Genomic DNA, 72,089 nt, shown 5'->3' with positions numbered 1-72,089 from the left:
TTATTTAGAATATTTAACTAAAATAAATAAATTAAAAGTGTAATTAAAATATTTTAAAGAATTAATAAATATTAAAATATTTTCACAACATATTTTAAATGAATAACAATAAAAATGTTTTTTAAATGAATAATAATTAATTAAATATTAAAATAGCATCACGTTCAGTGCCTGCCTTCATGAATTCACAGATTGCAGTCGTTCAGTTCTAGCAGCGTGTGAATCTCTGCGCTCTTGGCTGAAGCTTCTTCCTGTGCGGTGAAAGATCACTCGTGTTCGGGTCTTTTGTGGCTAAAAGGTTGAGCAACAAGTATTAGATAAATAATTATGGTTGAGCTCAGGAGGTTTGCCGCTGTCCTGCCGTTCTTCACGCCGAGACACTCCTGGTTTTGCACAAACTGATGAATCGAATAAAAATTACAGTTCAGCAGGCGCTGACATTTCTGTGCCCTTTTTATCAGGCCGTTGAGTGACGTGAAGGTCAGCGGCTCGGTCAGCGCGTCTGTTAAAGAACTGATGCTGATGTGTGTTGCAGGTATCTGATGAGGACCGTCAAACACCCGGCGCTGCTCAAAGACCCCGACGTCCTGCAGTTCCTCGAGAGTTCAGAGGTACAGCCGCTCTCCTGTCCCCACTGAAGTTCTGCTTCTCCAGTCCTTTATTTTTCCTTCATTTGCAAAAAAATAAATTAAAAAAGTATATATCTGTAGTGCCTCACACAGAAAAATCACAAAAATATTTTAATAAGCAACGTTTCGGTCATTCGAACGGTAGAGAGAAAAGAAGATCTGGATTTGAAAGGTATTTTTAAAAAAATGGTATAATTAAAATAAATAACTAATTAAAATGAAATAAAATAAATACACCTGCTTTCGAAAGGTATTTCAAAGAATTAATAAATAAATAGAATATTTGTAATTAATAATAATTGATTTTAAAAAATGTAAAAATTATTTACATTTATAATATATAATTAAGTGAATTACAATATATTTTAATAAAATATATTATGAATAATATCCATATTATAAATAATAATTAATTCAAATATGTTAATCAAAAATAATTAAAATTAATAAAAATAAATCTGCATTTCAGAGAATTAATATTAAAGTATATTAGCAAAATATTTTTAATTAATAGTATTGAACTAAAATTAATAAATTAAATTAATTAAAATAAATCTGCTTTGGAAAGGTATTTCAAAGAATTGATTGAATAATAATTAATAATATAAAAAATTATTTAATTATAAAATAAATAAATATTACAATATATTTTATTAATTATTTTATACATTACAGTTTAAATAAGTAAATTTAAAATACTAAAAATTAATATAAATGAATCTACTTGGCAAATAAAAAAAAATTAATATTAAAAAATACTTTAGAAAAATATTTTTCATTCATAATATTGAATAATTTAATAAAATAAAATAAATGAAGCTGCTTTGGAAAAGGTTTTTAAAGAATTAATCTATACATATTACTATAAATATTTTAACTAAATATTTTTAATAATATTCAACAAATAAATAATTAAAATAATTAATTAATAAATCTGCTTTGAAAATGTATTTCAAAGAACTGATAATTGACAAATAATTAATGTATTAATAAAATAAATACATATTACAATATATTTTAATACATTTTATAAGTAAAATAAGTAAATAAAATAATAATAAAAATTAATAAAAATAAATCTGCTTGGGAAAAGTATTTCAAATAATAAATAAATATTTAAACATACTTTATCAAAATATTTTTAAGTCATAATATTGAACTAGATATAAATAAATTAAACCAATTAAAATAAATCTGCTTTTGGAAAAGTACTTCAAAGAATTAAAAAAAATAAGTATTAAAATAAACATTTGGTCAATTGACCTTTCTCACTAAAGTACGAGCACATTACGAATTCTCTTTATTCCATAATTCGAGGCGTGGTTATTATTATTATTATTATTATTATTATGATTATTATTAGCTGATTTTACTCTCTCTAAATGATGTTGTTGCTCTTTTATGTGTTCTGTACGGAAGGTCGATTGACCCAAACGTTGCTCAATAAAATGTTTCTGTGTTTTAGTGTGCAGGATTTATATTAGTCTCGTTCACGCTCTTCACAGGCCCATGAACGTCTCGGCAGAGAAACGTCTGTATTAAGTATGTATAATGGAGGACTCGAGCGATCGTAAAGGGCTGAACGCTCCGGCCCGATTGAAAGCTATTTTTGCCCGCCGGCCCTCTGAGAGTTTTCCAGGGTGAAACGTATTAAATTGGACCAGCATTGAAATGTATAGGACTGGAGAAAATCCCCGTCCGCCGCGGGGAGGAGAAACGCTCCCTGTGGGATCGGATCTGAGCCGCGGCCTGTTAACCGGTTTGTTTGCCCTTATTTGTCATTTTATCCCAGCTGCCGCGAGCGGTTAGCACACAGGCGCTGAGTGGGGCCGGAATATTGAGGATGGTAAACAAAGCGGCCGACGCTGTCAACAAAATGACAATCAAGATGAATGAATCGGATGCGGTAAGGGTCTGATTTTTGGACTTGAATAATGAGACGAATTAATGAGCTGCTCTGGCTTGAGTCCTGAGACGTGAGAGAGAGAGAGAGAGAGAGAGCGGGGTCAGGTCATGTGACACCTCTGTGCTCTTTATACACTGCACAGTTTAATACGTGTCCAGTGCAGTGTCCATCAGGCTTTCATGGAAATATATATATATATATATAATAAATATATATGTACAGCTTATACCAGGGCTTTTCAATCTAGGGTCTGGGAAAGAACTGTACAATAAAAATTAAAACTGTAATCAAATAAAGAAGACAATTTATTACAATAAAAATCATATAAATTTGATTTAAATAAATATATAATGAAAATATGAATTAATTTTTAAATTTAAATGAAATAAATACATAAATAAATTGTAATCAAATAAGAAAATGTGTTAAAATAAAATAATATAAATTGTATTTATATAAATACATTTTCTTATTTGATTACAATTTATTTAAATAAAAAATAACATTTTTAAATAAATAATTAAATATGGTTAAGTACATAAGAAAATGTATTAAAATAAAATAATGTAACTTTTATTTAAATAAATTGTAATCAAATAAGAAAATGGATTAAAATAAATTAATATAAAATTATTTTAAATAAATACTTAACTAAAATTGAATGCATAATAAAGTGTATTAAAATAAAATAATCTACATTTTTTGTAAATTGAAATAAGTTGTAATCAATTAGAAAATGTATTAAAAATAATAGAAAATTATTTTAAATAAATAAATTTGGATTAAATAAGTAATAAAATGTATTAAAATAAAATATACATTTTATTTAAACAAAAAAATTGTAATTAAAGTAAAATATGTAAATTTGATTTAAATAAATAAATAAAATAAATAAATAAATTTAAATCAAATAAGAACATATATTAAAATAATATACATTTGATTTAAATAAATAAATTGTAATCTAATAAGAATGTATTAAAATACAAATAATATAAATTTGATTAAAATATATAATTTAATACATCTTACAGTATAGTACTATAGTGAGTAGAAAAATGAGTGCTGTAACATAATAGAAACTAATTATTTTCAAATGTATTTTACACATTTATAATGTTAAAACTGAGTCTTTATAGCAGAATCTGTATATCAGTGTTTGAAATGTCAGGATGGGGGTCTTGAAAAGGCATAATTTCTCTTCTCTGACCTTGTGTTCGTGTGTTTCTGTATGAAGTGGTTTGAAGAGAAACAGCAGCAGTTCGAGAATCTCGACGTTCAGCTCCGAAAACTTCACGCGAGCGTCGAATCTCTGGTGTGTCACAGGAAGGGTGAGAGCTTCACTATACTACAATGTTTGTTTTTTAATGTTTTAATGAAATGTTTTCTGCATTTATTTAATCAAAAATACAGTAAAAAAATTGAAATATTTTTACTATTTAAATCAGCTGTTTTTATGTGAATATATAGTAAAGTGTAATTTATTCCTGTGATCAAAGCTGAATTTTCAGCATCATTACTCCAGTCTTCAGTGTCACATGATCCTTCAGAAATATGCAGCAGTGTGATTGTGTTCTCTGATCCCAGAGCTGTCCGTGAACACGGCGTCGTTTGCGAAAAGCGCGGCCATGCTGGGAAACTCGGAGGATCACACGGCGCTGTCGCGAGCTCTGTCCCAGCTGGCCGAGGTGGAGGAGAAGATCGACCAGCTGCACCAGGATCAGGTGTACGCCGACTTCTACCTGTTCTCAGAGCTGCTGGGAGATTATGTGCGGCTCCTGACCGCCGTCAAAGTGAGTCAACTTTCACAGATCGACTGAAAATACTGAAACATAAATTAATAACACGTGATTCACTGCATCACATTATAGTTCAGAGTCGAGGGCTTCGTGGCGCTGCGGCGTCTGGTTTGTACCTCAGTGAGCGCTGCTGGTCATGTGACGTGTCATGTGTCTACAGGGCGTGTTCGACCAGCGAATGAAAACGTGGGGCAAATGGCAGGACGCGCAGATGATGCTGCAGAGGAAGAGAGAGGCCGAAGCCAAACTACAGTACGCCAACAAACCCGACAAACTCCAGCAGGCCAAAGACGAGATCAAGGAGGTACAAAACCTGCAGATTCTGAATGATTGACATGATGATGTGATGAGCTCATGTAGAGACGCGTCCCAATTCACGCACTTATACACTATTCTGACATTTGCAGTGATGCAGCACTAGTTCAGAAAACTATCGGCAGATGCACTCAAACTCGCGGCTCTTCACCGCAAAAATAAAAAAAGTAAATAAATAAAAAGAAAAGAAAAGAAAAGAAAAAACACACAAACTCACAGCTCTTCACCGCAACCCGCCAAAATAAAAGTTCCGAAAACTATCGGCAGACACACTCAAACTCTCGGCTCTTCACCGCAACCCGCCAAAATAAAAGTAAAAAAAAAAACACTCAAACTCGCGGCTCTTCACCGCAACCCGCCAAAATAAAAGTAAAAAAAAAACACTCAAACTCGCGGCTCTTCACCACAACCCGCCAAAATAAAAGTTAAAAAACACACAAATTTGCGGCTCTTCACCGCAAACCGCCAAAATAAAAGTTCCGAAAACTATCGGCAGATACACACACAAACTCACAGCTCTTCACCGCAACCCGCCAAAATAAAAGTTAAAAAACATACAAATTCGCGGCTCTTCACCACAACTCGCCAAAATAAAAGTAAAAAAAAAAACACTCAAACTCGCGGCTCTTCACCACAACCCGCCAAAATAAAAGTTAAAAAACACACAAATTTGCGGCTCTTCACCGCAAACCGCCAAAATAAAAGTTCCGAAAACTATCGGCAGATACACACACAAACTCACAGCTCTTCACCGCAACCCGCCAAAATAAAAGTTAAAAAACACACAAATTCGCGGCTCTTCACCACAACTCGCCAAAATAAAAGTTCCGAAAACTATCGGCAGATACACTCAAACTCACGGCTCTTCAGCGCAACCCGCCAAAATAAAAGTAAAAAAAAAAACACTCAAACTCGCGGCTCTACACCGCAACCCGCCAAAATAAAAGTTCAGAAAACTATCGGCAGATACACTCAAACTCACGGCTCTTCACCGCAACTCACCAAAATAAAAGTAAAAAAAACTATAAACAGATACACACACATATTCGCGGCTCTTCACTGCAACTCGCCAAAATAAAAGTTCAGAAAAATATAGGCAGATACACTCAAACTCACGGCTCTTCACCGCAACTCGCCAAAATAAAAGTTCAGAAAAATATAGGCAGATACACTCAAACTCACGGCTCTTCACCGCAACTCGCCAAAATAAAAGTTCAGAAAACTATCAGCAGATACACACACAAACTCACGGATCTTCACCGCAGCCGCCACAATAAAAGTTCAGAAAACTATAGGCAGATACACTCAAAATCACGGCTCTTCACCGCAGCCGCCAAAATAAAAGTTCAGAAAACTATAGGCAGATACACTCAAAATCACGGCTCTTCACCGCAACTCGCAAAAATAAAAGTTAAAAAACACACAAATTTGCGGCCCTTCATTGCAAACCGCCAAAATAAAAGTTCCGAAAACTATAGGCAGATACACACACAAACTCACGGCTCTTCACCACATCCCTCCAAAATAAAAGTAAAAAAAAACACAAAAACTCGCGGCTCTTCACCGCAACACGCCAAAATAAAAGTTAAGAAAACTATCGGCAGATACACTCAAACTCACGGCTCTTCACCACATCCCTCCAAAATAAAAGTAAAAAAAAAAACACACAAACTCGCGGCTCTTCACCGCAACCCGCCAAAATAAAAGTAAAAAAAAACATACAAACTCACTGATCTTCACCGCAACCCGCCAAAATAAAAATTAAAAAAACTATAAACAGATACACTCAAACTCACGGCTCTTCAACGCAAAAATAAAAAAAGTAAATAAATAAAAAGAAAAGAAAAAAAAAAACATACAAACTTGCGGCTCTTCACCGCAACCCGCCAAAATAAAAGTTAAAAAAAACACACAAACTCGCGGCTCTACACCACAACCCGCCAAAATAAAAGTTCAGAAAACTATCGGCAGATGCACTCAAACTCACGGCTCTTCACCGCAACTCACCAAAATAAAAGTAAAAAAAACTATAAACAGATACACACACAAACTCACGGCTCTTCACCGCAATCCGCCAAAATAAAAGTAAAAAAAACTATAAACAGATACACACACAAATTCGCGGCTCTTCACTGCAACTCGCCAAAATAAAAGTTCAGAAAACTATCGGCAGATACACTCAAACTCACGGCTCTTCACCGCAATCCGCCAAAATAAAAGTAAAAAAAAACATACAAATTCGCGGCTCTTCATCGCAACCCGCCAAAATAAAAGTAAAAAAAAACATACAAATTCGCGGCTCTTCACCGCAACCCGCCAAAATAAAAGTTCAGAAAACTATCAACAGATACACACACAAATTCACGGATCTTCACTGCAACTCGCCAAAATAAAAGTTAAGAAAACTATCGGCAGATACACTCAAACTCACGGCTCTTCACCGCAATCCGCCAAAATAAAAGTAAAAAAAAACATACAAATTCGCGGCTCTTCATCGCAACCCGCCAAAATAAAAGTAAAAAAAAACATACAAATTCGCGGCTCTTCACCGCAACCCGCCAAAATAAAAGTAAAAAAAACTATAAACAGATACACACACATATTCGCGGCTCTTCACTGCAACTCGCCAAAATAAAAGTTCAGAAAAATATAGCCAGATACACACAAAAACACTGCTATTCACCGAAACTCACCAAAATAAAAGTTCAGAAAACTATAGGCAGATACTTTCAAAATCACGGCTATTCACCGCAGCCGCCAAAATAAAAGTTCAGAAAACTATAGGCAGATACACTCAAAATCACGGCTCTTCACCGCAACTCGCAAAAATAAAAGTTAAAAAACACACAAATTTGCGGCCCTTCATTGCAAACCGCCAAAATAAAAGTTCCAAAAACTATAGGCAGATACACACACAAACTCACGGCTCTTCACCACATCCCTCCAAAATAAAAGTAAAAAAAAACACAAAAACTCGCGGCTCTTCACCGCAACACGCCAAAATAAAAGTTAAGAAAACTATCGGCAGATACACTCAAACTCACGGCTCTTCACCACATCCCTCCAAAATAAAAGTAAAAAAAAAAACACACAAACTCGCGGCTCTTCACCGCAACCCGCCAAAATAAAAGTAAAAAAAAACATACAAACTCACTGATCTTCACCGCAACCCGCCAAAATAAAAATTAAAAAAACTATAAACAGATACACTCAAACTCACGGCTCTTCAACGCAAAAATAAAAAAAGTAAATAAATAAAAAGAAAAGAAAAAAAAAAACATACAAACTTGCGGCTCTTCACCGCAACCCGCCAAAATAAAAGTTAAAAAAAACACACAAACTCGCGGCTCTACACCACAACCCGCCAAAATAAAAGTTCAGAAAACTATCGGCAGATGCACTCAAACTCACGGCTCTTCACCGCAACTCACCAAAATAAAAGTAAAAAAAACTATAAACAGATACACACACAAACTCACGGCTCTTCACCGCAATCCGCCAAAATAAAAGTAAAAAAAACTATAAACAGATACACACACAAATTCGCGGCTCTTCACTGCAACTCGCCAAAATAAAAGTTCCGAAAACTATCGGCAGATACACTCAAACTCACGGCTCTTCACCGCAATCCGCCAAAATAAAAGTAAAAAAAAACATACAAATTCGCGGCTCTTCATCGCAACCCGCCAAAATAAAAGTAAAAAAAAACATACAAATTCGCGGCTCTTCACCGCAACCCGCCAAAATAAAAGTAAAAAAAACTATAAACAGATACACACACAAATTCGCGGCTCTTCACTGCAACTCGCCAAAATAAAAGTTCCGAAAACTATCGGCAGATACACTCAAACTCACGGCTCTTCACCGCAATCCGCCAAAATAAAAGTAAAAAAAAACATACAAATTCGCGGCTCTTCATCGCAACCCGCCAAAATAAAAGTAAAAAAAAACATACAAATTCGCGGCTCTTCACCGCAACCCGCCAAAATAAAAGTAAAAAAAACTATAAACAGATACACACACATATTCGCGGCTCTTCACTGCAACTCGCCAAAATAAAAGTTCAGAAAAATATAGGCAGATACACTCAAACTCACGGCTCTTCACCGCAACTCGCCAAAATAAAAGTTCAGAAAACTATAGGCAGATACTTTCAAAATCACGGCTATTCACCGCAGCCGCCAAAATAAAAGTTCAGAAAACTATAGGCAGATACACTCAAAATCACGGCTCTTCACCGCAACTCGCAAAAATAAAAGTTAAAAAACACACAAATTTGCGGCCCTTCATTGCAAACCGCCAAAATAAAAGTTCCGAAAACTATAGGCAGATACACACACAAACTCACGGCTCTTCACCACATCCCTCCAAAATAAAAGTAAAAAAAAACACAAAAACTCGCGGCTCTTCACCGCAACACGCCAAAATAAAAGTAAAAAAAACTATAAACAGATACACACACAAACTCACGGCTCTTCACCGCAATCCGCCAAAATAAAAGTAAAAAAAACTATAAACAGATACACACACAAATTCGCGGCTCTTCACTGCAACTCGCCAAAATAAAAGTTCCGAAAACTATCGGCAGATACACTCAAACTCACGGCTCTTCACCGCAATCCGCCAAAATAAAAGTAAAAAAAAACATACAAATTCGCGGCTCTTCATCGCAACCCGCCAAAATAAAAGTAAAAAAAAACATACAAATTCGCGGCTCTTCACCGCAACCCGCCAAAATAAAAGTAAAAAAAACTATAAACAGATACACACACATATTCGCGGCTCTTCACTGCAACTCGCCAAAATAAAAGTTCAGAAAAATATAGGCAGATACACTCAAACTCACGGCTCTTCACCGCAACTCGCCAAAATAAAAGTTCAGAAAACTATAGGCAGATACACTCAAAATCACAGCTCTTCACCGCAGCCGCCAAAATAAAAGTTCAGAAAACTATAGGCAGATACACTCAAAATCACGGCTCTTCACCGCAACTCGCAAAAATAAAAGTTAAAAAACACACAAATTTGCGGCCCTTCATTGCAAACCGCCAAAATAAAAGTTCCGAAAACTATAGGCAGATACATACACAAACTCACGGCTCTTCACCACATCCCTCCAAAATAAAAGTAAAAAAAAACACAAAAACTCGCGGCTCTTCACCGCAACACGCCAAAATAAAAGTTAAGAAAACTATCGGCAGATACACTCAAACTCACGGCTCTTCACCACATCCCTCCAAAATAAAAGTAAAAAAAAACCACACAAACTCGCGGCTCTTCACCGCAACCCGCCAAAATAAAAGTAAAAAAAAACATACAAACTCACTGATCTTCACCGCAACCCGCCAAAATAAAAATTAAAAAAACTATAAACAGATACACTCAAACTCACGGCTCTTCAACGCAAAAATAAAAAAAGTAAATAAATAAAAAGAAAAGAAAAGAAAAAAAAAAACATACAAACTTGCGGCTCTTCACCGCAACCCGCCAAAATAAAAGTTCCGAAAACTATCGGCAGATACACTCAAACTCACAGCTCTTCACCGCAACCCGCCAAAATAAAAGTTAAAAAACACACAAACTCGCGGCTCTACACCACAACCCGCCAAAATAAAAGTTCAGAAAACTATCGGCAGATACACACACAAACTCACAGCTCTTCACCGCAATCCGCCAAAAGAAAAGTTAAAAAAAACACACAAACTCGCGGCTCTACACCACAACCCGCCAAAATAAAAGTTCAGAAAACTATCGGCAGATACACACACAAACTCACAGCTCTTCACCGCAATCCGCCAAAATAAAAGTAAAAAAAAAAAACATACAAATTCGCGGCTCTTCACCACAACCCGCCAAAATAAAAATTCAGAAAACTATCGGCGGATACACTCAAACTCGAGGCTCTTCACCGCAACCCGCCAAAATAAAAGTAAAAAAAAAACACACAAGCTCGCGGCTCTACACCACAACCCGCCAAAATAAAAGTTCAGAAAACTATCGGCAGATACACTCAAACTCACGGCTCTTCACCGCAACTCACCAAAATAAAAGTTCAGAAAACTATCGGCAGATGCACTCAAACTCGCAGCTCTTCACCGCAACCCGCCAAAATAAAAGTTCCGAAAACTATCGGCAGATACACACACAAACTCACGGCTCTTCACCGCAACTCACCAAAATAAAAGTTCAGAAAACTATCGGCAGATGCACTCAAACTCGCAGCTCTTCACCGCAACTCACCAAAATAAAAGTTCAGAAAACTATCGGCAGATGCACTCAAACTCGCAGCTCTTCACCGCAACCCGCCAAAATAAAAGTTCCGAAAACTATCGGCAGATACACACACAAACTCACGGCTCTTCACCGCAACTTGCCAAAATAAAACTCTGGCTTAACTTGAAGAAATTGTGACAGATATATATATTACTTTTGTACAGTACAATGTACCTCTCTAAGCAATAACAATAATAATAATAAATTATTTATAATTAAAATAATATCATTCAACCAAGATATTTTTCAACAAGTTCTGTTGAACAGCACCTTATTTGACAAATAAAAATACAATCTTTTGTTGTAAATTTGATTACATTTTTAAATTAGATTTTTAAATTGTTAGTTTTATAAATTAACTTCATTAGACACCACTTTTAATGATAAATTAATTTAATGGCTTGTAGTTTTTTTCAGTCAGATTCATTTAAATTTATTAAATTAATTAAAAAGTCTAATATTCACAAAGTTTTGCATAACTTTTTTTTTTTTAATAAGTTGGAAAAAAGTAATTTTCAGGTTTCGTTTTTCCTATTGTCGTTTCAGGCATTTTATAGAATAAACAGTGCGATTAGTGCGTTCTGAAAATTCCAACAAGAAAAAGTGCACTGGATGATGCACTTAATTAACCGAAAAAAAAAAAAAAGTGTGGAATGTCGCAGCTTTAATTACTTAGCCAAAGTGCAAAGTTAATCCAATGCTGGATGACATAATAACCTTTTAAACCTCCTACACTAGCTGGTTGACTACATAGTGCATAATGCGTCATTTGGGACACAGCTTGAGTTTGTGAGCAGCGCTGGGGATGATGGGAATTATCCAGCATGTTTATTTCCCTTCCCTCCCTTCGGTTCATTCATATCTCTACAGCTGCAAGAGTTCATGACAGTTATTGATTCTTTTAAGCACGAAACATTTTCAGCCTCTTTAATTTCTGCATTTTCCCCGTCACGCCCCACAAAGGAGATCGAGGAGGTAGGACCGTCGCTTTGATTTTATTTGCTGTCTTCATCATCATGCTCTTTTACACTCTTCATGTCACTTATATTTGCATTATGCAGATCAAAGCATAATTATGGATTCATCAGACACACTAAAGCGTCTTTAATCTCTCACATTAACAGCTTAGTAGTATTTTTACTGTACATTGGTTGATGTCTTGTGTTGTTTATTTGTAGTTGTTAATGCAGGATTCATCGCTCTCATCCCATAAATGACAATCATACGCTCACTAGACCTTCTGACCTGACGTGACTTTGTTTATTCTGCTTGAGACAGACAGTTTTTCAGCACTTTTTGTTCGACATACACATACACTGAAGTCATAAAGCGTCTCTTGTGTCTGCCTGTGTGTGTGTGTGTGTGTGTGTGTGTGTGTGTGTGTGTGTGTGTGTGTTTAGTGGGAAGGTAAAGTGCAGCAGGGTGAAAGAGATTTTGAGCAGATCTCAAAAAACATCCGGCGAGAAGTTGGACGATTCGAGGTGAGTTCAGCTGTCAAGCGTGTGTTTGCTCTCGCTGTTAAAATGAAGCGCTTGTTTCTCTGACTCGAGTGTCTTTTTCTCTTCACAGAAAGACAGAGTGAAGGATTTCAAAGTCGTCATCGTTAAATATCTGGAGTCACTAGTTCACACACAACAGCAGGTGTGTGTTTAACCCTTGTGCTGAGCTGGAAATCCCTTTTAAACTGCTTATAAATCTCTGGTTATGCTGTATTATTACCAAATACTGGATTCAATCTTTTTATAAACTCGTCCTCTTTCAATTAGCACAGGTTTTGTGTTTGTTTTTGGATCTGATTGATCGTAAGCCTCATTGATCTTATCTGAGCTCATGCTCCTCAGTGTTTTTAAGGTGAGTAAGCGTGAATAAAGTTTTTTCACTCAGAAACTGAGGAGCATGAGCTCAGATCAATGAGGCTTACGTTCAATCAGATCCAAAAACAAACACAAAACCTGTGATAAATGAACGAATGAGTCAGAGTCAGTAAGTTTTGGTCAATTGCAATAACATCAACCTCATTCTTACACTGTGTCCTAACCAGATGTGACGCGACACGCAGTAAAAGGAGTCTTTTAAATGATAATCAATTTTTTTGTCCTAACCAGCCGTGATGATTTGATTTTAGAAATGCACAATGGATAATTCACCTCAGATCTTGAAAATAAATTAAAGGAAACAAGAGCAAACAAGTGTATTCAGTGACAAAGATTCTTTCAGCCACTCAGTATGTATTTTTAACAATCTTAAAATTGTGTAATATTCATGAATTTGTTTATGTACTTTTCTATTTGGTTGTGAGTGCAGTGTGCTTTACAGAGAGACTCCGCCCACGCGCTCTTCTGATTGGCTGTGATTTTGCATCGTTTTGTTTGCGAGTGCAGTGCGCTTGCAGAGAGACTCCGCCCATGCGCTCTTCTGATTGGCTGTGATTTTGCATCGTTTTGTTTGCGAGTGCAGTGCAGAGAGACTCCGCCCACACGCTCTTCTGATTGGCTGTGATTTTGCATTGGTTTGGTTGCGAGTGCAGTGCGCTTGCAGAGAGACTCCGCCCACACGCTCTTCTGATTGGCTGTGATTTTGCATTGGTTTGGTTGTGAGTGTAGTGTGCTTGCAGAGAGACTCCGCCCATGCGCTCTTCTGATTGGCTGTGATTTTGCATCGGTTTGGTTGCGAGTGCAGTGCGTTTGCAGAGAGACTCCGCCCACACTCTTCTGATTGGCTGTGATTTTGCATCGTTTTGTTTGCGAGTGCAGTGCAGAGAGACTCCGCCCACACGCTCTTCTGATTGGCTGTGATTTTGTATCGGTTTGGTTGCGAGTGCAGTGCGCTTGCAGAGAGACTCCGCCCACACTCTTCTGATTGGCTGTGATTTTGCATCGTTTTGTTTGCGAGTGCAGTGCAGAGAGACTCCGCCCACACGCTCTTCTGATTGGCTGTGATTTTGTATCGGTTTGGTTGCGAGTGCAGTGCGTTTGCAGAGAGACTCCGCCCACACTCTTCTGATTGGCTGTGATTTTGCATCGTTTTGTTTGCGAGTGCAGTGCGCTTGCAGAGAGACTCCGCCCATGCGCTCTTCTGATTGGCTGTGATTTTGCATCGGTTTGGTTGCGAGTGCAGTGCGTTTGCAGAGAGACTCCGCCCACACTCTTCTGATTGGCTGTGATTTTGCATCGTTTTGTTTGCGAGTGCAGTGCAGAGAGACTCCGCCCACACGCTCTTCTGATTGGCTGTGATTTTGTATCGGTTTGGTTGCGAGTGCAGTGCGCTTGCAGAGAGACTCCGCCCACACTCTTCTGATTGGCTGTGATTTTGCATCGTTTTGTTTGCGAGTGCAGTGCAGAGAGACTCCGCCCACACGCTCTTCTGATTGGCTGTGATTTTGTATCGGTTTGGTTGCGAGTGCAGTGCGCTTGCAGAGAGACTCCGCCCACACGCTCTTCTGATTGGCTGTGATTGATTTTGCATCGTTTTGTTTGCGAGTGCAGTGCGCTTGCAGAGAGACTCCGCCCACACGCTCTTCTGATTGGCTGTGATTGATTTTGCATCGTTTTGTTTGCGAGTGCAGTGCGCTTGCAGAGAGACTCCGCCCACACGCTCTTCTGATTGGCTGTGATTTTTGATTGAATTGGTTGCAAGTGCAGTGCGCTGCAGAGAGACTCCGCCCACACGCTCTTCTGATTGGCTGTGATTTAAAAAAACATTTTTTTTTATTTACAATTTTTTTGTATATAATAGTCACGTTGCGTCTTATCACATCACAGCTGGTAAAGACACAGTGTTAGAAAAAGGTTCAGTGTGGTTCTATATAGATATAGAGGGTTCTTGACTCAATTTTAAAGAACTTTTTATATTTGTCCAGAAGGTTCTATATAAGAAGAAATGTCTTAAATGATTGTAATAAGAACCGTGTTCTCCTGACATCATGGAAAAGTTCATGTCGTGTTTCTTTTGTCTCTGTTTTTCAGCTAATAAAGTATTGGGAGGCGTTCTTACCTGAAGCCAAAGCGATCGCATAATCGGACGACCCTCAGCTCATCATCTTTCTTTATTCTCCAGTATGATCATGCAAGAAAAGGCTGCACAGACTTAATTAAACTCTAATGATAGCACTACAATAATAAAAAAGCATCTGAATCTCTTCATACTTTGTACCTGTTTGGTGTCTGAAGATCACCGCTGTCGTTTCTTCACTCAGATGATCCGGAGGTCATGCGCTCTTTCATCGCTGATATCGTTCAGATCAAAGCTCGTTGATCTCAGATTGAATGTGGCATTAGGCAATGATCCGGCAGGGGAAGGCCTTCTGTTTTCTGTTCTCTTTTGTCTCGTATGTACAGAATGAAGCATTATTCTCTCAATCAGTATTTAACAGTATCAATAATAATCGATGAGGCTTTGAGCAGCTCGTGCGCTCTGGACTCTGCTACTCGCGTCGACGTATATACATATGTATATTTTTTTATTTTGCTTTGTAGCCTGAAATTTTTGAACGTTTCAGTTGATTCATTGTTCTAACAGATTTTTTAATCACAAGTATTTTTTACTCTACATTCCTGTGCAACAATATCTGAACCTTAATAAAGGAATGAATCAGTATCAGAACTCGACTTCATGTTTTTGGCTTCTAGTTGAATGAGTGAATATTCGTTTTTCTAGTTCTTTAAGATGTCTTTTTCCTATGAAAGCTTGTTTCTTTCACGGAATAAAAAAATAAACATGGTAATTGTGAATTTTTATCTCACAATTCAGGCTTTTTTCTCGCAGTTGAGAGTTTATATCTTGCAATTTTTACTCTTTTCTTGCAATTGTGAGTATATCTCGCAATACCGTTTTTTTTTTTCTCTAAATTATGAGTTTATATCTCACAATTTAGACCTTTTTTTGAGTATATCTCGCAATACCGTTTTTTTTTCACTCAATTATAGGTTTATATCTCACAACTCATGCTTTTTCTCGCAATTGCGAGTTTATATCTCGCAATTCATGCTTTTTCTCGCAATTTTGAGTTTATGTCTTAATTTAGACCTTTTTCTCACAATTTAGAGTTTATATATCGCAATCCCGACTTTTTTCACTCAATTACGAGTTTATACCTTAAAACTCATGCTTTTTCTTACTATTGTGAGTTTATATATCGCAATTTTGACTCTTTTCTCGCAATTCTGAGTTTATATCTCACATTTTAGTCTTTTTCTTGTAATTGCGAGTTTATACCTCTCTATATTCTGCCTTTTTCTCGTAATTGTTAGTTTATATCTCACAATTCCAACTTTTTTCTCGCAATTGCAAGTTTTTGTCTCACAATTTAGACATTTTTCTCGTAATTGCGAATTTATGAGTTTATATCTTGCAATTTAAATCTTTTTCTCGCAATTTCGAGTTTATACCACAATTTAGACTTTTTTCTTGCAATTGAGAATTTATATCTCGCAATTCAGGTTTTTTCTCACAATTGTGAGTTTATATCTCACAATTCCAACTTTTTTCTCGCAATTTCGAGTTTATACCATAATTTAGACCTTTTTCTCGCAATTGAGAGTTTATATCTCGCAATTCTAACTTTTTTCTTGCAATTGAGAATTTATATCTCACAATTCAGGTTTTTTATTGCAATTGTGAGTTTATATCTCACAATCCTGACTTTTTTCACTCAATTACGAGTTTATATCTCACAACTCATGCTTTTTCTCACAATTGTGAGTTTATATCTTACAATTTAGACCTTTTTTCTCGCAATTTCAAGTTTATATCTCACAATTCAGCCATTTTTCTCCCAATTGTGAGTTTATATATTGCAATCCCTACTTTTTTCACTCAATTACGAGTTTATATCTCACAACCCATGCTTTTTCTCGCAATTGTGAGTTTATATCACCCAATTTTTATTCTTTTTTCGCAATTACAAGTTTATATCTCACAACTCATGCTTTTTCTCGCAATTGTGAGTTTATATATCACAACTCATGCTTTTTCTCGCAATTGTGAGTTTATATCACCCAATTTTGATTCTTTTCTCGCAATTAAGAGTTTATATCTCGCAATTCCAAGTTTATATCTCACAATTTAGTCTTTTTCTCATTTTTGTATTCCGTGGCGGAAACAAGCTTCCATATTACTCCTGTAAAAACAAGCCATTGGAGAAGTCTTGGTGATCTGTAGGGAATCCAGGAGACGGTGTGTGAATGTACTTTAGGTTTGTAGTTTTACTGCACAGCAGGTTCTTTGGTTCCAGCTAAACATGAACTTCTTGATCTCTTTCAGAAAGAGAAGAGCTTGTTTCTTGAGAAATGTTCATTTAGTCTCTACTTTTTCAGAAGGAGCAGAAGCAGCAGTCTATCTTGTGAATTGTCTTCAGGATGTGACATCGCTGCTTAAACTCACTTAAACAGAGAAATAAAAGAAACAGTGTTCTTGACAGGCCCGCCGAGCATTTCAGCGCTCTGCATATACGTCAAAAACCTCAGCGCACGTCCTCGGCTCGCCCGTCATATCGGCAAGCTGTCATAGCGGCGTCGCATTATGTGCTGCATCTTTGAGGAAGATCATTATGAAGGCTGTCTGTGTCCGTCTGTAGGGCAGATCCATTACTCATCTGAATGTCTGATGCTTTTACCTGCAGGTGTTTCTGATAGTGGAGGTGAGTGTCTGTCTGTCTCTGGGTGATTTCCACCCAAATATGGGAGCAAAAAACATTTTGCATACAGAAAATGAATCCTATTTTTAGGATTATTAAGGGTTGTTGCACATTGACATGGTTTTCTTGGTCCTAAAGCATATTTTCCCACCAATTTAACATGTTTATGTAATGCTTGAGAAAGTGGAAGGTAAATATATATTCAGCTTTCTGTCTATGATGAATGAGCATGTCAAAAAATTGGACCATAATTTACTATCTTTATTTTTTGCAGTTCTCATTCTCATTTTTATAACTGTGAAATAGTCGTTTTACTGTCAAATTGCTGTAATAAAATGTTTTCACAGTTACATTTGCATAAGGCCAGTATAACAAATACTACTGTAATGTATTACAAATAATAAATAAATCATAGTAATGAGAATGTTTTTATTTCTGCATTACAGTAATATTTTTGTGGTTGAAGTGTCCTTAACTTGATCTATTTTCATTATGAAAATAGATTAAAAAAAATTGATTGTAAAGTGAAATATGCAGGATATGTTCTGAATTTCACTGCTGTTGGTCCACAATATGTAAATCATAAATGATTATGAGAAAAGTTGAAATTGACATATAAAGTCTTTATTAGATGAAAATTCAAAATTGACATACTGTGGCATACTATCATTGCTTTGACTTAAAAAAGTAATAATTATGACACGAAATTGTGGCACACTATGTCAAAATTATGATATAAAATTTTAAATTATGACTTGAAAGGTTATTATAGGGTCTAATTATGACTTAGAAAGTAATATTTTTTAAAAAAAATATAATCTCTTCAAATCTTGATAAACACTTCAACATCTTTATTTGCATGTAATATGTCATGATAATAATTTTGATTAACCAAAGCATGATTTTTTTTTTTTTTGGGCGCAAATGTGCCTCCATATGCAAGTTTGAGAAATGGCGGGAAGTTTTTGAGCGAGTAACGGTCTGTTCGTGACTGAATTAATCCTGTGGAAAACATAAGAAGATATTTTGAGAAATGACTCCGTGTTTTTGTCCTTAATAAAGTAAAAGGACAGGCTTGGAGCGACATGAGGGTGAGTAATGATGACAGAACGATCATTTTTCAAAAAACTGTCACTTTAAAACGCAAATTTGAACTCGTGTGGCACTTGACACAAGTCATATTTTTAGTCTTTCACGATGCTAATTTACGGTTTTATGGAGCTTGACTTCAAATAAAGAGCAGCTAAACATTCTTATAATACGAGTTTGAACGCGACATGAGGGTTAATGATGACAGAATGATATTTTTAACTGAATTATTTAAGTCTCGTGGAGATTTTGATACAGTTAGACAAACTGCGCCAGATGTGTTTTATTTAATATTTAAAGAGCTAGTTCACCCAAAAAATGAAAATAATGTAATTTATTACTCACGCTCATGCCACACCCCTAAGACCTTTGTTCATCTTCAGAACGCAAATTAAGATATTATTGTTGAAATCCGATGGCTCAGTGAGGCCTGAGCAATGACATTTCCTCTCTCAAGATCCATTAATGTACTAAAAACATATTTAAATCAGTTCATGTGAGTACAGTGGTTCAATATTAATATTATAAAGCCACGAGAATATTTTTGGTGCGCCAAAAAAACCAAAATAACGACTTATTAGCTGATGGCCGATTTCAAAACACTGTTTCAGGAAGCTTTATGAATCTTTTCCGAATCAGCGGTTCGGAGCACCAAAGTCACGTGATTTCAGCAGTTTGTTATTTTGTTTTTTTTGACGCACCAAAAATATTCTCGTGGCTTTATAATATTAATATTGAACCACTGTACTCACATGAACTGATTTAAATATGTTTGTATATATGTCTTACGCTTATGCCATATGTTTTTATATATGTCATATATTTTAAATATGTCTTACGGGAGTGGAACGACATGAGGGTGAGTAATAATGACAGAATTTAAATTTTTTGGTGAACTAACCCTTTAAAGAAACCCTTTTAAAATAAGAAATATCAAACTAACACGCCCCCTGCAGCTCAGAGGATGTACTGAATATTTAAATCATATTTAAATTCAGACCCTTAAATCATCTGCACTGGAAGAGAATCTAGAAATTCAGTCGCACTTGTAGCAAAAACACATATTTAGTTAAAACACACACACATATATAAACACAACTGATAAAACGTTGTCTGTTTTTTATTTATCGTATCTCCAAATAGCAGTGTTATGTTGTGTTATGGTCAGAATACAGTGACCTTACTTGATCAAACGCACCGCAGGCCTTCAGATAAGAGGAGCAATATAAGAGCCAATGAAGAGAGCGGCCTGTAATTATTTGTGTCCTGTCAGCAGAAGGGCCTCTGGACCCTGCGATTCAAATCTGGGAGCTGTGAGGAACAAATATCAGGCCGCGCTCGCGACACCGCTGAAATTGCATCAGTTTGTCATGAACTTCTGCTGCCAGACCGTAAACAATATCATCTGCTTGCAAATGTGCGTCTCAGTTCTCTGTGTGTGAAACATCTCTTCGGTGGGGATGAATGTCTCTTGGTGCTGTAATAACTGCAAATGAAATATATCCATTTTATATTTCCTCTCTATGTATTTATGTCCACCTTTACAGGTACTGATATAATGCACAAGCTTTTATCTCTCCTACTCTGTGGTTTTATATTAATTAACTCTGACTGTGATCAGTTTTAAAACTAAAATTACAGTTTTTCTTTTTCATTTTTCCAGAGCGTGTGCAGCCGCAGCCGTCTGAGGAATCGCTCCACATGCGCGATTCCTGATTTGGCAAATTTGAAGTTCACCATCATGTTGGCAAGCGGCGCGATAAGGCCTGTGTTAATTCATTTCTCTTATCTGTTTGTGGTGGTTCTTTATAATCCAGTGCCTGCTCATTTTGCGGCGGGCAGGAGGAATGATTTGTGCGGCCGGACCTTTGTGTGCGTGTGCGTTTATTTCTCTCTCGTGAGGGTCAGAGCAGATGAAACTCCAGCGTATCAGATATGGAGTGTGTCGCATTCGGTGCGGATAAACTCGGGTGACTATTAAACTGTGTTCAGGGTGCGTTGAAAATAAGGGGTCGTGGCTGAACAGGTGCAGGAATGTGTTCACATCTAAAGCGCTAGTCTGAGCAAACTACACTAGATGGGTCAGGTTAATATCCACCACAGAATAAAAAAAATAAAAAGGTAATTGCGACTTTTTCTGACTTTATTTTGTGAAATTTTGTTTATAACTCGGAATTCTGAATTTATTTCTCGGAATTCAGTCTATAGCTTGCCATTCTAAATTTATATCTCACAATTCTGAATTTATAACTTGTAATTCTGACTTTATTTTTCTTAATTCAGACTTTATTTCTTGCAATTCAGACTTTTATTTTTTGCAATTCCGAATTTATAACTCACAATTCTGACTTTATATATCGCAATTCTGACTTTATATCTTGCAATTCTGACTTTATATTTCGCAATTCTGACTTTATATCTCGCAATTCTGACTTTATAACTCACAATTCTGACTTTATATCTTGCAATTCTGACTTTATATTTCGCAATTCTGACTTTATATCTTGCAATTCTGACTTTATATCTCGCAATTCTGACTTTATATCTCGCAATTCTGACTTTATATATTGCAATTCTGACTTTATATCTTGCAATTCTGACTTTATATTTCGCAATTCTGACTTTATATCTTGCAATTCTGACTTTATATCTCGCAATTCTGACTTTATATCTTGCAATTCTGACTTTATATATCGCAATTCTGACTTTATAACTCGCAATTCTGACTTTATATCTTGCAATTCTGACTTTATATCTCGCAATTCTGACTTTATATCTCGCAATTCTGACTTTATATTTCGCAATTCTGACTTTATATCTCGCAATTCTGACTTTATATATTGCAATTCTGACTTTATAACTCACAATTCTGACTTTATATCTTGCAATTCTGACTTTATATTTCGCAATTCTGACTTTATATCTTGCAATTCTGACTTTATATCTCGCAATTCTGACTTTATATCTCGCAATTCTGACTTTATATATTGCAATTCTGACTTTATATCTTGCAATTCTGACTTTATATTTCGCAATTCTGACTTTATATCTTGCAATTCTGACTTTATATCTCGCAATTCTGACTTTATATCTTGCAATTCTGACTTTATATCTCGCAATTCTGACTTTATATCTTGCAATTCTGACTTTATATTTCGCAATTCTGACTTTATATCTCGCAATTCTGACTTTATAACTCACAATTCTGACTTTATATCTTGCAATTCTGACTTTATATTTCGCAATTCTGACTTTATATCTTGCAATTCTGACTTTATATCTCGCAATTCTGACTTTATATCTCGCAATTCTGACTTTATATCTTGCAATTCTGACTTTATATCTTGCAATTCTGACTTTATATTTCGCAATTCTGACTTTATATCTTGCAATTCTGACTTTATATCTCGCAATTCTGACTTTATATTTCGCAATTCCGACTTTATATTTCGCAATTCTGACTTTATATTTCGCAATTCTGACTTTATATCTCGCAATTCTGACTTTATATTTCACAATTCTGACTTTATATTTCGCAATTCTGACTTTATATCTTGCAATTCTGACTTTATATCTCGCAATTCTGACTTTATATCTCGCAATTCTGACTTTATATATCGCAATTCTGACTTTATATCTCGCAATTCTGACTTTATATCTTGCAATTCTGACTTTATATTTCGCAATTCTGACTTTATATCTCGCAATTCTGACTTTATATCTCGCAATTCTGACTTTATATTTCGCAATTCCGACTTTATATTTCGCAATTCCGACTTTATATTTCGCAATTCTGACTTTATATCTCGCAATTCTGACTTTATATCTTGCAATTCTGACTTTATATCTTGCAATTCTGACTTTATATTTCGCAATTCTTACTTTATATCTCGCAATTCTGACTTTATATTTCGCAATTCCGACTTTATATCTCGCAATTCTGACTTTATATTTCGCAATTCTGACTTTATATTACGCAATTCTTACTTTATATCTCGCAATTCTGACTTTATATTTCGCAATTCTGACTTTATATCTCGCAATTCTGACTTTATATCTCGCAATTCTGACTTTATATTTCGCAATTCTGACTTTATATCTCGCAATTCTGACTTTATATCTTGCAATTCTGACTTTATATCTCACAATTCTGACTTTATATCACGAAATTCTGACTTTATATCTCGCAATTCTGACTTTATATTTCGCAATTCTGACTTTATATCTCGCAATTCTGACTTTATATCTCGCAATTCTGACTTTATATCTTGCAATTCTGACTTTATATCTTGCAATTCTGACTTTATATTACGCAATTCTTACTTTATATCTCGCAATTCTGACTTTATATTTCGCAATTCTGACTTTATATCTCGCAATTCTGACTTTATATCTTGCAATTCTGACTTTATATCTTGCAATTCTGACTTTATATCTTGCAATTCTGACTTTATATCTTGCAATTCTGACTTTATATCTTGCAATTCTGACTTTATATCTTGCAATTCTGACTTTATATTTCGCAATTCTTACTTTATATCTCGCAATTCTGACTTTATATCTCGCAATTCTGACTTTATATCTCGCAATTCTGACTTTATATCACGCAATTCTGACTTTATATCTTGCAATTCTGACTTTATTTCTTGCAATTCTGACTTTATTTCTCGTAATTCTGACTTTATTTCTTGCAAATTCAGTTTATAACTTGCAATTCAAACTTTATTTCTCACAATTTTGACTTTCTCGCAATTTCTGAGTTTATAACTTGTGATTCTGACTTTATTTCTAGCAATTCTGACTTTATTTCTTTTAATTCTGACTTTATTTCTTGCATTTCTGACTTTCTCACAAATTTCGAGTTTATAACTCACAATTTTGACTTTCTTGCAATTCTGACTTTATATCTTGCAATTCTGACTTTATATCTTGCAATTCTGACTTTATATTACGCAATTCTTACTTTATATCTCGCAATTCTGACTTTATATTTCGCAATTCTGACTTTATATCTCGCAATTCTGACTTTATATCTCGCAATTCTGACTTTATATTTCGCAATTCTGACTTTATATCTCGCAATTCTGACTTTATATCTTGCAATTCTGACTTTATATCTCACAATTCTGACTTTATATCACGAAATTCTGACTTTATATCTCGCAATTCTGACTTTATATTTCGCAATTCTGACTTTATATCTTGCAATTCTGACTTTATATCTTGCAATTCTGACTTTATATCTTGCAATTCTGACTTTATATTACACAATTCTTACTTTATATCTCGCAATTCTGACTTTATATCTCGCAATTCTGACTTTATATCTCGCAATTCTGACTTTATATCTCGCAATTCTGACTTTATATCTTGCAATTCTGACTTTATATTTCGCAATTCTTACTTTATATCTCGCAATTCTGACTTTATATCTCGCAATTCTGACTTTATATTTCGCAATTCTGACTTTATATCTCGCAATTCTGACTTTATATCTCGCAATTCTGACTTTATATCACGCAATTCTGACTTTATATCTTGCAATTCTGACTTTATTTCTTGCAATTCTGACTTTATTTCTCGTAATTCTGACTTTATTTCTTGCAAATTCAGTTTATAACTTGCAATTCAAACTTTATTTCTCACAATTTTGACTTTCTCGCAATTTCTGAGTTTATAACTTGTGATTCTGACTTTATTTCTAGCAATTCTGACATGCTGTCAACTTCCGAGTTTATAACTTGCAATTCTGACTTTATTTCTCTTAATTCAAACTTTATTTCTTTTAATTTTGACTTTATTTCTTTTAATTTTGACTTTATTTCTTGCATTTCTGACTTTCTCACAAATTTCGAGTTTATAACTCACAATTTTGACCTTCTTGCAATTCTGACTTTATTTCTTGCAATTCAGACTTTATTTTTTGCAATTCTGACTTTATTTCTTGTAATTCTGACTTTATTTCTCATAATTCTGACTTTCTTGCAAATTCTGAGTGTATAACTTGCGATTCTGACTTTATTTCTTGCAATTCAGACTTTATTTTTTGTAATTCCGACTTTATATCTCAGAATTCTGACTTTATTTCTCACAATTCTGACTTTATTTCTTGCCATTCTGACTTTATTTCTCATAATTCTGACTTTCTTGCAAATTCTGAGTGTATAACTTGCGATTCTGACTTTATTTCTTGCAATTCTGACTTTATTTTTTTGCAATTCGGACTTTCTGTCAACTTCCCAGTTTATAACTTGCAATTCAGACTTTATTTCTTGAAGTTTGGACTTTCTCGCAAATTTCGAGTTTATAACATGCAATTTTGACTTTATTTCTCTTAATTCAGACTTTATTTCTTGCATTTCTGACTTTCTCGCAAATTTCGAGCTTATAACTTGCAATTCGGACTTTATTTTTCTTAATTTTGACTTTATAACTCACAATTTTTTTTTTTTTTTTAGATTTGAGAGATATAACTTGGAAGTTTGAGTTATAAAGTCCGAATTATGAGATATAAACTTGCAATTGCGAGAAATCAGCTTTATTTCTACAGCACTTTATACAGTACAGATTGCTTCAAAAAAGCTTTACAGTGATAAACAGGAAAATAACAGAATCAATGATGTAAAATTCATCACATATGAGACCAATTCAGATTCAGCTGTAAAGCAGCTCTACAGAAGACAATAGTCTCATTATTCAGATCAATTCAGTTAAAAAATAAATCAGCAGTGCACCGGTTTTCATGTTTTCTGTGTTTCTGAACGCACGCGCTGCTCTGTTAATTGTGTATTTGCATGCATTAGCGCTCTTTAATAGAGGCAGTCTTGCCCTCGCCTGATTTCAATGTTTCTTAAAAATATTGATCTCCACTAATTGACTTTCTGTCTGAGGCCTAATGATTAAACTCAAACTGCAACCTTTGCTTTGAATTTGTGAAGTCCCGCGGGGCCCTTTAAGCAAATTCAGAGAATATGAGCACGGGACGCTCATAAACGCTCATGGAAAAGTGCCTTAAGACATCAGAAGAGCTTTACTAGAACCAAAGGAAAAACTGCAGTGTTTTCCATTCAGAAAATCTAGTTAATCAGAGCCTGGTCCTGCTCGCTTGCCTTGATTTTATTTGACTGAGAACGATCTCATGGACAACGAGCGTTACAGTACATTTAGGCGCTGGTGGAAGTATTGACCGCTCATTTGCATACATAAATCTATTGGCGATGTGACATTCATCAATGAATCTCCAGCCACACACAAGGCTGCTGACTCGTGCGCACTGCATTATCATTTGTGACGAGCGTTTAATGAACTCTGACAGCCGCTGTCACCTGATGTTTATGGCATCTGCATTATGGCGTAGCTTTCAGAAAAACAGGACCCGGCGAATGGGGAATGTTCTGGCAAAGTTCTGAACAAACATAAGGGTCATTGACGAATAAGGTTTTTAAAATTGTAAAGACCTTAATGGAGATATAATTAGTTTTGAAGTTTTATTAAGTGTTAACAATGAGATTATGTTGTTTTTATAATCGATTCACTCTGCTTTTGTCATTTTTTACAAGACGGACAAAATTTGTCACCAAAAAAGTTGTTCAGTTTAACCAAAATTTCAGTTTTACCGCATGACACTTTTGGTTACACCGAATGATGATATTTTCAAGCTGATATCTAGCTAGCTAGCAAAAGGACAAAAATTGTATATTTAGTACAAGTTTTTAAAATATTCCATCATTTTCCATGTTTTATAGCGGCTGCACCGAATGATGTTTCGGGACATGCGCATGATCAAGAGAAAACATGAATTTATCAAATAGTTAAGAGAGAGTTTGTTACTTTGCTTCACGACCATGTGGTCCTTTGCACGTGTCTGAATGATGTCACATCCTGTCACATGATACTGACCACATGACTTGATCCAAAATGGTCCCTTTATATCGGTTACTCCGAATATCAATGAAATTCATTTTTCCGGACATTCTTTCTCATAACAAAGCAACGACTTCTAAACATTTTAACATCAATTTGCACTATGTTGATATATGATGTTATAAAATCATGCCAGAATTAAAAAATATATACATTTATTACATTTTAAGATATTTAAATCACAAATGAAATGGCTGTATTGGAGTCCAGTTAAACCAAATTACCTTTTGACACTTCAAAATCTTTAAAATACCTTTATATGAAGCAAAATATAATTAAAACCTTTTGGAATCAAGAAAAGAGATCTAGTTGTGTTCATATCTTTGTTTTTTATTATTATTAACAAAACAATAGCACAAAAACATTATCTACACATCATTCATGGAGTGTTTTTCTGAAACGTTTTAGTTGGACGTTCCTCTGATGTTTTTTGAATGTTACTGCTTGTTTCAGAACATTCAAAAGTAACATTCCCATAATGTTTGAATTATACAATGGAATGTTCCCTTAACGTTTGCATAAAACATTTTAGAAAAAAACTTTTTGATGTTTTGAATGTTGAGAAAATAAAATCTTCATAACTTAATGGGATGCATTTCATATTTTTCCCAGTCAATCCCAATGGATGCGTCTAAAGGAAGTTCTGCTGCTTTTCATAAAAGACTCTGCTTTGCTCTTTTCAGTCCTTTAATTTATGGACATGTAAAGCGCTTTCGCTTTGATTCAACAGCTGATGAGAGATTCCTGGCGGTTTCTTTTGTTGTGTTGTGCTAAAGGTCAGAATGCAGTGGGAATTCATTTAATTGTGAGACGGCGGCCGCTGGCAGTGTCAAATGACTTTGGCCGTGAGTTCTTCCCATTTCATTAGCTGGCCGTTTTCCAATCCCTCACCCCGTAAATGCGCCGTGACACACTCGCCGTTTAGTATGCAAGAGATTATGAATGACCGCAGTGAGAAGTTAATAGCCATGATGAGCGGCAGGCCCGGACCCATCAACATCTTTACCAACCAATCAGCAGCTCTTTAACGCCACAGAAATACAGCCGGCGTCATGTAATGAAGTCGTGTTCTTTAAGGCGCTCGCGCTGCCTCTTTTAGATATAACCTTATCTGCTCCGTTGAATAGTTTTACACTGATCAATAAACAGTTTTCTGTGGCCTTTTGCTGGTGTCACTTGTCATTGGAGAATGTAAATGCGTGTCAGAAACTAGCCTGACAGTTTCCCTTTGCTACATTACAAACGGGGAAAAAAGCCCATCAGCAATAAAACAGATGATGGCCGGTTCAATGCCGTTATTCCGCTGGCGTTGTGCCATTTAACGCTGCGCCGTTCGGACGAGGCTGACGAATACATTTACAGATTATCATCATCGGCTTGTAACCGAGTCGGTTCAGCGCTGATATCTATTATGTCTCTTTCACAAGATGTAATACAAGTCTCCAGAATGTGTCTGTGAAGTTTCAGCACAGATCATTTATTATAGCTTGTCAAATTTGCCTCTATTTGGGTGTGAGCAAAAACACGGCGTTTTTGTGTGTGTCCCTTTAAATGCAAATGAGCTGCTGCTCCAGAAGAGGGCGGAGCTTTAACAGCTCAACAACAACAAAGCTGGAGAATCTCACGCAGACAAAAAATAACTTTTGTTTTTAAACGGCTCTAAAAATGCATTTCACTGGATTACAGTTTGTGCTTTGATTTTTTACAAACTATTTGAAAATATTACGAAACATTATGTTGCAAAGACCATGATGCTTAGTTAACCTTTGACCTGTTCTGTAAACTCCTTTTATTGACACAAAAGAGCTTGCGCACACTAAACATATTGATTATTATCGTTGGGGAGAGTCATAATTTGAAATGGATTGAAGTAACTAGAAAAGCAATATTATATTTTTTTTTGTTCGGCCGCTTTGATGTGTTATTTAACAGCGTGAAAATCCCCCAGAATGCCACAGCCGAGAGCCGTATATCTGCTCTCCCAGCACAACTTCTTCTGCTTATTAAGATTTCAAAGATACAAACCCTAGTTCAGTAATTGCTTTCTTGAATCTGCCTTTAATAATTACACGTGGCAAAGCAGCAGTGAAAATTAGAAAGGCAGAGACTAATGGAAAACTAGATTTTTTCACTGAATTAGAGAGCAGGACGATCCATATATTGACAATCCATCAAGATGAACGAGATCAGGAAAAGTGTTTCAGACTGTCCGGGAACAGGGAGGCAAACTGGGTGTGATGCAGCGTGGCACCGAGCGCCGGGGATGCTGGGAGAACAGAGAGATTCTCTCCTCGCAGAAGCGTCTCGCGGCAGATCACATGACTGTCTGTTACTGAACATTAATGCACTGCAGAGGTGGAAATGTGTGATGTGAAACAGCTCAAGCCGTCATTACATTGCAGATATTACTTTGTAGGAAATGTGAAAGTTACTAAGTAACAATTTGGTGAAATGAACTAATGAGTTACTTAATAACTGTAGATATAGAAAATGAATCAACAATTGAATAGTTGTGTGGGATAATTACGGGATAATGTATAATTAACCAGTCATTATTAGACGGATGATTATCTTTTAAGGCAAAAACATTGTTTTTTTGTCAGTTTTGAGCTCTATTTTGCTTCCATAACTTCATACTAGTGGAAAGAAGACATCCAAAACACACATTTAAGTGTTTATTTTATTGCACTTTTAATGTGTCTGTAGATTTCAATCTTTAAAGGCGGCTGAGTCAGAAATCACTACACGCACCAGACTTTACAGTTTTATTCATATCTAAAGGTTTGTTCGTATATCATTCACCTGATTTATACAACATTTTATTCCTAAAAACATGGTGCAAATTGTTGTTTTCTATCTGTTGACAGTGTTTTTGATTTATGGAGTGATGAAAAGGGAAATCATGTCAACAAAATCAAACTACATTCTAAAATGCTGGGTTAAAAACAACCCAAGTTGGGTTAAAAATGGACAAACCTAGCAATTGGGTTGTTTTAACCCAGTGGTTGGGTTAAATGTTTGCTCAACCTGCTAGGTAGTTTTATTTAACTCAACTATTGTTGAAAAATTACTGTATTGCTTGCTTAAAATGAACCTAAAATAGGTTTGACATTAATATTTATCAATATGTTTTATAAATGAAGAATTAATTAATAAGTTTAATGAATAATAATTAAACCATAAACATTTATTAAATTGCTTATTAATAAATGTTCACCTATTATTGTTTACTCTAGTAATTATGTGTCTGATTTTTAATTTCCAACATATTTTGGGTTTATTTTAAACCAGACATATAGTCATTTTTAATCAATAGTTGGCTTAAGTAAAACTACCCAGCAGGTTGGGGAAACATTTAACCCAACCACTGAGTTTGTCTATTTTTAACCCAACTTTGGTTGTTTTTAATCCAGCATTTTTAGAGTGTATATTATAAAACAGACACAAAAAATGTGTGTCAATATAAAATGTAAAATATAGTACAACCAAATAATCAAGTTCTCCAAAATTTCAGCGCTGCACTCTAAAAAATGCTGGAATGAACGGGTTGTTTTAACCCAGCATATGGGTTGTTTTAACCCAGCGAACGGGTTGTTTTAACCCAGCATATGGGTTGTTTTAACCCAGCGAACAGGTTGTTTTAACCCAGCGAACGGGTTGTTTTAACCCAGCAAATGGGTTGTTTTAATCCCAGCGAACGGGTTGTTTTAACCCAGTGAGCGAATGGGTTGTTTTAACCCAGTGAGCGAATGGGTTGTTTTAACCCAGCAAATGGGTTGTTTTAACCCAGCGAACGGGTTGTTTTAACCCAGCGAACGGGTTGTTTTAACCCAGCGAACGGGTTGTTTTAACCCAGCGAACAGGTTGTTTTAACCCAGCGAACGGGTTGTTTTAACCCAGTGAGCGAATGGGTTGTTTTAACCCAGCAAATGGGTTGTTTTAACCCAGCGAACGGGTTGTTTTAACCCAGCGAACGGGTTGTTTTAACCCAGCATATAACGCAGCATATGGGTTGTTTTAACCCAGCGAACGGGTTGTTTTAACCCAGCGAAAGGGTTGTTTTAACCCAGCAAATGGGTTGTTTTAACCCAGCGAACGGGTTGTTTTAACCCAGCGAACGGGTTGTTTTAACCCAGCATATGGGTTGTTTTAACCCAGCGAACGGGTTGTTTTAACCCAGCGAACGGGTTGTTTTAACCCAGCAAATGGGTTGTTTTAATCCCAGCGAACGGGTTGTTTTAATCCCAGCGAACGGGTTGTTTTAATCCCAGCGAACGGGTTGTTTTAACCCAGTTAGCGAATGGGTTGTTTTAACCCAGCAAATGGGTTGTTTTAACCCAGCGAACGGGTTGTTTTAACCCAGCGAACGGGTTGTTTTAACCCAGCGAACGGGTTGTTTTAACCCAGTGAAAGGGTTGTTTTAACCCAGCGAACGGGTTGTTTTAACCCAGCATACGGGTTGTTTTAACCCAGCGAACGGGTTGTTTTAACCCAGCATATAACCCAGCATATGGGTTGTTTTAACCCAGCGAACGGGTTGTTTTAACCCAGCATATGGGTTGTTTTAACCCAGCGAACGGGTTGTTTTAACCCAGCGAACGGGTTGTTTTAACCCAGCGAAAGGGTTGTTTTAACCCAGCGAACGGGTTGTTTTAACCCAGCGAACGGGTTGTTTTAACCCAGCGAACCGTTTTTTTTAACCCAGCGAACCGGTTGTTTTAACCCAGCGAACGGGATGTTTTAACCCAGCGAAAGTGTTGTTTTAACCCAGCATTTGGGATGTTTTAACCCAGCGTTTGGGTTGTCTTAACCCAGCGAACGGGATGTTTTAACCCAGCGAAAGTGTTGTTTTAACCCAGCATTTGGGATGTTTTAACCCAGCGTTTGGGTTGTCTTAACCCAGCGTTTGGGATGTTTTAACCCAGCATTTGGGATGTTTTAACCCAGCATTTGGGTTGTTTTAACCCAGCGAACGGGTTGTTTTAACCCAGCATATGGGTTGTTTTAACCCAGCATATGGGTTGTTTTAACCCAGCGAACGGGTTGTTTTAACCCAGCGAACGGGTTGTTTTAACCCAGCGAAAGGGTTGTTTTAACCCAGCGAACGGGTTGTTTTAACCCAGCATATGGGTTGTTTTAACCCAGCGAACGGGTTGTTTTAACCCAGCATATGGGTTGTTTTAACCCAGCATATGGGTTGTTTTAACCCAGCGAACGGGTTGTTTTAACCCAGCGAACGGGTTGTTTTAACCCAGCGAAAGGGTTGTTTTAACCCAGCGAACGGGTTGTTTTAACCCAGCATATGGGTTGTTTTAACCCAGCGAACGGGTTGTTTTAACCCAGCGAACGGGTTGTTTTAACCCAGCGAAAGGGTTGTTTTAACCCAGCGAACGGGTTGTTTTAACCCAGCGAACGGGTTGTTTTAACCCAGCGAACCGGTTTTTTTAACCCAGCGAACCGGTTGTTTTAACCCAGCGAACGGGATGTTTTAACCCAGCGAAAGTGTTGTTTTAACCCAGCATTTGGGATGTTTTAACCCAGCGTTTGGGTTGTCTTAACCCAGCGAACGGGATGTTTTAACCCAGCGAAAGTGTTGTTTTAACCCAGCATTTGGGATGTTTTAACCCAGCGTTTGGGTTGTCTTAACCCAGCGTTTGGGATGTTTTAACCCAGCATTTGGGATGTTTTAACCCAGCATTTGGGTTGTTTTAACCCAGCGAACGGGTTGTTTTAACCCAGCATATGGGTTGTTTTAACCCAGCATATGGGTTGTTTTAACCCAGCGAACGGGTTGTTTTAACCCAGCGAACGGGTTGTTTTAACCCAGCGAAAGGGTTGTTTTAACCCAGCGAACGGGTTGTTTTAACCCAGCGAACGGGTTGTTTTAACCCAGCGAACCGGTTTTTTTAACCCAGCGAACCGGTTGTTTTAACCCAGCAAACTGGTTGTTTTAACCCAGCGAACCGGTTGTTTTAACCCAGCGAACGGGTTGTTTTAACCCAGCATATGGGTTGTTTTAACCCAGCGAACGGGTTGTTTTAACCCAGCAAACTGGTTGTTTTAACCCAGCGAACCGGTTGTTTTAACCCAGCGAACCGGTTGTTTTAACCCAGCGAACCGGTTGTTTTAACCCAGCATATAACTCAGCATATGGGTTGTTTTAACCCAGCGAACGGGTTGTTTTAACCCAGCGAACGGGTTGTTTTAACCCAGCATATGGGTTGTTTTAACCCAGCGAACGGGTTGTTTTAACCCAGCGAACGGGTTGTTTTAACCCAGCATATGGGTTGTTTTAACCCAGCGAACGGGTTGTTTTAACCCAGCGAACGGGTTGTTTTAACCCAGCATATGGGTTGTTTTAACCCAGCATATGGGTTGTTTTAACCCAGCATATGGGTTGTTTTAACCCAGCGAACGGGTTGTTTTAACCCAGCATATGGGTTGTTTAAACCCCGCGAACGGGTTGTTTTAACCCAGCGAACGGGTTTTATTTAACCCAGCGAACGGGTTGTTTTAACCCAGCGTATGGGTTGTTAAAATTGAGTTAGATGGACAATGAGTCCATTAAATGAGTTAAAGAAAACTACCCAGCAGGTCAAACATTTAACCCTATCGCTGGGTTTGTCCATTTTCAACCCAACTTGGGTTGTTTTTAACCCAGCATTTTTTAGAGTGTAGAGTTTACAGTCACAATCACGTATTGCAGTAGAGCCTCTCTCCTGAAGTTTCCTCAAAACTTCTGACGTTTGTTCAATTTCCCGTCAGTTCCCTGTAAAATCCGACCCTAACCCTCGTTTTCGTACAGGTCCACGTCTTTGTTGCGTTTCCCCGGTTGACGCAAAGGTACAAATTACATGATTATGATGTATCATGTATTTGCAAAAGTCTCTTTGTTTGGGAGAAAAATCAATAGCAGAGCTCCTGGAGCGGCTCTTCCTCGCCGTTACGTTTCCAGATAGGACGATTGTAGAATTGCTGATTCTACATTTAGAATGACAGTGATTCATATGGTGCTGCTGTCTGGTTAGGCGGCTAACTTATACCTGAGGGTCTCCAGCTGACATTTCATCTACAACTTTGGGAAAGGTTAAGGGCCGCGGGGCTACGAGCCGCAGGAAACCTTTAGCATCGGCTTATTTTTAGACTCGGAGCAAAAAACTCTGCTTTGTTTGGACTCGTCTGCCTCGAGAGGGCCGATGAGTAATTTAGCAGCTCTGTTTTACAGGAGCGTAAACAGGTAAAGTTGTTGAACCAGAGGAAGACCTGTTTCTATTTTAAAAACAAGGCTGATGGGAGTGAGCGGGAATGATGAGGAATTACACGCACTGATAATAAGATGAGGACGTCTAGACGTTTTCTGTTCAGTTTTCATGTGTATCGAACAGATTAAAGAGAAACTGAAACATGCATTGGGCCGTTGGCTGTCCCCACCCCCACTGCTCGACCTTTGACCTCTGAACCCCAGGACGCCTCCGCCGCATGTCTTTTGGTTGTAATTAGGGTGGCCGGTGCACCTGATGTTGACCTCGGTCTCGCTGTGGGACAATCAGATGGACGGACAGAGGCTTTTTGAGCATCTGTGCTTTAATTGCACCCAGAAAAACACAATTACAGCATTCAATTTTTACACTTTCTGAAGAACACGTGAGGGTTGCGGGTCATTCCACAGTGTTTCTGCTCACCAAAGCTGCATTTATTTGATCAAAAATACAGTAAAAAATGTGAAATATTTTTGTAATTTAAAATAACTTCTATATATGTGAATATATAGTAAAATATAATTTATTCCAGTGATCAAAGCTGAATTTTCAGCATCATTACTCCAGTCTTCAGTGTCACATGATCCTTCAGAAATCACTCTAATATGATGATTTGCTGCTCAAGAAACATTTAAAAGCATAAAAAAATGTTTTACTGACCCCACAGTTCAACATTTGATTGTTAGTGTATATTAGTGTTCACACCAGCGGACGATATTGTTCATTTTAAAGATGACGTATCATAAAAAACTGACTTTTTCCGTGTTTAAGTGCTATAATCAGGTCTCCGGTGCATCTACCAACCCAGAAAACGTGAAAAAGGACAACCCAGCAACTTTGTTCTGGCAAGCCTTTCCCTTCAAGCATGTGAAAAAACGAGCCGCTCAGATTTCACTCCCCTAGTGACGTCAGAAGAGGATCTTATTATAATATTCCCGCCCCTTAATCTGCATGTTTCCACCCACAGCGCTGGCATTTGTTCTCTCTCCATCAGTGTCGACTCCGGTTTGAACAATGTAAGGCTGAACACTTTCCTCATTTTGGCTGCGTGAGATTCTCCGGCTTTGTTGTTGTTGAGCTGTTAAAGCTCCGCCCTCTTCTGGAAAGCGGAGCTCCTTTGCATTTAAAGGGACACACACAAAAACGCCGTGTTTTTTCTCACACCCAAATTTGACAAGCTATAATAAATGATCTGTGGGGGATTTTGAGCTCAGACTTCACCAGAGACTTATATGACATCTTGTGAAAGGCGCATTATAGGTCCTCTTTAAATCAAAACTCGTGCCCAACTTCCCACATTTTTTATTTTTATTTTTTGTACTTGTTCTGACTTTTTTTTTTTCAAATTATTTTTATTATTTATTATTATTACTTTTTTCTGTTTTCTGCTTTTTTTTAGATTAAGTCATTATTTTAAAAATTTTAGTAATTTTTTTAAAACATCAGTTTATTAGATATTTTTGCATTTTTTCTTTTCTATTTCTTTTTTCTGTTTTTGTCCTGATTATTTTTTCAGATTTTTTCCCCAGATTATTGAATTATTAATTTATTTTTTTCTATTTTTCTTTTTCCTACTTGTTCTGATTTTTGTAGATTAATTTCCAACCTTTTTTTCAGTTTTCTTTTGTTTCTGTGTTTTTTATTCAGATTAAGTAATTATTTTTCTCAAACCATCAGATATTTTTGCATTTTTTCAGATTATTTTCTCTTCTATTTTCCCCCTTTTGTCTGTTTTCCACTTTTTCTGATTATTTTTTCAGATTAAGTAATAATTTTTTTATTCAGATTTTTATTTTTTTATTTTATTCAGATTTTTTTTTTCTACTTGTTCTGATTTTTTTTCTGATTATTTCCCCTTTTTTTCTGTTTTCTTTTTCTATTTTTTAATTATTTTCCCCCTTTTTTCTGCTTTCTACTGTTTTTTTGTTTGTTTGTTTTTTTCAAATTAAGTATTCAGATTGAGTCATTTTTTCAAACCATCATTTTGCTGATTTTTTTCCCCCAGATTATTCATATTTTTTTACATCTTGTGAAAAGGGTCATTATAGATCCCCTTTAAATCAAAACTCGCGGCCAACTTCCCACGATCCAGTCAATTCCCCGCCGCTTCACTGTGTTTTACGTCACAATAGGCAACTTCAACGCTGGTCAGATGTGACCTCTAACCCCAACATGATGCTTTCTTTTCTTCTCATGTGTTTTTCCCTCCTTGACTTCATCCAGGCAGAATAACAGATCCGCGCAGGTTTGTAAATCCACACACTGACGGTGTTTTTCCACCTGAGGAGCCGCTCGGGTCCGGCTGCGAGGCGCGAGGGCTCGTTCATCACGGCTGAAGGCTCGCCCCGCCGTATTTATCTTGTAAGCAGCTTCAGCTCTGCTGGAAACTGGGCTTGTCTTCAGTTTGTCTTCATTCAGCTACAGCTGCTCTTAATGCTTCCTGTCCAGAGCCTCGCGCACAGGAAGTCAAAACACACTTTTACCTGTTGTAAATGGATCCTGTGAAATACTGGACGTATGACGGGTTAACCGGTGACCGCTCAGTAATTCAGTTCATGAGTCTGAAAACAGCGTTGGGTGGAACAGGTGTTTACGATTATTTATTTATTCATCCGTTTATTTATTTATATTTTGACACAAAGTTTTACTCTACATGCAAACACAGCTGTTAATCTACAGACATGATCGTACAGTAATTTAATGAACGGATGTGTTCATACTGTATAAGATAATCAATTCTCTTTTTTTTCATATTGTTTTTTCCTAGATAATTTTTTCTATTTTATATGATTTCGTTTTTCTTATTATTAATTAATTGTGACAGTTTTACGATACAAACATTTCTGTTTACAGATATTTACAGATGTTTATACAGTAATTGTCCATCTTTTAATGAAGAACTGATGTGTTCATAATATTACAGCATTATTAATTATTCAAAACATCAGTTTATTAGATAATCAATTCTTTTTTCAGATAATTTTTTCCCAGCCTTTTTAATTTTCTTCTTTTTTTGTACATATTTTCAGATTATTATTATTTTTTCTGTTTTCTACTTTTTTAGATAGTTTTTTTCTAAGTTTCCTTCTACTTCAGATTTTTTTTCTGTTTTTTAAATAGTTTATTAAGATTTTTTTTTCAAACCACCAGTTTCAAGGGTTTTTTTGTGATTATTAATTCAGATTATTAATTCATTTTTTATTTCTATTTTTTGTACTTGTTTTTTCATTTTTCAGATTATTTTTTCCATTTTTCTGTTTTCAGTTTTTTTATTTCAGATTGTCATTATTATTTTAACATTTTTAGTATTTTTTTCAAAACATCAGTTTATTAGATACTTTTGCATTTTTTTGTTGCATCAGTTTTTGTCCTGATTATTTTTTATTCAGATTTTTTTAAATCACCAGTTTACAGATTATTGAATTTTCCAGATTATTAATTTATTTTATTTTTTTTTCTACTTGTTCTGATTTTTGTAGATTAATTTCCAACCTTTTTTCAGTTTTCTATTGTTTCTGTTTTTTTACTTCAGATTAATTTTTTTTTCAAACCATCAGATATTTTTGCATTTTTTCATATTATAATTTTCTCTTCTATTTTCCCCCTTTTTTCTGCTTTGTACTGTTTGTTTTGTTTTTCCAAACCATCACTTTGCTGATTTTTTTATAATTTTTTCTCTTCCTTTTTTCCTGTTTTCGTCTTTTCCAGATGAATAATAATTTTTGTACACAGTTTTCCTGAAATCAGAGTACAGTAGTCATCTAAAGAAGATCTGATGTGACCGTGTGAACCGTGTCCAGTGTTTGTTCATCATCAGATGCGCTCGGATCGGATCGGATCGAGTGAGTGAGTGTTGTGCCGCTAGCGGTGAGGTTTCCTCTAGTTTTTCTTCTTCATTAAGTGCGCTCTGAAGAGTGTTAAATAATATTAATGACCGGGAGAGTCGTTACTTACCTCGCTTTGCGCCGGCTCAAGTGATTTTATCGATCAGCGCCGAGATGTGGCGCAGAACAGCAGATTATTCTGGGCTCTGATATTATCAGCAGCTTAAATAAGTTGATTAGCACAAGCGCTATCTTTAAATAGATCTAGATGATGATGTTGATTGGGTGGAGCAGGACGCCATCCATCTTTTTGATCTGCTAATAACTGGAATCCATCACTGCTCGGCCTCGCTCCTCTCTCCTGAGTCCACAGGTTTTTAGGAGAACCGGCCCAGGAATGTAGGACAGCACGGAGCGCTCTGTTATCTGTCAGAGGAGCCGAGATCTTTCAGGAGGTCGGAGCGAAAGTTGAGGTATCATGAAACATCTCTACACGTGTGTGTGTCAGCTGATCTTCTTCTCTTTGAGGTTATGACCAGCACACTGTTTTCATGTTCTTATTCAGTTTGTCATGTGATCTTTTTGAGCAGATCTGAGCTGAGACGGATGTATGAAAGGTTGGTCTCTGTTTAAAGAAGACGCTCAGCAGATTATTGCTGAAGAAACATGAAAAGTTTACTGTAAAGCAAATGTACTGTACTAAACATTTTAATTTTGTACAAAATATATTTTTACAAAATAATTTGGACTCTCATATTGCCAGAAAACCAAAGCCGTACGTCCGACCAAGCTGTGATCCGAATTTGAAGTTGGTATCGTAAAAATTGAGCCGTTTTCCAATGATACCTGATTTATGATGATTGCTGAAATATGAAAACACTTTACCTTTATTTATAATGCATCTTATGTTTTCATAAACGGGTCAGTGACGAATAAGGTTTTTAAAAGTGTTAATAAACATAAGGGAGATATAATACATTTAGAAGTTTTATTAAGTGTTAACAATGAGATCATGTGGTTTTTATCACTGCTTTTGTCATTTTTTACAAGATGGACGAAATTTGTCACCAAAAAATGTTTTACCGAATTACACTTTCGGTTATACCAAATGACGATATTTTTAGGCTGATATCTAGCAAAAGGACAAACATTTTATATTTAGTACAAGTTTTTAAAATATTCCATCATTTTCCATGTTTTATAGCGGCTGCACCGAATGATGTTTCGGGACATGCGTATGATCAAGAGAAAACATGAATTTATCAAATAGTTAAAAGAGAGTTTGTTACTTTGCTTTCATGACCATGTGGTCCTTTGCAGGTGTCTGAATGATGTCACATCCTGTCACATGATACTGACCGCATGACTTGATCCAAAATGGTCCCTTTATATCGGTTACTGCGAATGACGTCAATGAAATTCATTTTTCTCATAACAAAGCAACGACTTCTACACATAATTTTAATATAATTTTGCACCATGTTGATATATGTTATAAAATCATGCCAGAATAAAATAAATATATATATATATATATATATATATATATATATATATATATATATATATATATATATATATATATATATATATATTTATATTTATTACATTTTAAGATATTTTAATCACAAATGAACAGTTGGACGGTTAAACCGAATGACCTTTTGACAATTCAACATCTTTAAAATCCCTTTATATGACGCAAAATATCATTAAAACCTTTTGGATTCAATAAAAGAGATCTAGTTGTACTACCTTACATACTTTAGGTGTCATATCTTTGTTTATTATTATTATTATTATGAAGTAACCAAAGTTACCATTATTGGCAGATATTTGTTCTTGTTTTAAACACAAACTCACTTCATTATATAATTTAAAAAAACAAATAAAACATTTTTTTTAAATACAAAAATGCATCATATTATTTGAAGGTTCCTGTTACATCTGAAATTGGTTGTTTGTTTTGTGCATTATACTTTCTAAAGATTTAACAGTGATTTATTGTTATTGTTTATTATATTAAACTATTGATTAATCTGTTCACTCTCAGCATGTTTTTTACCTGTCACATATTTGGTAACAGCCTTTATATATAAAGCATTATAAAAGTATTGCCTTGTAATTCACCTCATAAAGACTTGTATGTTGTCATGAATAATATGATATTATATGAATTAATTCCATCTGAAGGATGAACACTGCCGTACGGAGAATCAGGTCCAGGTCGCTACTAGTTAAGAGAGTAACCAGTTAAACATCCAGTGCTAGGTGTATTAATAAAAATAACAGATAATAATCAATATTTCACATGTATCTAAACTAAAACAGGACAGAATATGAAAAGGATCATTTTGACCGATGGCATAAGAGTTTACTACACATCTCAAAGGTCATGTAATGATGTGACGAGCCATTTTATAATAATAATTATAATAATAATAATAAAAAACTAAGATATGAGCACAACTAGATCTCTTTTATTGAATCCAAAAGGTTTTAATTATATTTTGCGTCATATAAAGGCATTTCAAAGATGTTGAAGTGTCAAAAGGTCATTCAGTTTAACCGTCCAAACATTCATTTGTGATTAAAATATCTTAAAATCTAATAAATGTATATATTTTTTCATTTTATAATATATCAACATAGTGCAAAATGATATTAAAATTATGTGTAGAAGTCGTTGCTTTGTTATGAGGAAAAATGAATTTCATTGACGTCATTCTGAGTAACCGATATAAAGGGACCATTTTGGGTCATGCGGTCAGTATCATGTGACAGGATGTGACATCATTCAGACACCTGCAAAGGACCACATGGTCATGAAAGCAAAGTAACAAACTCTCTTTTAACTATTTGATAAATTCATGTTTTCACTTGATCATACGCATGTCCTGAAACATCATTCGGTGCAACCGCTATAAAACATGGAAAATGATGGAATATTTTAAAAACTTGTACTAAATATAAAATGTTCGATTGTACTTTTGCTAGATATCAGCTTGAAAATATCGGTATAACCAAAAGTGTCATCTGGTAAAACCGAAATTTTGGTTAAACTTTTTTGGTGACAAATTTCGTCCATCTTGTAAAAAATGACAAAAACAGCGTTAATTGATTATAAAAACCACATAATCTCATTGTTTACACTTAACAAAACTTATATTTTTCAGTCTTAATATCTTCAGTCATTTCTCTTCTCCAGTAAATGTATCTTGATTTAAGAATGTTTAGATATTTGTGCTGGAAAACGAGACAGAAACACTGAGGAAGAGCATCATTATTGCAGTGTATGGGAGAAATAAGCATGTACAATTACACATCCAACATCAGTCGACATACATATTTAATATCCCATTAATAATAACCGATATGTTCCAGAGAAATCCGATTCAGTTTCTTCCTTGCTAAAGCTTTGTTCACGAGCGCAAGAGTTAAACACACCGATCAGTTAAAGTGTTAAAACAAAGAAAGCTTATTCGAACGGCTCCCAGCGTTATTGATAATGTTGGTTGTTTTTTTCCAGGCTGGCAGAAGCTTTTCCTGCTTAGCCAACTGTGAACAGAACGTCCCGCCTTAATTTGATTAAACACTTTGTTAGGAGCAGCAATTAATGCACCTTCTCTGGCCATTTTTAATGGCTCGCAGCAATTAATACATTGAATCTTGTTAATTATTCTGCTGTTTTTGGTCATAGGTGATGGTTCCAGCGGAGATGTTATTTGTGGGGGTGAAAGCGCTCGCTGTCACGGGCTGAAAGCTCAGCACACTTGAAGCTGGAATCCATTTATTCCCCAGGCCGGGCCTAATTACCCCTCCACAGGTACAGACCGCCTTCATCCCGTCCCGAGCCTGTTCTGCACCCAACCAATAGGAAAAGATTAATTGTTTGCTTTCTTTTGTATCTCCGGGGACACGGGTCACTTAATAAAGAAAAATAATTCTCCCTCGCACCCGATTGGGCTTATTTCCCCAAAATGTGTGTGGACACGAGTGCGGGAGGCTTTGTTCTTGTTAGCCGGTGCTTTCAGAGCGGCAGAAATACAGCAGAAAACAAACAGGGAAAATTGATGAGCGTTGTGTACGAGTTGTATCATCATTTGTACGGCCGTTTGCCTCTAATTCCTCATTATAGTTTGCTCCTCGACGGTAACGGACGCATAATAACGGAAGGCTCGTTGAATAGAGGTGCAATTAGAGATCTCTGTTAATTGACCGTCGCAGCGTTTGCTGAGTGAACACATCACACCCAGAAAGGCATTAATGGCAAACGCTCAGCGTAGAGGTCAATAAATGCACGGCCAAATGCAAATGGCACTGTAACGTGTCAGATAAGTGACCTTTTGTGGATTGTTCAGCCAAAATGATTCACAGTCACACCGTTCCTCACTAGAGCAGCGCTTTACTGCAATTACTAAAGGCGTTTGCAGTTGTGAAGGATTCTTCCTCAGTATTTTTCACTTGTTTTACAGTACAAATATCAGGGATGTGATTTATGTATTTTCCCACAATGAAAAGTATGACCCACATGAATTGCGTAAATCTGAGAAAAAAAGTAGTAAACAATTACTAAATAAACTGCAAAATGTTACATTTTCTAATACATTCAGTGTAAAAAGAAAAACCTTGTTGTATTTATGAAGAAAATGTTGGCAACTATGGTTGCCAGAAAAATTCTGTAAAAAAAAAAGTACAGTAAAAAAGTAAACATATTTACATAATACCCTGTAAATTTTACAGTATAAAACTATAATTTGCAAACAAGTGCTTGGGTTGTTTTAGCCCAGCATTTGGGATGTTTTAACCCTGCGATTGGGTTGTTTTAAACCAGCGATTGGGTTGTTTTAAACCAGCGATTGGGTTGTTTTAACCCTGCGATTGGGTTGTTTTAACCCAGCATTTGGAATGTTTTAACCCAGTGAATGGGTTGTTTTAACCCAGCATTTGGAATGTTTTAACCCTGCGATTGGGTTGTTTTAAACCAGCGATTGGGTTGTTTTAACCCAGCGATTGGGTTGTTTTAACCCTGCGATTGGGTTGTTTTAACCCTGCGATTGGGTTGTTTTAACCCTGCGATTGGGTTGTTTTAAACCAGCGATTGGGTTGTTTTAAACCAGCGATTGGGTTGTTTTAACCCAGCGATTGGGTTGTTTTAACCCTGTGATTGGGTTGTTTTAAACCAGCGATTGGGATGTTTTAACCCAGCAATTGGGTTGTTTTAACCCAGCGATTGGGTTGTTTTAACCCTGTGATTGGGTTGTTTTAAACCAGCGATTGGGATGTTTTAACCCAGCAATTGGGTTGTTTTAACCCAGCGATTGGGTTGTTTTAACCCTGCGATTGGGTTGTTTTAACCCAGCATTTGGGTTGTTTTAACCCAGAATTTGGGTTGTTTTAACCCAGCATTTGGAATGTTTTAACCCTGTGATTGGGTTGTTTTAACCCAGCATTTGGGTTGTTTTAACCCAGAATTTGGGTTGTTTTAACCCAGCATTTGGAATGTTTTAACCCAGCGATTGGGTTGTTTTAACCCAGCATTTGGGATGTTTTAACCCAGCGATTGGGTTGTTTTAACCCTGCGATTGGGTTGTTTTAACCCAGCATTTGGAATGTTTTAACCCAGCATTTGGGTTGTTTTAACCCTGCGATTGGGTTGTTTTAAACCAGTGTTTGGAATGTTTTAACCCAGCATTTGGGATATTTTAACCCAGAATTTGGGATGTTTTAACCCAGCGTTTGGGTTGTTTTAACCCAGCATTTGGGATGTTTTAACCCAGCGATTGGGTTGTTTTAACCCTGCGATTGGGTTGTTTTAACCCAGCATTTGGAATGTTTCAACCCAGCGAATGGGTTGTTTTAACCCAGCATTTGGAATGTTTTAACCCAGCGATTGGGTTGTTTTAACCCTGCGATTGGGTTGTTTTAACCCTGCGATTGGGTTGTTTTAACCCAGCATTTGGAATGTTTTAACCCAGCATTTGGGTTGTTTTAACCCTGCGACTGGGTTGTTTTAAACCAGTGTTTGGAATGTTTTAACCCAGCATTTGGGATATTTTAACCCAGAATTTGGGATGTTTTAACCCAGCGTTTGGGTTGTTTTAACCCAGCATTTGGGATGTTTTAACCCAGCGATTGGGTTGTTTTAACCCTGCGATTGAGTTGTTTTAACCCAGCATTTGGAATGTTTTAACCCAGCATTTGGGTTGTTTTAACCCTGCGATTGGGTTGTTTTAAACCAGTGTTTGGAATGTTTTAACCCAGCATTTGGGATATTTTAACCCAGAATTTGGGATGTTTTAACCCAGCGTTTGGGTTGTTTTAACCCAGCATTTGGGATGTTTTAACCCAGCGATTGGGTTGTTTTAACCCAGCATTTGGGATATTTTAACCCAGAATTTGGGATGTTTTAACCCAGCATTTGGGTTGTTTTAACCCTGCGATTGGGTTGTTTTAAACCAGTGTTTGGAATGTTTTAACCCAGCATTTGGGATATTTTAACCCAGAATTTGGGATGTTTTAACCCAGCGTTTGGGTTGTTTTAACCCAGCATTTGGGATGTTTTAACCCAGCATTTGGGATGTTTTAACCCAGCGTTTGGGTTGTCTTAACCCAGCGTTTGGGATGTTTTAACCCAGCATTTGGGATGTTTTAACCCAGCATTTGGGATGTTTTAACCCAGCATTTGGGTTGTTTTAACTGGGTTGTTTTAACCCAGCGTTTGGGATGTTTCAACCCAGCATTTGGGATGTTTTAACCCAGCATTTGGGTTGTTTTAACTGGGTTGTTTTAACCCAGCGTTTGGGTTGTTTTAACCCAGCATTTGGGATGTTTTAACCCAGCATTTGGGATGTTTTAACCCAGCAAGTGGGATGTTTTAACCCACCATTTGGGTTGTTTTAACTGGGATGTTTTAACCCAGCGTTTGGGTTGTTTTAACCCAGCGTTTGGGATGTTTTAACCCAGCATTTGGGATGTTTTAACCCAGCATTTGGGTTGTTTTAACTGGGATGTTTTAACCCAGCGTTTGGGTTGTTTTAACCCAGCGTTTGGGTTGTTTTAACCCAGCGTTTGGGTTGTTTTAACTGGGATGTTTTAACCCAGCGTTTGGGTTGTTTTAACCCAGCAATTGGGATGTTTTAACTGGGATGTTTTAACCCAGCGTTTGGGATGTTTTAACCCAGCATTTGGGATGTTTTAACCCATCATTTGGGTTGTTTTAACTGGGATGTTTTAACCCAGCGTTTGGGTTGTTTTAACCCAGCAAGTGGGATGTTTTAACCCAGCAATTGGGTTGTTTTAACTGGGATGTTTTAACCCAGCGTTTGGGTTGTTTTAACCCAGCGTTTGGGATGTTTTAACCCAGCATTTGGGTTGTTTTAACCCTGCGATTGGGTTGTTTTAAACCAGTGTTTGGAATGTTTTAACCCAGCATTTGGGATATTTTAACCCAGAATTTGGGATGTTTTAACCCAGCGTTTGGGTTGTTTTAACCCAGCATTTGGGATGTTTTAACCCAGCATTTGGGATGTTTTAACCCAGCGTTTGGGTTGTCTTAACCCAGCGTTTGGGATGTTTTAACCCAGCATTTGGGATGTTTTAACCCAGCATTTGGGATGTTTTAACCCAGCATTTGGGTTGTTTTAACTGGGTTGTTTTAACCCAGCGTTTGGGTTGTTTTAACCCAGCATTTGGGATGTTTTAACCCAGCATTTGGGATGTTTTAACCCAGCATTTGGGATGTTTTAACCCAGCATTTGGGATGTTTTAACCCAGCATTTGGGATGTTTTAACCCAGCATTTGGGTTGTTTTAACTGGGATGTTTTAACCCAGCGTTTGGGTTGTTTTAACCCAGCGTTTGGGATGTTTTAACCCAGAATTTGGGATGTTTTAACCCAGCATTTGGATTGTTTTAACTGGGATGTTTTAACCCAGCGTTTGGGTTGTTTTAACCCAGCGTTTGGGTTGTTTTAACCCAGCAATTGGGATGTATTAACCCAGCATTTGGGTTGGTGTAACTGGGATGTTTTAACCCAGCGTTTGGGTTGTTTTAACCCAGCAATTGGGATGTTTTAACTGGGATGTTTTAACCCAGCGTTTGGGATGTTTTAACCCAGCATTTGGGATGTTTTAACCCATCATTTGGGTTGTTTTAACTGGGATATTTTAACCCAGCGTTTGGGTTGTTTTAACCCAGCAAGTGGGATGTTTTAACCCAGCAATTGGGTTGTTTTAACTGGGATGTTTTAACCCAGCGTTTGGGTTGTTTTAACCCAGCGTTTGGGATGTTTTAACCCAGCATTTGGGATGTTTTAACCCAGCATTTGGGTTGTTTTAACTGGGATGTTTTAACCCAGCGTTTGGGTTGTTTTAACCCAGCGTTTGGGTTGTTTTAACCCAGCGTTTGGGTTGTTTTAACTGGGATGTTTTAACCCAGCGTTTGGGTTGTTTTAACCCAGCAATTGGGATGTTTTAACTGGGATGTTTTAACCCAGCGTTTGGGATGTTTTAACCCAGCATTTGGGATGTTTTAACCCATCATTTGGGTTGTTTTAACTGGGATGTTTTAACCCAGCGTTTGGGTTGTTTTAACCCAGCAAGTGGGATGTTTTAACCCAGCAATTGGGTTGTTTTAACTGGGATGTTTTAACCCAGCGTTTGGGTTGTTTTAACCCAGCGTTTGGGATGTTTTAACCCAGCATTTGGGTTGTTTTAACCCTGCGATTGGGTTGTTTTAAACCAGTGTTTGGAATGTTTTAACCCAGCATTTGGGATATTTTAACCCAGAATTTGGGATGTTTTAACCCAGCGTTTGGGTTGTTTTAACCCAGCATTTGGGATGTTTTAACCCAGCATTTGGGATGTTTTAACCCAGCGTTTGGGTTGTCTTAACCCAGCGTTTGGGATGTTTTAACCCAGCATTTGGGATGTTTTAACCCAGCATTTGGGATGTTTTAACCCAGCATTTGGGTTGTTTTAACTGGGTTGTTTTAACCCAGCGTTTGGGTTGTTTTAACCCAGCATTTGGGATGTTTTAACCCAGCATTTGGGATGTTTTAACCCAGCATTTGGGATGTTTTAACCCAGCATTTGGGATGTTTTAACCCAGCATTTGGGATGTTTTAACCCAGCATTTGGGATGTTTTAACCCAGCATTTGGGTTGTTTTAACTGGGATGTTTTAACCCAGCGTTTGGGTTGTTTTAACCCAGCGTTTGGGATGTTTTAACCCAGAATTTGGGATGTTTTAACCCAGCATTTGGATTGTTTTAACTGGGATGTTTTAACCCAGCGTTTGGGTTGTTTTAACCCAGCGTTTGGGTTGTTTTAACCCAGCAATTGGGATGTATTAACCCAGCATTTGGGTTGGTGTAACTGGGATGTTTTAACCCAGCGTTTGGGTTGTTTTAACCCAGCAATTGGGATGTTTTAACTGGGATGTTTTAACCCAGCGTTTGGGATGTTTTAACCCAGCATTTGGGATGTTTTAACCCATCATTTGGGTTGTTTTAACTGGGATATTTTAACCCAGCGTTTGGGTTGTTTTAACCCAGCAAGTGGGATGTTTTAACCCAGCAATTGGGTTGTTTTAACTGGGATGTTTTAACCCAGCGTTTGGGTTGTTTTAACCCAGCGTTTGGGATGTTTTAACCCAGCATTTGGGATGTTTTAACCCAGCATTTGGGTTGTTTTAACTGGGTTGTTTTAACCCAGTGTTTGGGTTGTTTTAACCCAGCAAGTGGGATGTTTTAACCCAGCATTTGGGATGTTTTAACCCAGCATTTGGGATGTTTTAACCCTGTGATTAGGTTATTTTCAGCCCAGTGGTTAGGTTAAATGTTTGCTCTACCTGCTGGGTAGTTTTATTTAACTCAACTCTTGTTTAAAAATTACTATATTTCTTGCTTAAAATGAGCCCAAAGTATGTTGGAAATTAACATTTATTGATATGTTTAATAAAAGAACATTTATTAATAAGTTTAATGAATAACAATTAAACAATAAACAGTTATCAAATTGTTCATTAATAAATGTTCACCTTTTGAATATTATTGTTTCCTCTAGTAATCATGTTGTGATTTTTAATTTCCAACATATTTTGGGCTCATTTTAAGCCAGACATATAGTCATTTTTAACAGTAGTTGAGTTAAATAAAACTGTCCAGCAGGTTGGGTAAACATTTAACCAAACCGCTGGGTTAAAACAACCCAATCGGTAGGTTTGTCCATTTTCAACCCAACTTGGGTTGGTTTTAACCCAGCATTTTTTAGAGTGTTCCTTTAACATATACTGACAACCGCCATAATGCACCATGAATAAATTCATCAGTATATAGAAGATGCACACAAAATAACAAACACACATGACACAAACATTCATTAAATAACAGAAGATGTAACATAAAACCCAAAAGTACATAACTGATAAAAACTATTAAGAAATTTAAACAAAATACCTTCAAATTTTTAGTGTTTATTTCATGCATGGATTGCTGAAATAATCCTGTTTTTGCTTTGAATTAAGATTATTTGAATATATTATAAGAATATTTGTTCTTGTTTTAAGCATAAATCCACTTCATTTTTCATTTAACAAGACTTAATATCTTCAGTCATTATAAATGTATCTTGATTTAAGATTTAGATATTTGGCTGGAAAACAAGACAAATTTTTTGGCACAGCTGGTGTTATGTTGATGCATTTGTGTCTTTTTCACATCCAACGACTCTGAAAGCGACTTCTGGTTTTCTGTGCCGGATCAAAGAAGACGGATGTCAGGCGGTTCGGCCGGTGACATAATGCGCTGTGGCACGCAGCTCGGTTTTATTAGCACAAGCCTGTTATTTTGCTGCGGCCGGTCGGGACTCTAAGTGTGGTCGGGCAGTGATAAATGCTGTCGCACACAGTTGATGCAATTCATTTGTCAACGGCCTGAAAAAGGTTAATCAGTATTCTCCAGCCGGGTTACGGCCCTCCGTCTCCCTCTCAGCAGTAATTGTGGTCCCTGTGAAGGACCAGCCGTGGGGGGAAAATCATAATAATAATAGCAGAAATAAGAAATAAGTTCTCGTAATTTTAGCAAAACGTTCTTGGAACGTATTTTTGTGGAGCAGTGACGTCAGCTCGCTTTCATAATTTATACTGCGAGTATTTCATGCACAGACCTGAATGATCATGGGAAACGCTGGGAAAAATCAATGCAAATTCATATTTCATAAGGCCATAATTGCGTTTGAAAGTGTGCGGCGGTCATTTGTTTCAGCGGACGGCTGCTGACAGAACCATACATTTGAGCTCGGGCTCTTATTTCATCTTCTCACAGTCCTTTCGATCTCACGGCACTCGTCTCTTCACCGCTACAGCTGTTGAAAACAAGGGGTTTGTTGTCAAAGAAAATGGGGCTTTTTTTAACACTTGACAACGTTCTATCATCTGTGAAGTTATCGATTTGCCAGTGTTTTAACCATCAAACTGGATCTGTTTGAGCGACTCTGGTTTTTTAAACAATTTCTTTGACAGGCGAGGCGTCACAGCAATTGCCCCGCTTTTAAAGACAGTATTTCAATTTGCCGAGAGCCCTTCAAGTGAAGCGCCGGCCTCTTTGAAGGAGTATCAGAGCAGCGAGGGGCCGACAGAGTTGTCACGGTTCGGGCAGGGTAAAAAATGGAGCGCCTTTGCTTTATAGATTGCTGTTAGGTCAACAAAACTTTGGCAGCATTGATTAACTTGACAGTGAATGCAGCAGTACATTTATCACTAATAGCTGGGCTGCAGAAAATCTAATAAGAGCCGAACAATCCCCCGCGGAGCCGTAACAGGTTCGGCGCGGCCGGTGGAGCGTGCGCTGGAAATATCCGCGTCTCCCCCGGACGGCATCATCATCCCATCAGACACGTCTGTCCTCCAGTTCGGCCGAAAAACAGGAGCGAGACGGGCGCGCCGGTGTCATTAATTGAAGCTAAAAAGTAGATTCTCCCCTCGCTGACTGTCTTATCTCCCTCTCGGAGCGGTTAAAGAGTTCAGGAGCGCTTGGAGAATTGTGTTGTTGGGGCTTGGATTTGCATGAGCGGCTATAAAACACTCTGACCGCACGTCACAGTTTCGCGGAGAGGCTAATCGATTAGTTGTCACCTGGGCATCAGCTTCACTCCTAGGATTCAATTTTTTTTCCCCGACCGTTTTGCATATGCTATCGACCGGGAGCGGGTAAATGAGCAGAACGCGTGGAGACCAGAGGATGAATTGTTTACTTGCATAAAAATAACCTTTCAATAGTGGAAGATGCATGGTGCGGGCTTGCGCTGGCGTTCTGCTGCCCCAAGCAGATGGCATTCAGCTGCTATTGATCCGGTCCTGAAGGCTGGAGGACGGGCCTGTCCGCTCCCGCTCCGTCCCAAAGCCTTCCTAGAAACATCAGAGGCCGCTCAGTGTCCAAACGCTCGTCAGAGTTTCCAGCGGCAGCTCGTCGCGTGATTTGATAAAATGGCATCTTTACTGTTAACTAGGGCTGGGTGATGGAGGAAATCATAGTCAGAAAACCCCTTTTTTGAAATGGAACAGTTTATTGAACCTTTAAACAAAATAAATAAATTTAAAAAACTTTGCATGTGTTGTGTTGATCCATCAGGCTTTTATGGCTCATATAGTCTGATATTAGTGAGAATATGGAGGAAAAAACAGCTTCATTTTATTCAGAGGCCCAAACTGGCAATTTGCTGCAGATGATGATATTTATATGGACAAAAAGTAAGATGAAATTGATCTCACCGCAATTCATACCTATTTTACGTGGTGGCTAATTCATACAATCTCACTATGAATTTATAAGTTTTTTGCTAAATCGTAATTATTATACGAGTGGCCAAATTCCTATGAATTCATACGAATTATCTACCCTTAACCCCACCCCTAAACCTACCCATCACTGGGGTTTAGACAAATCATATGAATTCATACGAGTGATGTCGTACAAATTTGTACTAAATCATACATATTTTTCGAGTTGCCAAATTCATATGTATTCGGGTGAATGACCTACACCTAACCCCACCCCTAAACCTACCCGTCACTGGGGCTTAGCCAAATCGTATGAATTTGTAAGAGTGGGATAGTACGAATTCTAAAGTTTTTTACTAAATTTTATGTATTTTACTAGTTGCCAAATTCGTATAAATTTGTATGAATGACAAACCCCTAACCCCGCCCCTAAACCTACCCGTCACTGGGGTTTAGACAAATCGTATGAACTCGTATGAGTGGGATGTACGAAATTGTAACTTTTTTTACTAAATCATACATATTTTACGAGTTGTCAAATTCATATAAATTTGTACATTTGTGGGACAGTACAAATTTTTACCTTTTTTTGCTAAATCGTACATATTTTACGAGTTGCCAAATTCGTATGAATTCATACGAATGAGGTCCTACGAATTCGTAAGTTTTTTTGTTAAATCTTACATATTTTACTAGTTGCCAAATTTGTATGAATTTGTATGATTGACCAACCCCTAACCCCGCCCCTAAACCTACCGGTCACTGGGGTTTAGACAAATCATATGAATTTGTACAAGTGAGATCGTACAAATTCGTAAGTTTTTTGCTAAATCGTATGTATTTTACGAGTTGCCAAATTCGTAAGAATTTGTATGAATGACAAACCCCTAACCCCGCCCCTAAACCTACCCATCACTGGGGTTTAGACAAATCGTATGAACTCGTATGAGTGGGATGTACGAAATTGTAACTTTTTTTACTAAATCATACATATTTTACGAGTTGTCAAATTCATATAAATTTGTACATTTGTGGGACAGTACAAATTTTTACCTTTTTTTGCTAAATCATACATATTTTACGAGTTGCCAAATTCGTATGAATTCATACGAATGAGGTCCTACGAATTCGTAAGTTTTTTTGTTAAATCTTACATATTTTACTAGTTGCCAAATTTGTATGAATTTGTATGATTGACCAACCCCTAACCCCGCCCCTAAACCTACCGGTCACTGGGGTTTAGACAAATCATATGAATTTGTACAAGTGAGATCGTACAAATTCGTAAGTTTTTTGCTAAATCGTATGTATTTTACGAGTTGCCAAATTCGTAAGAATTTGTATGAATGACGAACCCCTAACCCCACCCCTAAACCTACCCGTCACTGGGGTTTAGACAAATTGTATGAATTTGTATGAGTGGGATACTACTAATTCGTATGTTTTTTGCTAAATTGTATGCATTTAATGAGTTGCCAAATTCATATGAATTCATACGAATGACCTACCCCTCAACCTACCGGTCACTGGGGTTTAGACAAATCGTATGAATTCGTACGAGTGAGGTTATCCAAATTTGTAAGTTTTTTTTTACTAAATCATACATATTTTTCGAGTTGCCAAATTCCTATGTATTCGGATGAATGACCTAAACCTGACCCCACCCCTAAACCTACCGGTCACTGGGGTTTAGACAAATCGTATGAATTCGTACAAGTGAGATCATACAAATTCGTAAGTTTTTTGCTAAATCGTATGTATTTTACAAGTTGCCAAATTCGTATAAATTTGTATGAATGACGAACCCCTAACCCCACCCCTAAACCTACCCGTCACTGGGGTTTAGACAAATCATATGAATTCATACGAGTGATGTCGTACAAATTTGTATCTTTTTTTGCTAAATCATACATATTTTATGAGTTGCCAAATTCTTAAGAATTCGTATGAATGACCAACCCCTAAACCTACCCCTAAACCTACCCGTCACTGGGGTTTAGACAAATTGTATGAATTTGTATGAGTGGGATACTACTAATTCGTATGTTTTTTGCTAAATTGTATGTATTTAATGAGTTGCCAAATTCATATGAATTCATACGAATGACCCCACCCCTAAACCTACCGGTCACTGGGGTTTAGACAAATCGTATGAATTCGTACGAGTGAGGTTATCCAAATTTGTAAGTTTTTTTTTACTAAATCATACATATTTTTCGAGTTGCCAAATTCATATGTATTCGGATGAATGACCTAAACCTGACCCCACCCCTAAACCTACCCGTCACTGGGGTTTAGACAAATTGTATGAATTTGTATGAGTGGGATACTACTAATTCGTATGTTTTTTGCTAAATTGTATGTATTTAATGAGTTGCCAAATTCATATGAATTCATACGAATGACCTACCCCTCAACCTACCGGTCACTGGGGTTTAGACAAATCGTATGAATTCGTACGAGTGAGGTTATCCAAATTTGTAAGTTTTTTTTTACTAAATCATACATATTTTTCGAGTTGCCAAATTCCTATGTATTCGGATGAATGACCTAAACCTGACCCCACCCCTAAACCTACCGGTCACTGGGGTTTAGACAAATCGTATGAATTCGTACAAGTGAGATCGTACAAATTCGTAAGTTTTTTGCTAAATCGTATGTATTTTACAAGTTGCCAAATTCGTATAAATTTGTATGAATGACGAACCCCTAACCCCACCCCTAAACCTACCCGTCACTGGGGTTTAGACAAATCATATGAATTCATACGAGTGATGTCGTACAAATTTGTATCTTTTTTTGCTAAATCATACATATTTTATGAGTTGCCAAATTCGAAAGAATTTGTATGAATGACGAACCCCTAACCCCACCCCTAAACCTACCCGTCACTGGGGTTTAGACAAATCATATGAATTCATACGAGTGATGTCGTACAAATTTGTATCTTTTTTTGCTAAATCATACATATTTTATGAGTTGCCAAATTCGAAAGAATTTGTATGAATGACGAACCCCTAACCCCACCCCTAAACCTACCTGTCACTGGGGTTTAGACAAATCATATGAATTCATACGAGTGATGTCGTACTAATTTGTATGTTTTTTTGCTAAATCATACATATTTTACTAGTTGCCGAATTTGTATGATTGACCAACCCCTAACCCTGCCCCTAAACCTACCCGTCACTGGGGTTTAGACAAATCGTATGAATTCGTACAAGTGAGATCGTACAAATTCGTAAGTTTTTTGCTAAATCGTATGTATTTTACAAGTTGCCAAATTCGTATAAATTTGTATGAATGACGAACCCCTAACCCCACCCCTAAACCTACCCGTCACTGGGGTTTAGACAAATCGTATGAATTCGTATGAGTGGGATGTACGAAATTGTAACTTTTTTTACTAAATCATACATATTTTACGAGTTGTCAAATTCATATAAATTCGTACATTTGTGGGATAGTACAAATTTTTACCATTTTTTGCTAAATCGTACATATTTTACGAGTTGCCAAATTCGTATGAATTCATACGAATGAGGTCCTACAAATTCGTAAGTTTTTTGTTAAATCTTACATATTTTACTAGTTGCCAAATTTGTATGAATTTGTATGATTGACCAACCCCTAACCCCGCCCCTAAACCTACCCGTCACTGGGGTTTAGACAAATCATATGAATTTGTACGAGTGAGGTCGTAAAAAATGAGTCGTGAGATAGTGTTGTAATGTAAATCAATGAGATGTTTATAACAGTACAGCAGATACTTACATAAAATGTATATAAACACATATAATATATATATAGATTACATAAAATATACATAAATTGGTGCTATCAATTGATTAATTAATAAAATAATTTTTTTTCTGTAATTAATCAAGATTTTTAGTATTTTTATATTGTAATAATTTCACAGTTACTCTCCAAATTAATGTAGACACAACTTAAAGACAGTATATTTTAAATATTTGTTTAATGGCATCTTTTTATGAATGAAGGCCAGTATTACTGATACTAATACTGTACTGATGAATCTGTTTTTACATTATTTATAGACATTCAACATTACAGTATAACTACATATACAGAACATGAATAAAGTTGTCAAACACTTTACAGTCTTCACTGCATAAATTGAAATGAAATATGATATTAAAATGAAATATAGATTAATCCTTATTAAAGCTACAATTGTCTCTGTTTTCTTTGTTCTTTGATGAACATTAATGACAGACATCACAGTAACTGGTTTATTAGGCTGCTGTCACTTTAAGAGCTGCCGCTGCCGAACATGACATTTCCTCACAACTCTTTAAGTTAATTTAAGACCGCTCTTATGAGAATACTCGACAAAGCAGCCATTTTGGCATAATTCTGTTTGTTATTGTTCATTCAAGCAAGAAAGAAAACTCCATACTGCTGCGCGTCTTTCTGTGCACACGAGTCGTGTGTGTGTCACATGACACGACATTCACAGACAGCGCGTTCTCGTTTGTCTTAAATGGTTTAAAAGCATTTGTGTGAATAAGAGCGTGATCATATAATGTAACACTAGCCAAATTATGATGCAGTTTAACTGAAGATATTAAATATAAACTTTGACAGCACTAATATGAATATCTGCCAATAGTATGTCTTTGTAAGATGATATTTAAATGCTTAGTTTAATGATTAAAGCTCTAGTTTTAAAACATATAATACAATGCAATAACAATGATGATTGAGAGATGATCTTATTTGATTTTTGGATGATGTCTGGATAATCAAGTAAACCTGCTTCAGTCCAGTTGAAATATTACTAACAATATCAAACTTATTCTCATGTTTACTTGATAAAAATCAGTGCAGATTTCACATGAGCTAAAGGACGTTTGTACAACCACACTAAAAGACAATCAGATTGTGTGCGACAGCAAAGTTTTACAATTTAGAGGCTTTAGAAATTTGTGTTTGAAATATTATACAGTGGCTTTATAGGGTTCAGTCAAAAGGGACCATCATTTCAACTAAAGAGTGGTAAGTGGATTCCAAATATTTGATAAAAAATACAGTAAAAATCAAGTTAAACAACAAAGGCTTGTTTTTTACTAAATGAGCACAAGGATGACTGACTTTCTGATATGCACCAATGTAATATTGCTGTTTAATACCATTTTTATACAAATATTATTACTGTAATCGTATTAATTGTGCTCCACAGTGTGACACGAAATGATTTCCTTGATATCGGTATCGGTGAACGCGCGGCCGAGTGACTGACTGGAAATCATCATACGGTTATCCGGCGATAATGAGCCGCTGATGCCGCGATCAGGTTAGCCGTGCCGCGGCATCCATTGTTTCAGGGGTGACTGCTCCTCTGAAGCTGCGAACCGGCTCCACCGTCTCTGCGTCACCGCGCTCCCCGAGCCCCGGCCTTCAGCGCTAATTAGTTTCAGAGGGAGCCGAGAACGAGCCCTTCCCACACATCCGAGAGAGGAGAGCTCACATTATCCAGACAAATACAGAGAGGCCGGCTGTAAAACTGCCATATCGAGGGCTTCTCGAGAGCATCAGATCTTCAGGCACGGCAATCTGTTTTCATTTGCCCCCAGACCGAACTTCTGCACGTTTGTCGCTCTCGGACCGCCGTCGGACCACCGGCAGCATGATTAGTGCTGCTGGGAATATGCAGTGGCTTATTCAAACAGCTGTTAGCGGGCGATTCTCCGTCCCGCCTCAAACCGGCTGATTTATTAAGCAACACTTTCTTTTCTGGCTTCTGAGGCCGTGATGAATGTGGCGCTATGCATAAATTTACCACAACGGCTCCGGCGTGAACACTTTATCTTAATGATTAAACATTGCCCTGATCAGCGGCCTAACTGCGTTCATCTATCCTGCGCGACTAAACTCTGTCAACAGCGTTTCAGGGCGTTTAAGGGCTTTTTGTCAACTGGAAGCATCTTTCAAGCACGCAGCGCTCGCTCTCTTTTCCTTTGTCTTTTGGCTGGAAAAATTCGAGGCCGTTTGATCTGAAGCGGCTTGAGTTCATTTATAAATAGTTCCTCTGGGCACCGGCGCGGGCGAGGCTGTTTTGGCAGCGTTGCGCGGTCGTAATCTCAGAAGGGCCGCGGCGTTCTCGCTCTCCGCTTACCGCGGTAATTGGCTGATGAGGAGCTCGGGCCCTAAAAAGAATGTCAGTGTTCGATTTCCCCGGGATCCTGAGTGAGGATATGTCACCATTTACTCCTCTTTCGGGTGACACCGGCTCTTGGCAGAAACTCTGGGGAAATCATTACGCTGTTTATACCTCTCCCCTGTCGCAGCGCGCTTCCCTTTGATATTTTCACAATGTTTTTCCACTGAGTGATGGTACCTCGCCGGGGTCGGAGAGAACAAGTCCCTTTTGTAAATTTGTGACCATATTTTAACGGGCAAAAGAGAAAAAGGCAGACAATTGGTGACGCGTAGCGGGAAGCCGCTGAGAGGGCTTGAAGGGACGATCAATGCTGTCCAGCAGGTGTCTTCTCCGAGTAAAGAGACGGCGTTATTGATTTCTGGGGCCGCGGACACATTTTTAGAGCCGATTGCTTCGGCTGTGCTGAATTTGGGCTTTTTATTCCATGACTTGTTCACCGTGAATAATGTTTAAAGTCACAATTTGAAGGTTCATAGATTTTTGCACTGCAAATGAATTTTAATGACCCAACTGGTGCTTTTATATACACTATATAATTCAATGGCTGCACATATTTTGTGTGTTTTCTGCTCACCAAGGCTGCATTTATTTGATCAAAAATATAGTAAAAATGTGAAATATTTTTGCAATGTAAATCAGCTGTTTTCTATGTGAATATATAGTAAAGTGTAATTTATTCCTGTGATCAAAGCTGAATTTTCAGCATCATTACTCCAGTCTTCAGTGTCACATGATCCTTCAGAAATCATTCTGATATGATGATTTGATGCTCAAGAAACATTTATGATTATTATCAGTGTTGAAAACAGTGATAGACTACTATTCAGAAGTTTGGGGTTAAAGAAATTAATAGTTTTATTCAGAATAGATGCATCAAATTGAACTGGCATTTTTGGGTCATTGATGAATGAAAAAACATAATGGAGATATAATTAATGACACTTTCGGAATGACACTTTATACCAAATGACAATATTTTCAAGCTGATATCTAGCAAAAGGACAAACATTTTATATTTAGTACAAGTTTTTAAAATATTACAACATTTTCCATGTTTTATAGCGGCTGCACCGAATGATGTTTCGGGACATGCGTATGATCAAGAGAAAACATGAATTTATCAAATAGTTAAAAGAGAGTTTGTTACTTTGCTTCATGACCATGTGGTCCTTTGCAGGTGTCTGAATGATGTCACATCCTGTCACATGATATTGACCACATGACTTGATCCAAAATGGTCCCTTTATATCGGTTACTCCGAATGACGTCAATGAAATTCATTTTTCCGGACATTCTTTCTCATAACAAAACAACGACTTCTACACATAATTTTAATATAATTTTGCACCATGTTGATATATGATGTTATAAAATCATGCCAGAATAAAAAATATATACATTTATGACATTTTAAGATATTTAAATCACAAATGAACGGTTGGACGGTTAAACCAATGACCTTTTGACACTTCAACATCTTTAAAATCCCTTTATATGAAGCAAAATATAATTAAAACCTTTTGGATTCAATAAAAGAGATCTAGTTGTACTACCTTACATACTTTAGGTGTCATATCATTTTTTTTTTTTATTGTTATTATTAAGAATATTAGAATGATTTCTGAAGGATCATGTGACACTGAAGACTGGAGTAATGATGCTGAAAATTCAGCTTTGATCACTGGATATAAATTACACTTTACTATATATTCACATAGAAAACAGCTGATTTACATTGGAATAATATTTTACTTTTTTTACTACATTTTTGAATTTAAAAAATTTTTATTATTCCAAACTTTTCAACCAGTAGTGTGCATAAAATGTAACGCTTGATATTAAAAGTATGTGTGAGTGTATCAGTAAGTGTGAAATGAACTGAAGCAGAAGTCTGTCGAGGTGTCAGATTCGTCAGCATGATGATTCTGGCTCTAATTGTAAAGACCTGCAGGACTGGGAGCTTCTGGGTAATAATTGTCAGAGTTACACAGGGTTAGACGTGTCATTACAGGGACGTCAATACGGCAGAAACTGAGAGGAGATCTGTAAATGATTCGCTTGTCAGCGGAGATGGCCAGAGACTTTATTGTGCTCAAACGCCCTCCGAATCAATATGCAACGCTGACATTATTATATAAAAGCAGACTACGTTTTATGGATTACGTTTAAACGTTAGAGGAGGACATAAACCGACTACAATTACTTGTTTCAGTTAATGTGAATTCAACACTGATGATCTAATAGAAACAGGATTAAATTCGATCGCACAATATTGTTGTCTGAATCAAAATGAAGTGAGTTTGTGCTTAAAACATGAAGAAATATCTGCTAATGGAGTCTTGTTTTCCCTTTAAATTGTTTATTTTTCTCCATTGGCAGATATTTATTCTCGTTTCATTTTTCTTCTCCAGTAAATTTTGATTTAAGAATGTTTAGATATTTGTGCTGGAAAACAAGACAGAAACACTGAGGAAGAACATCATTGTTTGCCGGCTCTATCAGGCGCAGTTTCAGATGGTTTCTGCCAGGCTGATTTGTCTGCTCTTGACCTTTCCAGCGAACTGTCCCATCATGCAGCAGGAGCGCTCCTCAGGGACTCCAGCTCTGCTGATAATGAAGCCTGTCATCTCCGCTCACCTCCACGCCGGACACACTTCCAGCTCCGGACGGCTCCTCCATCGATTCGCTGCTATTTTCCAAAGCGGCTCTGTGCGTCTTGCTGAAATTCCCTCCCGGAGCTCTTCAGAGCTGCACTTGTTGGCTGGAGATGTTGTAACAGGTCACAGCGGAGACGTCAGCGCCGTCACGTCTGCAGATCTGTGAGTTTGTGCTGCTTTAACCTCACGTTTCTGAGCGAAACGTCGGCAAACTACGGCTACAGGTTTTATTTTACTATGCAAAATGCACAGAAAAAATCAAACATTGCATGTGTTCTTAATTTCTGGCCAAAAATTATGTTGCACTATTGAACACTATTATCACAAATAAAACAAGTGACTTCTCAGATGTTATAAACGTTTTTTTCTTGATTATGCGAACATTTCCATTTTATTATTCGTTACTTTTGAATGTTTTCTGAGCATTCCGAAACAAGTAGTAACATTTAAAAAACGTTACATGAACGTCCAACTGAAATGTTTCAGAAAAAAATGTATAGATAATGTTTTGAGAACAAATAGCATTCTTTTTTTAACGTTTGTTCATAACTTTGAGAGAACCTTGAGAAAACGTTCCCTGTTCGCTGGGATGAAGGATTTACAGAATCCCGTTCCTGATCTCCTGCCGTCGGGTTTGACGTTTGTGATCATCACAACATGGAAACACAAGGTGAGATGAAGAGTCACATGGTGTTCAGATCAGGATTTTGCAAAGAAATGAAGGATAATAATCACATTCAGGAGAAAAGTTTTTTATTTTGAGACCGCAGCAATCATAAAGTCAACATGAAATGGACGTAAAATGTTTTCAAACATACAAAACATTTGTGTTAAGCAAATTATAACTGATAAAACTAATATGGTTTATTGTTCAGACAGTATATACTAAATTAATTGATACCCAGAGTGTGTGTGTGTGTGTGTGTGTGTGTGTGTGTGTATATATACACACACACAAAGTCTCTTCTGCTCAGCAAGGCTGCATTTATTTGATCAAAAATACAGTAAAAATGTGGAATATTTTAGTGAATATATAGTAAAGTGTAATTTATTCCTGTGAATTTTCAGCATCATTACTCCAGTCTTCAGTGTCACATGATCCTTCAGAAATCATTCTAACATGATGATTTGCTGCTCAATAAACATTTATGATTATTATCAATGTTGAAAACAGTTCACATTTATATGGAAACCGTGATGCATTTTATTTCTCAGGATTCTTTGATGAATAGAAAGTTCTAAAGAACAACATTTATTTGAAATGGAAACTTTTGTTACATTATAAATGTCACTTTTGATCAATTTAATGCATCCTTGATGAATAAAAGTATTAATTTATTTTAAAAAATTCTTACGGACCTCTAAAATGTAAACGTTAGTGTGTGTGTGTGTATATATATATATATATATATATATATATATATATATATATATATATATATATATATATATATATATATATATATATAATATACACACATATATTGATAAAAACATACATACAGTACATACATTTAGTTTTTAAATAAAAATCAGACTACAAGGTCAAAATGAACCAAATTTACATACATTTAAATACAGCTTATTCTAACGGATCTAAATGTCATTCGAAACAAAATTCAGTGATAATTCAAATGGTCAAGATCTCGAACAGAATTCAAGTCTGTGTCTCTTATGGCACTCGCAGATGATAATAAACACTGTGTGTTTCTAACAGGTTGATTTCTGCAGTTACACTCCTACAGCAGATCATAAAGTGCTGCGCAGTGAGGAGAGAGTTGGCGTCACACGTTAGATCACGTCACATATGGACTGATATGATACAAAAAATGCCTGCATAGTGGTTAGAGAATAATCTAATGACGACACGATGGAGAAAAATACAGTCGCAGATATTGACATGAAGCATAAATCAGACGTACAGCATCAGTGATTCACCATCCCTCCACCTCCACCACCAGAGGCTCTTTCACCTTGATCTTCCCGCTGTTGACGATCACACACTCGGTGTACGGCAGGTTCCGATCGTTCGTGTCCTGGAGTTCAATGGTGTGAACCACAGCCTGAGACACACACACACACACACCGCTGATGAGTGATGTCTTCCGCTGCTATTGGTTTACTACTCTAGTGACATCACTCACTCTGTCTTTGTGTCTGTACTAGGAAACAGATCCCAAAAAAACACGTTTTTTCCATTTTTATTTTTCCTGATTTTAATGGTTAAATCAAAAAGCTTAATTAATAGAAATCATTGGAAAATTGTTGTTTGTTAAATAACATTTATTGGGCCCTTTTTTTTCTTTTCTTTTTTTTTTTTTAGAAATTCTGTGTTGTTTTTTGTTTTAATTCATCTGGATTCTATTTTGATGGTTTAATTAAATTGTAATAATTAAAAAGCATGTCTAATCAATTGAATTCTTAAAACTTTAACAACTTAATCATTTATTGATTTTTTTTTTTTTTTTACACAACAATATGGCCCTTTATTTTATTTTAATTTTTTTTTTTTTGAAATTCTGTTTTATTTATTTTTTACAAATTCAGTTTTTTTATTCTTCTGGATTCCATTTTAATGATCCTTTAATTCAATTTTAATCATTAAAAATCTAAAATTGTATCAACTTAATAATTTATTTATTTATTGAACAATAATTGGACCTTGTGAAATTATTTTTTCAGAAATTCTGTTTTAATTTTTTTCTGGATTTTTGATTTAATACAAAAAATAAAACATGCAATAAAAATTATGATTGTGATTATTAGTGTCAGGGTTGTGATTATTCCTTAAAAAATTAAAGTTTTAATAATTTTATTATTATTTAAGAATTGCATTCTACTGTACAATAGTAATATTTTTCTGTCACAATTTCTTCAAGTTAAACCGAACTTTTTATTTTGGCGGGTTGCAGTGAAGACCTTTGAGTTTGTGAAGGTTGAAAATAATTGTTTTTTCACATGCATAATACATAAATACTATAGTGAACCTCAAAGAACATATTAAAATAATTTTTAAAAATCCATGTCATAACCCATTTAGTAGTCTTTTAGGCTTTAAAATTCACAGACACTAGTCCATGCAGCAATACTTTTGATTTATTTATCCAAAATTCCATTTTCATGACTGGATTCTGTGTTTCTGTCTGAAATCATAGGGCCCTAAATGTGTGTGTGTTCTGCAGGAATCATACCATCCCCTCCAAGACTTTGCCGAACACCACGTGTTTGCCGTCCAGCCACGGCGCTCTGGCTAAAGTGATGAAGAACTGAGAGCCGTTGGTGTCGGGCCCGGCATTCGCCATACTGACCCAGCCTGCGCCCAGATGTCTGAGCTTGAAGTTCTCGTCCGCAAATGTGTTTCCATAGATGCTTTTACCTGAAACACACAACTGAGGATAAGAGTCTCTGCTGTCACTATTCATTACAGATGATCAGAGTTTTGTGCGAGGAATTATATTACACCTCTTGAATACGCGTCACATTAAGTGAATGTTTATTTAAAGGAGCTATCTGTATGAATTTTCACGTATTTCTTTTTTATTGCCAGTGTGTGAACAGCTTGTAACGAAACTTAAAAGTTTCACAGTAAGTTGCTGTTGCAGTTCACTCAACGGCCACTGGTGTCACTACTAACAAGGGTTTCTGAACTATCACATGACTGGAGTCACATGGGGCCTGTACCATGAAGCTGGATTCGCTGGCTAGCCAGGTAAGTTTCAGATTAGTTTGTGCCAATCCTGGGTTTTAGGTACCATGAAAGTGACTTGGCTTTTAGCGGCGTTCATCACCATAGTTACTTACACTCCACGGCTAACCTGCTCCAGGGCAGGTTATGTTCTGAGTTAGAGATCTCAAACTGAAATTGGACCAATCAGACGTAAGCTAAGTGACACTGACACACCCAACACAATAAAGTCACGCCCCCAGTTTCTCTTCCTCCAAATTAAAGCTCATTATATAGTAAAAACAAATATTTAACGATGAAATTGTCTGGTTTCAATGATAATATAATTTATATATGATATGTATAATTATATGATCTATATTTTTATTAATCCATTACACACTTGCAAATTTAGTGTAACAGTAGTTATTAAGCACTTAGTTTCAATGAACATTAATATATTTAGATCATATGTAATATAGGCCTAAATAAGGAATAAATATACTCTTTAAAAATTACTACGTGACCTTGTATGTTTAAGTCTCTATCGCTATATATTATCAACTTACTTCACAACTTTCTCTAAACTAGCTATGTTTACATGCACCTAAATAATATGTTTATAATAGGATTGTTGACTGAAAATCCTTCATGTAAACACCTCAACTGATCCGACTGAGCTCGACTGGATATGAAGACCTGAAATAATCCGATCAACAGAGAAAAATAAAGTATGTAAACTCTTAAATCGGACTATTTTGTCAATCATATATAACTTCATACTATATATCTCTAAATTCTGACTTTATATCTCACAATTCTGACTTTATATCAAAATTCTGACTTTATAACTCAATTCTGACTTTATAACTCTATTCTGACTTTATATCTCGCAATTCTGACTTTATATCTCGCAATTCTGACTTTATAACTCGCAATTCTGACTTTATATCTCACAATTCTGACTTTATAACTCAATTCTGACTTTATAACTCAATTCTGACTTTATATCTCTCAATTCTGACTTTATATCTCGCAATTCTGACTTTATATCTCGCAATTCTGACTTTATAACTCGCAATTCTGACTTTATAACTCGCAATTCTGACTTTATAACTCGCAATTCTGACTTTATATCTCGCAATTCTGACTTTATAACTCAATTCTGACTTTATAACTCGCAATTCTGACTTTATATCACGCAATTCTGACTTTATAACTCAATTCTGACTTTATATCTCGCAATTCTGACTTTATATCTCACAATTCTGACTATATAACTCAATTCTGACTTTATATCTCGCAATTCTGACTTTATATCTCAATTCTGACTTTATAACTCAATTCTGACTTTATAACTCAATTCTGACTTTATAACTCAATTCTGACTTTATATCTCGCAATTCTGACTTTATAACTCGCAATTCTGACTTTATATCTCACAATTCTGACTTTATATCTCACAATTCTGACTTTATATCTCGCAATTCTGACTTTATAACTCGCAATTCTGACTTTATATCTCACAATTCTGACTTTATATCTCGCAATTCTGACTTTATATCTCGCAATTCTGACTTTATAACTCGCAATTCTGACTTTATATCTCGCAATTCTGACTTTATAACTCAATTCTGACTTTATAACTCAATTCTGACTTTATAACTCAATTCTGACTTTATATCTCGCAATTCTGACTTTATAACTCAATTCTGACTTTATAACTCAATTCTGACTTTATAACTCAATTCTGACTTTATATCTCGCAATTCTGACTTTATAACTCGCAATTCTGACTTTATATCACGCAATTCTGACTTTATAACTCAATTCTGACTTTATAACTCAATTCTGACTTTATAACTCAATTCTGACTTTATATCTCGCAATTCTGACTTTATAACTCGCAATTCTGACTTTATAACTCGCAATTCTGACTTTATATCACGCAATTCTGACTTTATAACTCAATTCTGACTTTATAACTCGCAATTCTGACTTTATATCACGCAATTCTGACTTTATAACTCAATTCTGACTTTATAACTCAATTCTGACTTTATAACTCAATTCTGACTTTATATCTCGCAATTCTGACTTTATATCTCGCAATTCTGACTTTATATCTCGCAATTCTGACTATATAACTCAATTCTGACTTTATATCTCGCAATTCTGACTTTATATCTCGCAATTCTGACTATATAACTCAATTCTGACTTTATATCTCGCAATTCTAACTTTATATCTCGCAATTCTGACTTTATATCTCGCAATTCTGACTTTATATCTCCCAATTCTAACTTTATAACTCAATTCTGACTTTATAACTCGCAATTCTGACTTTATATCTCCCAATTCTAACTTTATAACTCAATTCTGACTTTATATCTCGCAATTCTGACTTTATATCTCGCAATTCTGACTTTATATCTCGCAATTCTGACTTTATATCTCGCAATTCTGACTTTATATCTCGCAATTCTGACTTTATATCTCACAATTCTGACTTTATATCTCGCAATTCTGACTTTATATCTCGCAATTCTGACTATATAACTCAATTCTGACTTTATATCTCGCAATTCTAACTTTATATCTCACAATTCTGACTTTATAACTCAATTCTGACTTTATATCTCCCAATTCCAACTTTATAACTCACAATTCTGACTTTATAACTCAATTCTGACTTTATAACTCAATTCTGACTTTATATCTCTCAATTCTGACTTTATTTCTCGCAATTCTGACTTTATATCTCGCAATTCTGACTTTATATCTCAATTCTGACTTTATAACTCAATTCTGACTTTATAACTCAATTCTGACTTTATAACTCGCAATTCTGACTTTATAACTCAATTCTGACTTTATAACTCGCAATTCTGACTTTATATCTCCCAATTCTAACTTTTTAACTCAATTCTGACTTTATATCTCCCAATTCCAACTTTATATCACAATTCTGACTTTATATCTCCCAATTCTAACTTTATAACTCAATTCTGACTTTATAACTCGCAATTCTGACTTTATATCTCCCAATTCTAACTTTATAACTCAATTCTGACTTTATAACTCAATTCTGACTTTATATCTCGCAATTCTGACTTTATAACTCAATTCTGACTTTATAACTCAATTCTGACTTTATAACTCAATTCTGACTTTATATCTCGCAATTCTGACTTTATAACTCGCAATTCTGACTTTATATCACGCAATTCTGACTTTATAACTCAATTCTGACTTTATAACTCAATTCTGACTTTATAACTCAATTCTGACTTTATATCTCGCAATTCTGACTTTATAACTCGCAATTCTGACTTTATAACTCGCAATTCTGACTTTATATCACGCAATTCTGACTTTATAACTCAATTCTGACTTTATAACTCGCAATTCTGACTTTATATCACGCAATTCTGACTTTATAACTCAATTCTGACTTTATAACTCAATTCTGACTTTATAACTCAATTCTGACTTTATATCTCGCAATTCTAACTTTATATCTCGCAATTCTGACTTTATATCTCGCAATTCTGACTTTATATCTCGCAATTCTGACTTTATATCTCGCAATTCTGACTTTATATCTCGCAATTCTGACTATATAACTCAATTCTGACTTTATATCTCGCAATTCTGACTTTATATCTCGCAATTCTGACTTTATATCTCGCAATTCTGACTTTATATCTCGCAATTCTGACTTTATATCTCACAATTCTGACTTTATATCTCGCAATTCTGACTTTATATCTCGCAATTCTGACTATATAACTCAATTCTGACTTTATATCTCGCAATTCTAACTTTATATCTCACAATTCTGACTTTATAACTCAATTCTGACTTTATATCTCCCAATTCCAACTTTATAACTCACAATTCTGACTTTATAACTCAATTCTGACTTTATAACTCAATTCTGACTTTATATCTCTCAATTCTGACTTTATTTCTCGCAATTCTGACTTTATAACTCGCAATTCTGATTTTATATCTCGCAATTCTGACTTTATATCTCAATTCTGACTTTATAACTCAATTCTGACTTTATAACTCAATTCTGACTTTATAACTCGCAATTCTGACTTTATAACTCAATTCTGACTTTATAACTCGCAATTCTGACTTTATATCTCCCAATTCTAACTTTTTAACTCAATTCTGACTTTATATCTCCCAATTCCAACTTTATATCACAATTCTGACTTTATATCTCCCAATTCTAACTTTATAACTCAATTCTGACTTTATAACTCGCAATTCTGACTTTATATCTCCCAATTCTAACTTTATAACTCAATTCTGACTTTATATCTCACAATTCTGACTTTATAACTCAATTCTGACTTTATAACTCAATTCTGACTTTATATCTCAATTCTGACTTTATATCTCAATTCTGACTTTATATCTCGCAATTCTGACTTTATATCTCGCAATTCTGACTTTATATCTCACAATTCTGACTTTATAACTCAATTCTGACTTTATATCTCAATTCTGACTTTATATCTCAATTCTGACTTTATATCTCGCAATTCTGACTTTATATCTTGCAATTCTAACTTTATATCTCCCAATTCTGACTTTATATCTTGCAATTCTGACTATATAACTCAATTCTGACTTTATATCTCCCAATTCTAACTTTATATCTCACAATTCTGATTTTATAACTCAATTCTGACTTTATATCTCGCAATTCTGACTTTATATCTCCCAATTCTAACTTTTTAACTCAATTCTGACTTTATATCTCCCAATTCCAACTTTATAACTCACAATTCTGACTTTATAACTCAATTCTGACTTTATAACTCAATTCTGACTTTATAACTCAATTCTGACTTTATATCTCAATTCTGACTTTATATCTCAATTCTGACTTTATATCTCGCAATTCTGACTTTATATCTCACAATTCTAACTTTATATCTCGCAATTCTGACTTTATATCTCGCAATTCTGACTTTATATCTCACAATTCTAACTTTATAACTCGCAATTCTGACTTTATATCTTGCAATTCTGACTATATAACTCAATTCTGACTTTATATCTCAATTCTGACTTTATATCTCGCAATTCTGACTTTATATCTCGCAATTCTGACTTTATATCTCACAATTCTAACTTTATAACTCGCAATTCTGACTTTATATCTTGCAATTCTGACTATATAACTCAATTCTGACTTTATATCTCAATTCTGACTTTATATCTCGCAATTCTGACTTTATATCTCACAATTCTAACTTTATAACTCGCAATTCTGACTTTATATCTTGCAATTCTGACTATATAACTCAATTCTGACTTTATATCTCAATTCTGACTTTATATCTCGCAATTCTGACTTTATATCTCACAATTCTAACTTTATATCTCACAATTCTGACTTTATATCTCGCAATTCTGACTTTATATCTCGCAATTCTGACTTTATATCTCACAATTCTAACTTTATAACTCGCAATTCTAACTTTATATCTCACAATTCTGATTTTATAACTCAATTCTGACTTTATATCTCACAATTCTGACTTTATATCTCACAATTCTGACTTTATATCTCACAATTATAACTTTATATCTCACAATTCTGATTTTATAACTCAATTCTGACTTTATATCTCACAATTCTGACTTTATAACTCGCAATTCTGACTTTATATCTCACAATTCTGATTTTATAACTCAATTCTGACTTTATAACTCGCAATTCTGACTTTATATCTCACAATTCTGATTTTATAACTCAATTCTGACTTTATATCTCACAATTCTGACTTTATATCTCACAATTCTGACTTTATATCTCACAATTATAACTTTATATCTCACAATTCTGATTTTATAACTCAATTCTGACTTTATATCTCACAATTCTAAAAAAAAATTACTTTTATTAACATTACTGGAAGAGTATTTCTTCATAACTTTGAGAGAACATTTTGAGAACGTTCCCTGTTATCCTGGAAGCTCTTCTGATATATACGTCAGCTTTTTAAAAAAAAAATAAAGTCATCAAGGCTTAAACTACAAATAAACATGACATCATTGTGTGTTTTTTGTCCAGTATTGCACATGCGCTGAAGTTTTGTGTTCACATAAACAAATTTCAGAATCTGAAATTGAACCAGATTCATTCCAAATGATCCATGTAAAACATACCTCAGCCATTTTACTTACACATTCTCCTAAACATCTGTTAGTGTTTCAGAGAAGAAAGAAAGTCATATGGCTATGGACTCACATGAGGGTGAGTAAATCAACAGATTTTCATTCCTAAAGCTCAACGCACATCCTAAATATGAAGAAAGTGTTATTCTCACCACCTGTTCCGTCTCCAGCTGTAAAATCACCTCCCTGGATCATGAAATCCTTGATAACACGATGGAACTTGCTGCCTTTGTACCCGTAACCCTTCTGAAGAGAGGATGAGTGTTAGCCTGTCGTCAGTCAGTGGATCTGATGTATTTTCACAGATGTGTGTATGATGTGAGATCTACCTCTCCTGTGGCAAGAGCCACAAAGTTCTGCACGGTCAGAGGAGCGACTTCTCCGAACAGACCGATCACGATCCTGCCAACCTCGTGTCCTCCGACAGTGATGTCAAAAAACACCTGCAGCATGAAGAGCACAATACACCTGACGGTTTAGCACTGTGTATATATATGTGGTTTATATAGTGTGAGTGTGTGTATATAGAAAAAAGCAGAATATATATAAAGTATATATAAAAAGTATTCGATATGGTGAATTCAGGGTGATTGGGACAGTTTTTACCATTGAGATTACTTGGAAAAAGTGCCCCAGTCACCCTGAATTCACCCTGTATAAATATTAATAATGTGAGATGGAATGAAGAGACGCATTTACAAACACGCATGCGCACAATACAACGATCTGTCAACGCGTAAAAGACTAAAACAGAGATGCACCGCAGGTTTAATTCATGATTGTGTGTATGGATGACTGTTTTGAGGTTCAACTTCTCGCTGTGATGCTGCAGGACGCGTCGCGCTTCGGTTGGCAGAAAATGCCGCAGCAGGACGCGCGTCTCACCTTGTCCGTCACTTGCGGTCCCCTCCGCGTTTTAAAATCAATGGCGCTGCCTAAAAACGGCAAATAAAGGAGAGTAAACGCGTGCCAGAGCTGAGGCATCTCTGAATATGGATGTGAGCGAAGATTTGACTGAAGAGAATCAGCGGGTTCAGTGGCGCGCGCGTCTTCCTGTATGACGCTCCTCCTCCAGGGCGCGCGTGCGCGTATCACGGCGCGCAATGTCTGAGGAATTTACTAAAAAAAATAACAAAAAAATGCGACGTGCCACACACACATCATCTAAAATACAAGAACACACCCGTTTGGATACTAAGACTAGTTCTCCAAGCTTTAAGATGAAAAATTGCAGTTATAAGAGATTTGGCACATTGAAACATTTGCTGTTCCAAGACTTTCCAAGTTTCTGCTGGTTTTGGTTGGATTTCTAAAAACGTTTGAAATAATAAATGATAATAATTCTGCCATGTAAAAAAAACCCAACAGAAACATAAAAATAAAGGTTGGCTTTGTGGCGAAGAACCTTTAACATCTTTGTAGTGGAAAAAGTTTCTTTACACTCTTAAAAATAAAGGGTTTTTTTTCACAGTAATGCCATTTAGAGGAACCATTTTTGGTCACCCTTAAAGAACCATTTTTCTTAGTGTGATGAACATTTTAATAAAGAACCATTGGTTACACTTTATTTTAAGGTGACCGTGTTACAGTGCAAATACACAGAGTAATACTAATTAACTACATGTACTTACTGTAGGGATAGGGTTAGGATGAGGGTTTGGTTTAGGGTTAAATGCATGTAATTATGCATAATTTATAGTTATTACTACAGTGACTACATGTGACATGTGTAACAATGACACTGTAAAATAAAGTGTTACCGAACCATTTCCCACTATTATGCAATGGAAAGATTCCTTCTTGATGGCACTATTCATGTCAATAAAAAAATTTCATTTTTAAAGGATTAGTTCACTTCAGAATTAAAATTTCCTGATAATTTACTCTCCTCCATGTCATCCAAGATCTTCATATCTTTCTTTCTTCAGTGGAAAATAAATGAATGAAAACATTCCAGGATTTTTCTCCTTATAGTGGACTTCACTGGGGTCCAACCGCCTACGTCATGCGTGATCTTTCCAACATGATTACGTCATGCGTGGATCATCACAGAGCAGTGCAAGACGAGCATTTGTGGTTAAAAAGTATATAAATTATTTTATTTTTTTTAGAAAATGTCCGATGGTTTCTCTAGATGAGACTCTTATTCCTCGTCTGGGATCATGTAGAGCTCTTTGAAGCTGCACTGAAACTGACATTTGGACCCCAGTGAAGTCCACTATATGGAGAAAAATCCTGGAACGTTTTCCTTCATTTATTTTCGACTGAAGAAAGAAAGACATGAACATCTTGGACAACATGGGGGAGAGTAAATTATCAGGAAATTTTCATTCTTAAGTGAACTAATCTTTTAAGAGTGTATATTATTAAATGTTCTTAATTCTAAGAAGAAAAATGGTTCTTTTAAGAACTATTCACTAAAATCTTCTTTTATGTTGGTTCTATAGCTGTGAAAAGCCTTTATTTACGCAGGACTTAAAAATCATGTATTTTATTTGCGTTCTTTTATATTTGGTGCCTGTTCGAATCTGGGTTATTCTCAAGCACACAATCTAGGGGCCACGGGGCCCTTAATCAGGTCAAGTGCCGCTTCATTAAACTGCTGGTCGCTGCCATGTAAAGCACCAGAGCTCATCTCAGAGCCTGTGCCCCTGGAGGACTCGCCGTAATGGTTTCAGTGCTGACGGCTGCTCTAATCATTGGCTCCAACCTCAATTTTTACTGGGAAACCCTGTGAAATTGGCTCGAATGTGCCGTTTCGGTGAGTATATTTACTTCCTGCAGGTCTGAGATCAGTGCATACAGACGGAAATGAGGAGGAAGATGCTTCAAAACAGAGACCAGACTGAAATACGTGTTGTTTTACATGTAAGTATATGGTTAATGGCAACATGCATTATGGTTTCAGACAAATAATTCACCATGTTCCATCATGTATGAAGATGATG

General features: G+C 36.2%; 2 protein-coding genes and 2 long non-coding RNA genes across 4 annotated transcripts in view; 3 read left to right on the top strand and 1 right to left on the bottom strand.

Moving 5' to 3' along the window:
* Window positions 1-18,128, top strand: part of snx2 (sorting nexin 2) — a 23,332-nt gene extending 5,204 nt beyond the window's left edge. The window contains exons 8-15 of the mRNA XM_067394229.1: window positions 536-611; window positions 2,422-2,535; window positions 3,773-3,866; window positions 4,123-4,328; window positions 4,495-4,638; window positions 12,323-12,403; window positions 12,492-12,563; window positions 14,888-18,128. Of these exons, the coding sequence (XP_067250330.1) occupies window positions 536-611; window positions 2,422-2,535; window positions 3,773-3,866; window positions 4,123-4,328; window positions 4,495-4,638; window positions 12,323-12,403; window positions 12,492-12,563; window positions 14,888-14,938 (838 nt within the window). The 3' untranslated portion in view covers window positions 14,939-18,128. The remainder of the gene's footprint in view (window positions 1-535; window positions 612-2,421; window positions 2,536-3,772; window positions 3,867-4,122; window positions 4,329-4,494; window positions 4,639-12,322; window positions 12,404-12,491; window positions 12,564-14,887) is intronic.
* Window positions 18,129-37,544: 19,416 nt separating this feature from the next.
* Window positions 37,545-59,630, top strand: LOC137026763 (uncharacterized). Its single transcript, XR_010895924.1, has 3 exons — window positions 37,545-38,124; window positions 41,352-41,477; window positions 59,174-59,630. It is a non-coding gene; the product is annotated as an uncharacterized lncRNA (long non-coding RNA).
* A 1,131-nt stretch (window positions 59,631-60,761) lies between these two features.
* Window positions 60,762-70,534, bottom strand: ppic (peptidylprolyl isomerase C). Its single transcript, XM_067394230.1, has 5 exons — window positions 70,027-70,534; window positions 69,471-69,584; window positions 69,294-69,387; window positions 62,465-62,649; window positions 60,762-61,336 (listed from the first exon to the last, which is right to left on the bottom strand). The coding sequence occupies exons 1-5, from the start codon at window positions 70,123-70,125 to the stop codon at window positions 61,208-61,210; spliced, it is 621 nt and encodes a 206-aa protein (XP_067250331.1). The 5' UTR covers window positions 70,126-70,534; the 3' UTR covers window positions 60,762-61,207.
* Window positions 62,885-69,441, top strand: LOC137026762 (uncharacterized). Its single transcript, XR_010895923.1, has 4 exons — window positions 62,885-62,982; window positions 63,567-63,668; window positions 69,174-69,220; window positions 69,312-69,441. It is a non-coding gene; the product is annotated as an uncharacterized lncRNA (long non-coding RNA).
* Window positions 70,535-72,089: the final 1,555 nt, after the last annotated feature.

The sequence above is a fragment of the Chanodichthys erythropterus genome, chromosome 9 (genome assembly GCF_024489055.1).
Source record: "Chanodichthys erythropterus isolate Z2021 chromosome 9, ASM2448905v1, whole genome shotgun sequence".
Lineage (NCBI taxonomy): Eukaryota > Metazoa > Chordata > Actinopteri > Cypriniformes > Xenocyprididae > Chanodichthys > Chanodichthys erythropterus.
This window is presented reverse-complemented; position numbering and strand designations above follow the sequence as displayed.

What these genes read in the sequence shown, in the direction of transcription:
- ppic (XM_067394230.1), bottom strand. Translation starts at nt 70,125, where the DNA reads ATGCCTCAGCTCTGGCACGCGTTTACTCTCCTTTATTTGCCGTTTTTA. An exon ending in TGGCTCTTGCCACAGGAGAG is followed by an intron (nt 69,388 to 69,470) that starts GTAGATCTCACA and finishes TCCTCTCTTCAG; the next exon opens with AAGGGTTACGGGTACAAAGG. An exon ending in AGCTGGAGACGGAACAGGTG is followed by an intron (nt 62,650 to 69,293) that starts GTGAGAATAACA and finishes TGTGTGTTTCAG; the next exon opens with GTAAAAGCATCTATGGAAAC.